This window comes from Salvia hispanica, chromosome 6, assembly GCF_029641045.1.
Source record: "Salvia hispanica isolate PSC_SH4W2 chromosome 6, Shi_PSC_v1, whole genome shotgun sequence".
NCBI lineage: Eukaryota > Viridiplantae > Streptophyta > Magnoliopsida > Lamiales > Lamiaceae > Salvia > Salvia hispanica.
The window spans coordinates 17,760,915-17,833,003 of NC_142697.1; the positions used below are offsets into that span (position 1 = coordinate 17,760,915).

A 72,089-nucleotide genomic window follows, 5' to 3' on the forward strand; every position below is an offset into this window, starting at 1 on the left:
AATAATTTCCGGGTTAATTGTCTATAAAATCACAACGTCGTTTTGAGCTTAAAAAAACTAATAATGGACAATTGAGAATTTTTAAACTTCATGATTTATCATTCAAAATTTTGACAGTGCGCGCAGCATAAATCAGAATTTGATCAAACTTTGTCATTTTACAGGCAATTAACTCTTATTTGAAATAATTTGTAACCTGAAGTAAGTGGGTTGCGAGGCCGGCAGCGCGGAGACCAGCACTACATCCCATGCCAGTGAGATTGTAGCTGCAAATATCTTGCCTCAGTTTATAGTGATTGATTATGATGCTAGTGAGAGAAGGGATTGGATCAAACACTGTGCAATTCACTATCAATATTCCTATCTCACTGCATTCCACCTTCGTCTTTGCCAACAAAGAATCGATGGCTCCAAAAATCACTGCTTTTGTTTCCTTCATTGCTGCTTCCATGCTCAGATTTGGAGGAACGCTTAACATATTTTCGGGAACGTAGGTCGAATCTCCAACGCCATTCGCGAGCAAGGCCTTATCCATGAAACGCAGTGAGTCCTCTGAGAATGATCCAAATTTCATGGCTCGATCGAGCACAGTTTCTTGGCTGCATTTCTGGCACTCTGGAGGCTTGTAGCATGAAAAATCCACTAAGAATATGTGGGGAGACTTTTTGGTCAAGAAATAGAGGAAAGTGAAGGATGCTATTATAAAAAATGTTGGTAATAGTGTTGAGATGAAACTAGTGTTATTGGGATTGATGTTTTGAGAGATGAATGGGAGATTGAGAATTGAAGCTAACATGATTATTATTGATACAAGATGTTCAAGCTGACTAGTCGATCATATATATACAAGGGTTTTGTAAAGTTTGGCTGTGAATAATTGAAGGTGCCAAATTTTTTTTTAGCGTGCCTATGCTTCATTAATACTTCCCCCATCCCCGATTAATTGTCATTCTTTGACCGAACACGGGTTTTAATAAGAAAGGTAAAGAAAAGTTTGTTGAAAAAGTTAGTGGAATGTGGGACCCACTTTTTTATATTGGTTTTATAGTAAAATGTGAGTGAAATGAGTTAGTTGAACGTAAGACCTACTTACCATTTATGATAAAAATAAAATGTGACAACAGACCGAAATGAAAAAGAGTGATAACTAATCGGGGACGGAGGGAGTATACGTATATATGGTAGCTACTCCTTCATAAATGAATAGTTTTGTAAAATGGAACGCGGTTTATTTAATGATGTAGTAATTTATAAGTATAATTATAAATTATAGTTGAACACACATATAGTAGTAGATATATAGGATCGGAGCACCTAATACTTGTCTACGTATAGGCTATAGCTAGGGTAGATAAGATTTACTATACCGCTTTCTCAAGTGCACCGGCCTTATACTTTACCAGATCCTATTAGTATTAATTTTATTTGTAGTAGTTGTTTTGAAGCACTTTTATTTTTGTAGGAGGATATTATTTCTTCGCCCGGTACACATCAAATGCTCATAATTAAACAATCACTCAGAAGTAGATAATCAAACCAGAGGAGTGATGCAAAGTACAATCCACACAAATCCTATGACCCAGCTTGAAGAGGTGCGATTATTAATTAGTTAGGCAGAATTGCATTGTGCAGTTAAATTGAATATTTAGGGTTAATTTAAATTAAATTGAAAATGAATAGAGAATGAGAGAGATGAATAAAGAATTAAATTAAAATGAGAATGGGAGGGAGAAATATAAATAATACTCCTACTAAAATATCTATTAAAACTAAAAAGAGTAAAAATGTATGAAAATAGTGCAAAAGTATTTCAAATGAAATTAAGTTTTTGTCCAAAGACCTCTGGTGTGTACTGGAAATGTGCAAACCACATTATTCAGAGATATTTTTTATAGTTCACTCTATTATTTAGTACTACCACACACTTCCTTCTTCCGCTATTAGGACTTAGAAGTCTCAGTTTACCATTTTTAGTCCGTCCGTTACTAGGAGTTTCAGTTCACTTTTACTATAAATAGTAGGTAAACCCCACATTCTACATTTCTACTAGTTCATTAAAAATGAGTCTTACATTCCACTATCTTTTTCCACCCACCTTCTTTTATACCCCACCCGTTCCATTTTAATAGATACATTTCATTTTAAGTGTTTTGAAAAAGAAAAGAAAACAGTTAAAGTGAAGAAAAAGTAAATTAAGAAAGAATAATGTAAAGAAGTCTTCTCTACATTATTCTCTCTCTTAATTTACTTTTTATTCACTTTAAATATTTATTATTAATTTTCTTAAACGAGTGCAAAAAATGAAACGCCTCTATTAAGGCGGAACCAATGGAGTACTCATTTTATAAAATCTTGCCGAACTGAAATGAGAGTTCTATGCAATTTATTATTATTTATTTAATTTATGTATTTTGTGTAATTTTAATACATTAAAAATTGACATTTTTAATTTTACAAAATTCATAAAAATCAAAGCTCGAATCGTTCATTTGTCTATAACTTCAAAGAAATGATAGATTAACAAATTGAGCTTTAATTCTTATAAATTTTAAGAAATTAAAAATAACAATATCAATTTTTATATGTATTGGAATCAAATTAATATACACAAAACAAATAAAACTAAATATACTTTAAATAATAATACTCATATAATAAGACAGATAGCATATAATTTTTCTCTCTATATATACTTTACTCATTCACGTAATAACGGTTATAAGAATCTAGCAGAATAGGAAAGAAAAGAAGAATAACTGAAGTTTTTCTCTTTTAGGAAAGTAGGGTGATGAGATTGGTACAACATGTTGACTGAGATATACAATGCTGACCATATTATTATTATTATTATTATTATTATTATTATTATTATTATTATTATATATTTAAATAGCTATAACTAGAAATAAATTGAGTTATACTTTCCCTTAGGAAAATAAAGAAAAAAACTCATTTGAAGAATAATTAGGAGGATAAACGTATTCTACGTTTTGATATTTTAAAGAAAAAAGTTTATGTTATTCTCTTTTTCGGCTATCTTATTCTGTTGATCCTTTCTTATTATTATCATGTGATGGGCCCTTCAAAAAAATAAATGATGGGCCCTTTAAATTTGAATAACACTCTTCCAAATAAAAATTTTGGTTGGTTTCCGGTTATATCGTGTATGTGCATCTGAATAGTGGCTTCAAATGACACTCTATCTATTTAACTGGTTCATTTTTGAATATTTTGTAATAACCGAGTTATTTTGTTTTACAGCTAAAAAAGTAATATTTCTTCCATCCCATAAAAATATGTACTTTATCTTTTTCGATTCGTCCCATAAGAATTTACACTTTTTTAATTTTGAAAGGTTTTTTCTCTATTATAAGATGAGACTCATTTTTCACTAATAATATTTTATTTACTTTTTCTTTCTATCTCTCCTACTTTATTAATTGTACATTAAAACCCGTGCTCATCCAAAATTATACTACATCTGTCTCATTAAAAATGAAACGTTTTCCTTTTTAGTTTATCCCATTAAAAATGAAACGTTTCTTAAAATGGAAACATTTCCATCTCTACTTTTTTATCTCTCTTACTTTACCCTCTCTTCATTAACTCACAAAACAACACTACATAAAAATCCGTGCCGATTCTCAAATGTTGCATATTTAATGGGACGGAAGTAGTTTATTTTTATGAGAGCTTATTTTTTACTCTCATGTTTTTTTATCTTTCTCTCTTACTTTATTCTCTCTTATTTATTTAACCTACTGAAAAAAATTCTTAATCTTTATTAGAAAAGAAATGACAGAGGGAGGAGGTGTGATTTTAGAAATATTTAGAAAATTAAATTTACAATGAATGATTGTATTGATTTCCCTAGCTATATTCACATGGGGTGTTTAGCTGCGCATGATGTGTAGGTTCCATTTCTGTTTTACGAATTTCAAAAAATTCAATCATGGAAGACACGTAGGGATAATTTCAACATCCATATTTCTAGACCTGCAATTCTAGTATGTAGTCTATAAATACGATCAGAACAGTCATACTACAATAATTCTAAATTTTGTATTACTGCACTAATATTTTATTCTGAATAACGAGGGTCCACCCACTAAATTATAAATAAATATTTTTGAAAACTCAAAAAAATTACTAGTAATTTACTTTTTTTAAGGAAAAATAAGAGGTAGGACAAATTATAATGGAGAAGGATAAATGTATATTGTTATATAACATGCAAATATAATGTCACCTTAATATCTCCATCAGTATAGTCGAAGTAAATGTTAGAACTTAGAAGTTAATTACTAGCTTGATATATGCATAACAATCGAAAATAGATACCAGCCATCAAAACGACGTTTTTTTGTCATCTTTTTCTTAAAATCGTCCCGTTGTGAGGATCATTATTGATCATATGGCTTAATTCGCTTCACTAAAATATTGTTAGTTTATTTTATGTTTGTAAATTCCTGATACGATCTGGGTGTTTTTTTATTTAAAAATTAAACAAATAACTTTTGGGATATGAAATACTCTTTGTAAAACATTACGTGTCATGAATTAAAATAAGTACACTCCCTACTCAGAAGAAAATATGTAGAAAAATTAATGGAGTGTAATTTGATAAAAAAAAAAATGAACGAAATATGAAATTTTATTAAAATCAATAAACATAAAATGAAATACTCGTATTAAATATGTTAGTATAAAAAATTTAGACACATGACAAAAAAAAAACAAAGAGGACATTATTTTCCACAAAATAGCACCATACTAGCTTTGTATGCTGCTAGGGCTGACAATTTTTGACACGACACGATAATCTGACACGAATCCGCACGAAATTATTGGGTTTGGATCAAGTCTTATTGGATGCGGGTCATAATTGGGTCGACCCACTAAGAACACGAAAAAATCGGGTCGGATGCGGGTCGGGTCGGGTCGGGTAACCCGTTAAAAATTAATATTATTATTTTTTATTTTGAGTAAAGATAAATTTACAAAAATTGTATACACAAAATGGCCTTCAAATTTTAAAAAGGATAATATTAATTTATTTTGATTTAATAAATTTAATTTAATTATTAGTATTTTCACTTTTTTTGTTTTGTTCTTTTTACTTCTTTAGTTCTTTTAACTTGTTTCAATTTTTTTTGTTAAAACTAGAAAAAACATGATGTAAAATATTTTTCTAAATATAATAAAATATTTTATTAAAATTATAGAAGCATTTTTTGTTTTGGAATTCAGCCGAAAGGATGTTCACTATCCGTTTATTTTTCATATTATTAGACTTAGTCACTTAGGAAATAAAATAATGAATAATTAGATTAGGGTTAGAAATTCTCAAATTAGAATGTGGATTGTGGAATAGCCGAAGTGCCGAACAACCGCCGTCTTCCAGATTTCCTACTTCTATATTTCTATTTCTTACCTCTGAAAGTGAAACCGCCGCCGCTCATCATCACCGGAAACCTGGAGGATTTGGAACAAAAATTATGTATTTTGTTGGGTTTTTTTGGATTGTGTTGGAGTTTTGCTGTTTAAAATGGAACATCTTCATGTTATATGGCTTTTTAAAGTCTTGATCATTTTTTGAAGCAATATGTAATCGTGTTGTTATCGTGCTTAAGTTGTTGTTGTGCTGTTATCGTGTCGGGTCAACCCAAAGTGGTTCGTGTCGGTATCGTGTTCAGGTCGATATCGTGTTGTTATCGTGTCTAGGTCGATATCGTGTTGTTATCGTGTCGGGTCAACCCAAAGTGGTTCGTGTCGTTATCGTGTTCGGGTCGTGTCCGGGTCGTGTACGGATTTGAAGGTGGCGGGTTGGGTTCGTGTTCGGGTTTGGGGTTTCCTTAACAGGTTGGGTTCGGGTTTGCCCTTATTGGGTTGGGTCGTTATCGGGTTGACCCGATAACGACCCAATCCGCACGATTTGCCAGCCCTAACCTGATAACGACCCAATGCGCATGATTTGCCAGCCCTATAATATAGTATACTAGTCAAAGGGATTTCATGTTTGAGTAGGTTCAAAGGCCTGCAAAAATAGACTGGCAATGGGTACATTTCCCACATGATCAATTTAATTGCCAAACCCCAATCAAATTACTCAATCATCATATCAAATCATTTCATTCCAAATATATAGTCTTATCCTATACTCCTGTCATCACTATTCCCTCGTTTCATAGTATCGGAGTAATTTTATTACGTTCCATAGTAATAAAGTCATTTCTTTTTAAATAAAAGTCAACATATTTCTTCTTACTTTACTCTCTCGTACTTTATTCTCTCTTCATCTCTCTAATTTTTTCATTTTTTACTTTATTCTTCCTTTCTTAACATAATTTTTCTTAATCTCTGTGCCAAAAAGAAATACCTCCACTAGTATATAACAGAGGGAGTAGTATTTACAAAATTTTATACTACTCTCTCCGTCACACAAGAATATGCACTATTTCCTTTTCAGTTCATTCTGTAAGAATATACACTTTCTAATTTTAGAAACTTTTTTCTCTGTAACGAGGTGAGACTCATTCTCCACTAACAATATTTGCTTACTTTTTCTTTCTATCTCTCTTACTTTACTAATTTTGCATTAAAACTTATATCGGACCCAAAGTGCATATTCTTTTGTAACGAATGAAATAATAAACAAAGAATAAATTAAGAGAAAAGATTATGTAAAAATAATAGTATTATTTTTGTTTTAAGAAACGCTTCATTTTTAATAGAATAGAGAAAGTACTTCTCCGTCTCAGATAAATATATCATTTGAGAATGATATAGATTTTAATATATATAATCATTAAATAAAAAATAATAAAAACAGTGTTAAAGCATTTTCAAGAAAAAAAAGATAAATTAAGAAAATATATTTCTTATTCACCTCTTAAAAAATCAATATATCTTCTTAAAAAATAAGTAAAGTCCAAAAGATAAAAGGTAAACCGAAAAAGGTATATATATTTACCTTTTACATCAGAAGATATAAAGATATCCCTTTAAAATTAAATAAGGTACGATAGCTTCTCAAAGAGTAGTTAGTACGGAGTATTTCTTTTACCTCACTATATTATCTCCTCCCTAGAGAGCATAACCAAATGAAAGGGATAAATATAAAGGTATAGAGATATAACTATCATATTTACCTCTTCTTCATGAATATTCGTTTTCTAAGGAGAATAGTATTTGGAAATGTATAACACATTCTTTAATTTGGAAATCTATCTTTACATCTTCTTCATACAAGAGATAAAAAGTTAGTTATTTTTATTTATTTTTTAAAATTTACCTTCGTCCCTTTATAAGAAGGTATAATTACCTTTTTGATAAGGTAAATTAGAAATATACCTTCTGGGTTTACCTTTCTCTCTTAAAATATTAATGGATAGTTAGACCTATAAATAATTAGGTAAGAGAGAATGAGAAAATATTATATAATCGGATATGAATTGTTTGTAAGGGATGGAAGAAAAAATAAATTTATCTTAAATCAATGGGACGGAGGAAGTAGTTAGTTTATGGAGTATAATAAAAAATAATGTCAAATTTTAAAAAAGAAAATATGATTAATACTTTAATTTTGCTACTAGTAATATATACTCCATATTATTCATTCCAACTAAATTATGTTGTATATTTCTTTCCAGGATGTCCTATTTTGACAAAAATAAATATTTGATCATTCTCATTTTATTCCATTTCCTATATTAGTGGTATCTCTTATTCTCATACTTTATATTTTTTTTAAGACTAGTATTTTAATTTATCTTATTTAACTTATTTATCACATGAACTTATTCTTAATCTCCACGCCAAAAAAAAAATTCAAATCAGTTGGGAGAGACAAAATATTATAATATAATTTAATTGGGATGAAAGGAGTATAAAACATCAAGCAACAAACGCTTCATTTGTGGAATGAACAGAATAGTTATAAGTTATTAAATGTTCATTTGTGGAACGAACGTAAGTATCTCAATTTATAGAATCAGTATAGTTTTGCAGACATTTTTCACATTTCCAACAATAATTGAAGTTAATCGAATCCATTTTCATGATAATAAGAATGGGGTAACACTGAGAATGGGGTAACAGTAACACTGAAAAAACTCAAATATTAACAAATTAAACAATAGTCATTGACTCATTGTCCCAAAGATACCACACCCCTCTTTTCCCTTTACAGACACGATTCCTTTGTCTCAGTATAACTCAACAATCACATGCCAACCCACACAACAATGTTTAACTTTAAAGAGAGACTCAGACCTCGGAATCTTGATTTTTGGCTCAACTATTATTCCAATAATGTATTTTAGTTTACAACAATCCTAGCATAAAGTGACCGTTAAAATCGCAGCATTTCCCATTGATTAAAAAATTAGAAAATAAAAGAAGCAAAAAGTAACACACAACAATGCACTAGCACATGAATTATCAGTCCTTCCCACGTGAATAAACCATCCTTCATTCTTTTCCTCAGAAAACCAACTTCCTCCTAAGCATCATGATTGATGATGAGGATAGATCCTCGATTGTTTCAGACACCAAATCCTTGAACACCATCCTCTCAATGTCGAGAACGACCTCCGATCCCTCCATCGGGCAATCCCCCCACCCGTCCCCTGCTAGGTCCTTCTTCAGGACTCCACAAATGGTCTCGAACAAATCCTCATGACCAGTGTCACATTCTCGAATCTTTTGAAACTCGGACCACACCTTGTCGAGGGTCATGGCGCTGTGGCGTGCCTTCCAAGGAGGCAGCCACGCCTCCCTAGCAAGGATTTCAGTGATGGTGTCGAAGATGAGCTTCCTCTGAAGCCTCGACACTTTAGACGTATCATTCCCTTTGATATGTTGCTGCTTCTCAAGTAAAAGAAAGACATCCGACTCCTCTGGGAGATAATGTGATGCCCGTAGGATGTCTGAGATGTACACATAATCGCAGTCAGAATCGAAGCGTTTGGAGAAGATAGGGGAGACGATGGGGCTCCAGATTTCTTCCTCCGACTCTCCATAATGATCTGTTACATGATGCAAATTAGTGCAGAAATTCGAAGCAATCAAGAAGTAAGTAATGAACAGAGTAGCATCGTTTTCAACACAGCCAAACAAACCTTAAATGCTAAGGACCACATTATCATTAGAAAGGTGATTGTGATTGTGATTGTGGTCACCTCTCCTCTGCATTTACATATTGAGACGAGATTTGGTCTCACTTTCAACAAACATGAACAACAAGTTTATTCACATGTTGAGCATATGGAATTATTATTCACTACTACATTTTGTACCTAAACTATTCTACAGCATACTCATCTTATCCTTATCTTTTTTCAATCTACATTGCTTCTATTTTACTACAAAAATTTGATTAATCAAAATGCAGTTTCAAATCGTCCAACGAAGAATTCTATGCTACATTCCAACAACACACGCCACATTAAAATATTTTCCTAGCAGATATTATGAGGCCAACCACTAAATACTCTGCATATTCCTTTTAAGGAGTCACATTAATCACACAATTGTAAATACCAAATAAGTATACTATATATTCTCCTATTCCTACACCGGCTAACACTATTTTCCAACATTCGGCGTTCAAAATTAATGTGTCATAAATAATAATATGAGAGGATGGCGACATAAAAAAACAGATTGATGGTGACAGTGGTAAAGAAAATATGAGAATATTTATGATTACCTTTGAAATGAATATTCCGTTTAGTCGTAACGGGCGACGGCGTCAACGAGTCGAAGAAGGGGTCGAGAACCGACACCGGGCTGGGCTGCATGTCGGCCGCAGCAAACTCCGCTATGTTGTGAAGCAGCTTATCACACCTCTCCAATAAACTCTTTCCCTGCGCTCAAATTTCACTATTACTACACTAAAATTTGTTTACAAAATTATATTAAAAAAAAGGTCGATTATTATGGATAATTGGATTTATTATTAGATTTACCTCTGTATCAGTTGGTGTTTCCACCGTGCCCTCGGAAACAGACGAGTAAGCATCCTCAACGGTCACGATCTTCTCCTTTTGGTTGATCACAACTGTTGGTTTCTTAAACCGCGGTGACCGGTCTGGTCCGATTCCGTTAATCTTCGGCGAGCGGACCGGAGTTGACTCATTCACACTCCTCTTCGAGTTTGACCGACTCGCATTCACACTCCGGGAAATCGGGCTCCCGCTACGGCCTGAACGGGTAGGGCTGCGAGCATTTCGTTCCCTCCGGGGACTAGGAGACGGGGAGGTTTCACCGCTAAGGCTGTAATTCCGGCGAACTCCGTTCACTTGTTTCCGCCCATTGGCTGGTTTTGAAGGCGTCGGTTTCATGAGAACGATCGGCGAGTCGTCGTAGATGAAGTTCCGGTGGCGGACGTGGTTCGGCGGCGGCGGTTTGGAATGTAGAAGCCCCTTGAGCTGGAGAGCTTCGAGTATGTGTTTCAACGTCTCTAAATCCTTTGATGGCTCGTCGACTCCTCGCATTCTGAGACGCTTCTCGATTTCGCCGTAGATTGATATGTTCTGCTTCGGCTCCGGGAAGACGTCGAAGAAATTTTTGCGCGGCTGCGGAGCTCGCCATGGCGACACCGAATTCACACCGCCTCTGCTGAATCCGGTGGAGACGTCGCCTTTTTTGACGGATTGTTTCCTTGGATCTGTGTAATGTGGATTGAGCGAGGCGTTGTTGTGATGAGATGAAAGCGATTGCGGGGCGGGAGGCTTGGGATGCAGAGTGGTGGAATTGGAATCAGCTGCCATCAATCGCGATTGGAATAGATCTCTGGAGACTCTGGATTCGGAAGCGGATCGCCGGAGCTCCGGCAGATTCGAATCGGATGAATTTGAATTTGGCAATTGGTCCAGCCCCATTAGCCTGGCAATGACGCTAGGAGAGCGGTGTTCCTCGGCGGTTGGGATTTGTTTGGGGTGGAGGCTGCCCTTGGCATCAGTGGTGGCGCGGCTGTCGAGCGAAAGCCGCGGCGCTTCCTTCCGAAACTTCCAGGACGATCTGACGCCGTCTTTCAATTCGAATACAGGCAGCGGGAGTGGGGATTTGGGCGGAAGCTCAGGCGGCGGTGGCGGAGTCTGCTTCCCCAAATCAGGGGATGATTTTCCCGAATCCGACGTGGCGTCACCGACCTAAATTGAATAGAAGCATCGTCAATTAGTGCAACGAATTGAATAGTACTTAGAAAAGTGATTGAGGATGAGGAGCATACCGGAGGGAGGCGCTTTCCGGTGATAATGTGGTGGCGATCGAAGATTTGGAGGAATCCTGCCATACAACCCATTTGCTTGTGGATATTGTTGTGTTTGTGTTCCGTGGTCGTCATGTTGGAATGGGAAGTGCACTGAAAATAACGTCACATTTGGGATCTCTGTGAGGGGGAGAGTTGTAATTAGTGTGGATGATGGGATGGGTGCAGCTTCATAAATCTTGACTGCTTTTTATTTATTTCTCGCGATGCGTTTTGCCAGAGAGTGCAGAATCGGCTGCACTTCCGCCACTCTCTCCCTCTCCACGTGGCACTTTCTCATCACACTCCTTTCTATTTTTGCTTTTCTTTTCCTCTTTTTTCTATGGACTACTATTATTATTTTAACACACCATTCTTATATTGCTATTATATCTTTTCCATAATTTTATTTTTGTTTTAACTTCTATCACTACTATTCTAATCTGTATGACCTGTTGTTCTTTCACCTTGGAATTTATTTGGGATACTATTGAAGATAAGAGGTTAATTTATTTGGGATAGTATTGAAGATAGAGGATAAGATAATTTTGAATTTTAGACAGATCAGATATATTTGGCTAATTTAGTGGACTGCTAAGTTTACCATGCCTCCAACTCAATAAACCATTCAAACATTTGAAGTTTATGCGATTCTTACTCAAAATAGCTTAGGTATAACCATTGAAAACTTATCAATTTCGTGTTTATCACATTTGTAGAAGATTGAATCATATAGTATCATTTTATTCACCTTGTCTCTTAAAAGTATTTGTCTCTTAAGTATTTTCTTATTAGTCCGTCTCTGAAAAGCATGAACATTTTATTTTGAAATAGTTAAACAACACATTACTCGTACACATTATTTTATTGCATAACTTATATCATTACACTACACTACACTACTAATGATGTGAAACTCAATCTCCACTGATGCTACTTGCACTCTCTTTTATCTCTCTCTTTTATACTTAATCGATTATACAATAAAGAGTAAAGGCCAAAATTGGTCCTGAACATATGGTCATTTTACGTTTTTGGTCCTAAACATTGTCTTTTGGACTTTTTGGTTCTGAACATATAAAAATTTGATCATTTTAGTCCTCCGTCAACATTTCCGTTAAAAATTAACGGTCAACAGGTTTAATCCTGATTTTGACCAAATTAGACTTTTTAATTCTAATTTTGTACTCTCTAATTAATTCCCTAATTATTTTAATAATTATTTATTTAAAATCAGATTTAAATAATATAAAAAATAAAATGAAAAATTGTAATTCCTCTTCTCCTACGCCCCAATCTCCATCTCCGTCCAATCCAACTCCATCACCATCGCCAACAACACCTACCCCGCCTTCAACAGCTCCGCCTACGCCCCAATCTCCATCTCTGAAACTGCACAACATATTTCAATTCTTGAAAAAAAAGAAAGTTGGGGACTAAGGGGAGGGGGAAGAGAGGGAGCTCCACCACGTCATCGGATTTGGAGGCGGAGCACGAGAGGGAGTGGCGGCGGGGAGAGGAAGTTGGGGGCGGGGCGGAGGTGGGGTTTAGGGGAGATTAAGGAGGTGGATGGCGATGAAGATTGAGGAAAATGCAGCAACGCCATTTGATTGAGGGGGAATTGATTGGGGAATTATTGATTGGCATGTGGGGATGGGGTTGTGGAGGAGAGTGAGAGTGGAAAATCTGCATTTGATTAAGGTGGATGAGGGAGATGGCGGAGGCGGAGCTGTTGAAGGCGACGAAGATGGAGATTGGGGCGCAAGAGAAGGGGAATTACAATTTTTCATTTTGTTTTTCATATTATTTAAATTTGATTTTAAATAAATAATTACTAAAATAATTAGGGAGTAAAAAATTAAAATTAAAAGTCTAATTTGGTCAAAATCGGGATTAAACCCGTTGACCGTTAGTTTTTAACGGAAATATTGACGGAGGACCAAAGTGATCAAATTTTCATATGTTCAGGACCAAAAAATCCAAAAGATAATGTTTAGGACCAAAAATGTAAAATGACCATATGTTCAAGACCAATTTTGGCTTTTACTCTACAATAAAACATGTCTCGAATTAAATGTTCGTACTTTTCCTGAAGAGAGTATTTATTTTGATATCTAATAAAATATCATTTCACTTAATTTTGTTATGATTATTCTAGAAAGTTTGATGTTTATATATTTTGGCTGTATTAATAAATAAAATTTTATTTCAGTACCATAGAACATGATTTAATTGGATAAAATTGACATGTGATTTGGATCCCATTTGTGCTCAAAGCCCCAACAGGATATTTGTTCCATGCAACACAATATTTAAATAAAAAGAATAATATTTTAATGTTATTATTTATGATTTAAATAATATGATGTGTGGAACAATGCACTATTGTGGCTTTGAGCATAGCGGGATCTTACATATAGACACAATACTAGTTCTTTAAACATGTGCATATTAACCAATTCAAACATAATTTGATATCAAACAAAACTATTAATTTAAATATGAATGACGGTAAAATCATCAGAAAGGATCATATATTTATGAACTTTAAATTACGTACGATCTTTGTCCAAATTACAACTGTTTCTAACTAATGACGCACACCTAGCTTATCCTTTTGCTCTGTTGACTGTTATGAAACCGAAACAATTTATGTAGAACTTCAACGAAACCTTAATTCATCTATCGTTGCTTGTCTTGTTCGGTGTGTATAAAACATTGTACTCACACTACTTCTTTCTACTTGATAATAAGTACTACTATCATATACTAACATAGTTACATAGCTACAAGAGTCTACCACCATGTATACTAGAACCTTGTGTTGCCTACATGCTCGGTTATACCCACATTGACCGTTATGGTGTTCAATTACACGCTCACATAGTCACATGCCATCTAATTTTTTTTTTAAAATACTAGTAGTAGAATTTTTCAAAACATGCGGAAATTTGAATATTGCTGTACCAAATCATGCACTTAAGAACCATATATGCATGTTGTGTGCACTACCATGTAAATCATAAATTGTATCCTTGGGCCTAAAATCAACTGGATTATTCACAGTTTCTAAAAATATAAATCACAAAATAATATTCGATTAAAAGTATGAAATTGTATCGTTAAGAATCTCTACCACGTCCTTATGAAAATGCACTAATTGTTAAAAGTTCACATACAATTTGTTATCAAGATGTTGGTCTTTTTTCCCTTGAGGTTTTTCAATCGTGTTTGGCGGCGTACATTTGAATCGTTTTTCCATTGTCCACAAAAATAATTTTCTATAGTTTATTTAATGTTGTACTCCTATTATTAATATAATACTCCCTCTATTCCCTAAAAATAGAAACTATTTCTTTTTTTTTTCAGTTTCCTAAAAATAAAAATATTTTATTTTAGAAAAAAAATTTCTCTCTAACGAGGTAGGAATCATTTTCCACTGACACACTTTTCTTTTTATATCTCTCTTACTTTATCAATTTTGCATTGAAACTCTTATCAAAGTTCTTATCTTTAGAAGACGGATAGAGTAGTACTTGTGTAACCACCCCTATTTTCTTTTTATGGACCAATAAATATAAAATTTAAATACATGGTTCGATTTGTTGGGATTTAGGATTTCTTTTTACGGCTATATCTATATGATCGCGCAAGGTTGGATTGAACATGCACAACTGGACATGAATGCCCGTGAACTATCATATCAAATTGACACGATAACAAAAACTTTTCTTAATTATACCCTATGACGCTGTTATTGATGGCTTAGTACAAGATGATAAAATTCGACTATGTAAGTATAAAACGTGCCAAATTTCCAATAGCCTAATCGTGAGTGAGACGGACTATATTAATGCTCTAATCATATTCAAAATTTGCTGCTGACTAGCCAAAGCGCTTGCTAGTTTGTGTTGTACTCAAATGCCCAACAATATACGGAACGGAAGATCGGAAAATTTTATTCATATAATTAAGTTAACATATAAAATATTCTAAATATAAAGAAAAAAAAAACAGATGAGTGGTCTACCTTTTTTTAGTAATTAAATTACATACTACTAGCATTTTTTAAGGCCAAAGCATGGTGCATTTTTCCTACTGCAAGCAAAGATGTAAAGTTATGGACTTTTAAATGTGTATTAAAAATTTGGTAACTAGTTTTGCCGACACTATAAATCACATGGCGGGAATACAATTTCATATTTACCTATTGGCGCTAAAATCATGCATGGCGATTCTGTAAGCCACACTCATGCATTAAATGAAATAGAATAAAAAATGTAATGGATTCAATAATTAAACTTATTTTAGCATATTATTTAAGTAGATATTTATATGTATTCAAAGGGCGTACAATATGATATGTTAAACATCAAGTGAAATTTACAAGCTTAGTGATAATGAGCTACAAATTTCTAAAAACTTAATTATTTTTTTGTTAAGGTAACGTTAGTTTCGTAGGTAAGATAATTAATAAAATACATTATGGGGAAGATAAATCTCAATAATTTGTTTCAAAAAATAATGGTACTCCATATTAATATGTATGTATAGCAAAATGATATATATATGTATCCATTGTAGATCTTCACAGTTGAAAGGAAGGGATAGAAATGATTGGTACTGTATTAATGATGAGAATATCAATGTGAGCTCTTTTTTCTTTTTTTTTTTCTTTTTTTTTTTTTTTATTTTTATTTATGAATAAACAAACAGAAATTTTAAGATCTGCAACATAACAGTAGACGTGAATTCAAGACCTTTAACCTCAGTTATTAATCATTCTACAACTAGATCAAGACCAGGGGCGGAGGGAGGGTGGGGCTAGAGGGCCCCCACTAATTTTTAAAAAAATCTAGGGGTATTTTAGTAATTTCACATTAATTCTAATTATAATATATAAAATTAAAGATAGATTTCACCAAAATAATACTCTATAAATTGTTTCCTCTTAATTAGTTTTCTCTTTCTGTTGCAGTTCTACTACTTCTGCAGCGTAATCTGAAATCTAACTATCTAAAAGTAGGTATATTTTAAAACTCAAATATAATTCAATTGATTTTTCTATATATGTTGTTTTTTTGTTTGGCTGCAATATTTATGTAAATTGAGACCTAAATAATCATATTCAAGCTCTAAATTAGTATACATAAAATTCAAATGGGGAGAACGAAGATAGCTTATGTAATTCAATGGCTACGGCGGTTCTGTGTTGGAATTCTTTAACCCCTATTCTTAATTTGATGCGTATGTATTAATAGTTTTACACTATTTGGTTTGTGACAACAACATTTTAGATTTGAGCATATTGTATATTTTGTTTACTCTTTATTCTTTTAGTTGTGAAGCACAAGATGAACTTTATCCTTTTTTGTATATGATTTATATTTTGCAAACTTAATCAGTGTTGACTATTTTTGTAGGTATATAGATCGTTATTTTAAGAAACTTTCTTCTTTTGATTCTTCGTCAGTTGAATGGTTGCTTAGTTCCTTATATGAAAAGGATGTGTTTGTTAAAGTTACCAATGAAACTATTATGCAGCGATTTCAGAAGATGAAGAATAGAAGACAAATGTTGTGATGTGATTGCATTTAACTTTTACATTTTGAACCTTATAATTTAATTTATGTAATTCTTTTTTAAGTTTAAATTTGGACTCCCATAATGAAATTTCTGGCTTCGCCACTGATCAAGACCGACAGAATAATATATGTACAATATTAATGCAAACGGGTGTAATATATTAATCTTATGGATTATGGAGAGATGCATGAGGGCAAGAATTTGACTAATTTGACTAAGCATTATTGTAAAGAGATGGAACCAGCTATATCTGAATCAAATCAGAAAAAAATGGTGGCCACATATGATAATATCTTTATCTTTTTATGTAATCCTTTATCTTAAATTTTGTTTAAATAAAAGACAAGTATTTTAAGTTTTAACAGCAGAGTTGATTAGTTGTCATTTGTGTCTAGTAGCAGGGTAGAATTTATCTTGCATGATTATACATTTTACTTGAGCAGATTCAAGATCCCATTTACAGGGTGTTTACCTAAAATCATAAGAACATTTCATTGATTTCTTAAATACTTATTTAAAGCTCGTTTTTCATAATACGAATTGGTGCACAATTGGAGTACGACTAGATTATGGATATATTAACAGCTGCGATTTTGCTGAAAAAAAAAGAATATTCAAGACTATATGAATTCTCTGTACTACAAAATAATGTAATTAAGGTTTGATTATATTCCTATTCAATTAAGACACATTACTGATTTTTATATTTAATTTCTAATAGTAGCTAATCACCATAACACTATCAATTATAACCAATTAAGTTTTAGTAATTTTTATTAATTTTTTATAATATTTACTGGAATAATAAAGTTATCGTAAAAGGCCACATAAATGTTGTCTGGAGCGTTAAAATTGATTAGCATAGTGAGTCTTTTTAGAGCCCTACAATAATCTGAAATTGAAATGCAATTATAGTATACGTTAAAAAATAAGATAATGAACAGAAAAGGAGGACAAGAAAATTCGTATACAAATATTAAAATCACAACATATGTTACTTTTATTTCTACCAATGGTTGGGCACGTGAAGAAATATTATTTAAACCAAGTGACAAAGAAGAAGCCAAAACGCTTAAGGTGTCAAAACACTTTATGATCATGACTTTAACCCTTTTTATGTTAGATCTTGCTTTCTCCAATCACGTGAAATATTCAATTAGCAGTGTTAATTTATGCACCATATATTATCTCTTCAGCACTCATTCTCATTTAATTTATTGCCTAATCTCATTATTAAGTGAAGTGAAATTATAAGAACTTATCATCAAAAGTAACGGCGGCTGATTTCAAGAAAAATAATGCGAAGAAATAAAAAATTATGTCGAGGTTGCTGATGTGAGTCTTGAATGTAGTACTACACCAAGTTTATAACGATGCTAACTATAAATAATTCATTAATTGATAACACAAACACACATATATTTCCGAGGAATTATTATATTAGGCTAAACATAAATCGGGGGAGGTTTACCCTTAGTATCTTGATTAAAGTATTTTAATTAAACTGCAATTCATTACGTTAGAAGAGTTTTTTTTTTTTTTTTCTGAAAAAGAGTATTTACAGCTACAATAGAAGAATATGCATTAGGCTAGGGAATAGATAGACTCGCCACTATTTATATATTAATAGTAGTGTTGTAATTATTTATAGGCTATCGAAGCCTAAAGATCATCTAAACTAGGAGAACAAAGCCATGCATATATAGATTTATTGAAAGATGGAACAAAAACATTCCAAATTGGACACTTTATCTTTCTAGTCCATGTAGGTCTTACAATTTCTCAAGCTATAAAATTTTAAAGAAATTAGGCATGCCACTATTTCCATAATACTAGGTTTTGCCTCTATTGTTCTCAATGTGTTACTGACATATTTTTATGTCGTTTTCGCACTTAAAATTAAATTCACGGACCAAAATTTAATACATCGACAGAATAATTTTTATATATGTTCCTACTCATAAATTATTGCTTTTGCATTTAAGAATGTTACTCTATATTCGTAAATCTTTTACTTGGATCTTTGTGTTTCAATGATTTCGGTTAATAGTTTAGGTCTTATAAACACAATACTAAACAGAGGAGGTCTATATATATCAGAAAGAATAAAATAGGACATAATATTGTATATGAATTATAAACAAAATACTAGTAAACATATTGCAATCGTTACTTATTAAAAGCCAAAGGTATGTGTATTATTAATATTGATATGTAGCAGTGCCCAACTCATAATAACTCAAGAGTTATCACTTTCACGGAATCACGGCATTCATATGTCTACATCAATATCCATTTTACTGCAGGGTACATTGAAATAATTTTATACTACTATTTTTATAAGAGTATTATTCAATGAGTTTCTTGTAAAAAAAATGTCAAATTACAAAATTTATGATTGTTCAGTTGTTCTTTATAGTTCTGAAGATTATTCATTTTTTGTGTTATATTTTTACAATAGTTAAGGGAAGAACGAAGGCAATTTGCCCACTTCATTGGACGCGTGTTTACATTATTTTATCTCGAAAATCGAATACCCTTACAAGTAACATTATCATCCTTGCTTATAGTGATAATTTATGTGGCCCATAGTCTGTAGGCCCAATAATCCAGCCCAAGTACCGAACCCATACTTATGCCTGATATGAGCTATCTTAATCTATTTATATAAAAGTCAGTTTTACCTCGGGAATACACGCTTATATAACTTCGTTTTCCAAAAATAGTCCAGCATTGACCGTGTTATGATTGTTCAACCCTGAATTTCCGTATTCTACTTCATTTTTCTTTTTATGTTTTAACTTGAATTTCCGTATTCTTCTTCTTTGTTCTTTTTATGTTTAAACTTATTTTAGAGTGATACTTCCTTCATTCTAGCTAGGAATGATAATTTTTGCGGTACATAAAAACTGGACATAAATACGATGAAATTGATGGATTTTGATAAGGTTTTGTTAGGTTCATTTCCATATTTGGTCGTTCTATAGGAAATCCAATAATTTTGGATTAGCCGATTATGTTTGGGTTGCATTGACTTGAATTGAGATAACATGCTTAAAAACAATATTACTACTATTATTTTAATTATTTTAAAAAATTATATTTTAGTTTTATTCTCCTGCAAGTTCGTGTAACCAGGTTTGAATTGCGCAGATCAAGTTTAATATTATAATACTCCATCCGTCCCGGCTAAGATGATACATTCCTTGACCGGCACGAAATTTTAGGAGTTATTAGTTAAGAGCATCCACAATGGCGGCTAGCCGATTCGCGTCGCTAGCCGAACCATTGTAACCGGCCAGCGGCTTTTCGGCGAAAAAATTGGCAAGCGCTAGCCGATTTAACGGCGCTGGCCGCCATTGCAGGCTAGCGATCGGCGAGCGATCAACCAGCGCAATTTTTTATTTTTATTTTTTTAAAATTTTTTGAAATACTATATATACGCGATTTTAGTTTCATTTTCATTTGCACCACTTGTTTTAACGAGTTTTCTCTCTCTCTAACTTTCTGTACAAGAGCAACATCGAGCGATGGACAACAACAACGAGTCCAGTCCGGCGACAAGCGGGTCTCAGACTCCCACGGTACCCGTGGGGTTTGGATGGGGGAGTAGGGGGGTCGGGCCACGCCGAAGAAGAAGAAGAGCAGGGGGAAGAGCAAGGTGGTCGGCGAGTCGTCGCAGCCGGCTGTTGACGATACCACCGCACGGAGGAAGTGGACGGACGATGAGAACGTCGCCCTGTCCAAGGCGTGGTTGTTGGTTTGCGACGATCCTCTGGTTGCGAATCACCAGAGAATCGTTAATATGTGGGCTAAGATTAGAGCAGCCTACAAGAGGTACTGCCTGCATGGAAAGGACTTCACCGGGGAGGAGTGCCGGAAGGCGTGGGAACGCATCAGGGCTGCGGTTGGCCAATTTTCGGGCTTGTACGCCAATGCCCTCCGCATGCAGACTAGTGGGCAGACTAAGGAGGACTGCCTGAGGATAGCGGAGAGTCTGTTCCCCAAGCCGGGGGTTTATAAAGAGTTCACCTACTGGAACTGCTATCTGGTGCTGAAGGACTCCGAGAAATTCCGGGCGGGGGTCGACGCTGGGTGGCCGAAGAAGCGAAGCTGAACTATTCCGGCGATTACAGCGGCAGCAGCGGGCGGTTCCCACGACCTCCCCCCGGATACTGAGAGTTTCCGTCCCCTCCATCGTTTGCTCGCCGCACTCGCCCAGTTGGCCAAAAGCGGGCGCAACTGACAGCAACGGGATCCTCCCCCCTATTGCCCCAGGAGGTCCAGTCGGCACCCCCCCACCCGCGTATACCTTATTCTCGCGTCAAAAAATGCGGGACCAGATGTACAAGGTCTTCCAAGATTGGAGGGCCGCAACTGACCCCAAGCGAGAGCATGCAGGTCGATTTGGATGCCGCGAGGGCACATATGGGGGGCTCAGACGCGGGCTCAGATGCCACCGATGTGGAGGTCCCGGGTGGCAGCGGCAATAGCGGCGAGGACGACAGCGACAACGATGAGGAGTAGAGAGAGGCGGGGTCGTGTGTGGAAGCCCGTTTTTTTTATTATGTACTTTTTTTTATCTATGTACCTTTTTTTATTTAAATGAAATGAATGAATTTTCTCGTATATGTCTCGTAAATTTTATTCCGTAATTTATCAAAAATTTAATTCCGTAAATGTAGTTGTTTTTGAATTATTTTTATTGCGGCTAGCCTGTGGCTAGCCTTAGGCTAGCCTATTTGCTTAAAATGATAATGTGGCAGGTGGAATTTTAGTGCTGATGACGTGGCAGGGGAGAGAGTGGCTGGCCTAAAGCCATTGTGGATGCTCTAATGTGTTTGATTTGAGATAGATAATGTGGATGTAATAAGTATTAAAATAGAGAGAGAAAGAGAAATGAATATTTTAATAGAAGTGAGAAAAATTGGTTGGGTGTATTAATTGGAGAGAGAAAGTTTCCAAAAAAGGAAAACGTGTCATCTTAAGTGAGATGGAGGGAGTATCAGATTTCATTCGTGTAAAATAAGGTAAAAACCAGGTTAGTTGTATAGAACTTAATAGTGTAATATTGTGTTTTAATCATATAAATAAGGTTCGTGTTGTTATCATGTCGTGTCAACTCATAATATAACATATGTCATAAATAGAAATCTATCGTGTACGAGTTGTGCTCGGGTTTGAATGTAGCAGGTTGGGTCTCTGTCGGGTTCAGATTTGGCTTATTAGGTTAAGTTGCTATTAGGTTGACCCAATAACGCACCATCTGCACGATTTATCACTCCTACTTCATTACATGTTAGTTGAGATGTTTCTTTAGGCATGAGATCTACAAAAATTGATGTGTATAGATTAAATAGAAAATAGAATAAAGAATAAGAAAAAAAAGAGTAAAGTGGAATAGAAAATAAAGTTTTTTTGTTAAAAAGACAAACACTAACAATCTTGGAATGACCCAAAAATGAATATGACTCGACTAACTTAGAACATTTAGAACATTAAATAGGCATAACGACGGATCATACATATAAACAAATAAACAAAATTTTTAGAATTATTGCTTATTCGATAAAATAAATTCATCTTATAAAATACTATCAAATACTTATTTTAGGATTATTTATCCTTATACTTGATATACTACTATCTTTCCGTAAAACATACTAGTAGTACTTAGAGCATCTCCATTGGCGGTTAGCAGGCCGACTAGCCGATTCCCGGGCGTTGGCCGGTCCGCTAGCCGACCATTGGGAACGGCGAGAGGCGTTTCGGCGAGCTGATCGGCTAGCCCACGCCGATTCCCGGGCGCTGGCCGATGGGCTAGCCGATCTGCTGGCCGCCATTATAGGCGCCCGATCGGCTAGCGAATCGGCCAACACCATTTTTTTTTAATTTTCGAAACTCTATATATATGCGATCTGAACGTCATTTTCATTTGCACCACTTGTTTTAACGAGTTTCTCTCTCCATCTCTTAATTTCTGTACAAGAGCAATAACACGAAATGGAGAACAACAACGACTCTCCTCCAGTGACGAGCGGGTCGCAAACTCCCACGGTACCCGTGGGAGATGGATGGGGTCCGATGGGCGGGTACTACAATATGTACCCTTGGCCGCAGATGATGCCGAGGATGGCAGCCGTGGGTAGTAGTATGCCGGGGTGGCAGGGGTGCAGGGCGGGCAGGGGGTGTCTGGGATGCAGGTGATGCCGGGGTAGCAGCCGGGGATGCAGGGGATGCCGGGAGGGGGGGACAATGTCCATCGCCCCAGTCTTGACTTTTTGACTGCTTCTTCCCATACATCGACCCCAACGGAGACGCAATACACTGGGGTCGAAACTTTTTCCTTATAGGAGTTGGGGATAGATCTCGAGGATGCGGACTCTCCTATTCAAACAGGGAGAGTAGGTATAGGTCGGGGCGCACCAAAGAAGAAGAGGGGCAAGGGAAAAGGGGTGGTCGGCGAGTCATCGCAGCCGGCTGATGACGGTAGTTCGGGTAAGGTACGGAGGAAGTGGACGAATGAGGATAACTTCGCGCTGTCCAAGGCTTGGGTGAGTGTTTGCGATGATCCCCTCCAGTCGAACAATCAGAGGGTCATCAACTTGTGGGATAAAATAGTAGCAGCCTACATGACACATTGCTCGGACTGGAAGCCACACAACAGGGAGGAATGCCGGAAGCAGTAGGACCGAATCAGGGTTGCGGTCTCCCGATTTGCGGGCTTGTACGCCAACCACCTCCGCATGAAGACCAGTGGCCAAACTGACGACGATGTGAGGAGGATGGCATAGGCCGTCTTCCCCTTGAAGGGGGTTTATAAGGAGTTCACCTTCTGGAACTGCTATGAGGTGCTAATGGATTCTGAGAAGTTTCAGGCGGGTGTCGATGCTGGCTGGCCAAAGAAGCAACAGCTGAACCTCGCCAGTGATTACAGCAGCAGGAGTGGTTCCCACGAGCTCCCCGACGATGCTCAGGAGTTCCCGTCCCCTCCATCGTTACTCGCCGCACTCGCCCGGTTGGTCAAAAGAGGGCGCAACAGGGAGCTAGGGGCTCCGCCCACGGGTCCCAGGAGGTCCAGTCGGCATCCCCCCTACTGGCCAGTCGGCAGCCGAGCTCTCCCGCCTCGCGCATCAACAAACGCAGGTGAACCTGTGGAAAATCATAGTTGAATGGCAGACGGCAACTAACCCTGTGGAGAAGGGGTTTCTGCATGATCTCCTCCAGAGTATGCGGGCCGATTTGGCTGCCGCATGAAGGGAGGCGGGAGACGTCGGGGACTCAGATGCGGCAGATTTTGGGTTCCCGGGTAGCGGCGACGAGGAGTGAGGCGGGGATCGTGTGTGGAAGCGGGCGGGTTTTTTTTAAAATAAAATTATTGCATTTTCCCGTATCTATGTCGTAAATTTATTCCTTATTTGGCGTGATTGTATTTATTTATTTTTATAATTTTGTTTATTGTGCCTAGTCCTAGTGCTAGTCCAGTTTTTAGTCCTAATGATGTGGCAGTTAGTGTTTCTAGTCCTAGATGATGTGGTAGGAGGAGTTTTTGGCAAGGCTATTGCTGGTCTATGGCTGGGCTATTGCTATTGGAGATGCTCTTAGAGCATTTCCAATGGCGGCTAGCGGGCCGGCTAGCCGCTCCGCGCGCGTTGGCCGGTCCGCTAGCCGACCATTGGGACCGACGAGCACGAAATTGGCTAGCCCACGCCGATTCGCGGGTGCTAGCTGATTCGCTCGCCGATCCGCTGGCCGCTATTGTAGCGTCCCGATCGGCTAGCGACTGGCTAGCCCCTCTTTTATTATTATTATTTTTTAATTTTCGAGACTCCATATATACGCGATTTTAACGTCATTTTCATTCGCATCACTTGTTTTTACGAGTTTCTCTCTCTCTTAATTTCTATATAAGAGCAATAACGCTAAATGGAGAACAACAATGACTCTACTCTAGTGACGTGCGGGTCACAAACTCCCACGGTACCCGTGGGAAGTGGATGGAGTCTGATGGACGGGTACTACAATATGTACCCTTGGCCACAGATGATGTCGGGGATGGCACAGGGGGTAGTAGTATGCCGGTGTAGCAGGGTGGGCAGGGGGTGCCGGTGAAGCAGTTGTGGCAGCACGGGATCAGGGGATGCCAGGGGTACAACTGGGGAGGACAATGTCTATCGTCCCAGTCTTGACTTTTTGACTTCGTCTTCCCACACATCGACCCTAGTGGAGACTCAATTCAATGGGGATGAAACTTTCTCCGTAGAGGAGTTGTTGCAAGAAGTCGATCAATATGGGGACACTCCCATTCAAATAGGGGGGATTAGGTCGGGGTCGGGCTGCACCGAAGAATAAGAGGGCCAAGGGCAAAGGGGTGGTCGGCGAGTTGTCGTAACCGGCTGATGACGACAAGGTACGAAGGAAGTGGACGGATGAGGAGAACGTTGCGTTGTCCAAGGCTTGGGTGAGTGTTTGCGATGATCCCCTCCAGTCGAACAATCAGAGGATCATCAACTTGTGGGCTAAAATTGCAGCAGCCTACAAGACACATTGCCCGCACTGGAAGCCACACAGCGGGGAGGAGTGCTCGAAGCAGTGGGACCGAATCCGGGCTGTGGTCTCCCGATTTGCGGGGTTGTACGCCAACAACCTCCGCATGAAGACCAGCGGCCAAACTGACGACGATGTCAGGAGGATGGCGGCGACGCAGTTCCCCTTGAAGGGAGTTTATAAGGAGTTCACCTTCTGGAAATGCTATGATGTGTTGATGGATTCTGAGATGTTTCGGGCGGGTGTCGATGCTCAGGATTTCCCGTCCCCTCCATCGTTTACTCATCGCACCCGCCCGGTTGGTCAAAGGATGGCGCAACGGGCTTCTAGGGGAGTCGCCCAGGGGTTCCAGGAGGTCCAGTCGGCATCCCCCTCTAGTGGCAAGTCATCAGCCGAGCTCTCCCACCTCACGCGTCAACAAACGCAGCTGAACATGTAGAAAATCGTAAATCAATGGAAGACGGCAGATGACCCTGTGGAGAAGGGGTTTCTTTTTTAGATCCTTCAGAGTATGCAGGCCGATTTGGTCCGCGCACGTAGGGCCATGGGAGACAAAGGGGACTCAGATACGGCAGATTTGAGGTTCACGGGTAGCGGTGACGGCGGCGGTGAGGAGTGAGACGAGGATCGTGTGTCGAAGTAGGATTGTTTTTTTTTTCTTAATTATGTAAATTTTTTGTACTTTTTTTAATTTAAATAAAATTATCGCATTTTCCGGTATCTGTGTCGTAAATTTAATTCCGTATTTTGCGTGATTGTAATTTATTTGTTTTTATAATTTTGCTGGCCTATGGCTAGGCTATTGCTTGTCCAATTTCTTGTCCTGATGATGTGGCACGCAGTTTCTAGTCCTAGATGATGTGGCAGGAGGAGTTTTTTGGCTAGGCTATTGCTGGCCTAAAGCCATTGGAGATGCTAATACACTAGTGTGGTGATAGTCTTTTAAGTTTTACTCCTCCTCTCTCTCTCATACTTTATCTATTTTTTTTTATCTTTCTTACTTTATCTATTTTTTCTCTTCCTCTCTCTTATTTTATCGATTTCTCATTAAAATTTGCATCATCCACAAAATATAATCTCATTTGTGAGGAATAAATGGACCAAAAATTAGTTTAATTTAAATTTGAATTACTAATACAGTTACATATTATATGCAAGTTATTATCCACTAATTTAACTTTAGCATAAATAAATATAATTATATTTATAATGATTTTAATATTATAAGGAGTAAGTAATTAAATAAGCATGGCTAGTACTAACGGCTTGTTTGATAAGTGATGTGGATATACCTAGGTTGGTTAGTGACCAAGATTCAGGGTCAAAATAGAGAAATATATGATTTTAAAAACACATATTTAATACCTGACTCATGCTAAATTTGCAATAAATATGTCACCCACAAGTGTATGGGGTATGTAGCACGTGGCAAGTTGAAATTATCGATCCTCGAAGACTAAATGCCGGCTTGAGTACTACGATGCAACTTTGAACACTATCTAGACTAATAGAAGTTTTGGGTTTTTTCTTAACTAAGATCAAAGAACAAGTAAGTAAGTAAGAGCAAAAGGAAATTAAGACAAGAAAAAGGATAGTTTTCACTCAAGTTGGAAAGATAGGGATATTGATCCGTTGGTATGGATCACGGGTGTTCACCTAGGGATCATGCTCATCTAAATGGTCTTATGGGTGGCTAGGAAGGTCGGGTTAATTGGTTAGACCCCCTCTCGGGTGCACCTAACACGTTGATCGGCCTCTAAGGTTGGAGTCTCCTCCCTACACTTCGAAACCAACTCCTACAACCTACGGACCCAAGCCCTCTCTCTAGCTATGTCTCTCTCGAGCACATACAACGCACGGAGTTGTTGGTCATTTAACTATCTAATTAAACATCTTTCAACGACAATAATTAGAATAAGACATATCAAACTGGTAGCTAATCAATTGGATAATGAATCATAAGACATAGATAAGCATAAATCAAGATTTAGCCCATGAATTACATACAAACTTCACCAATATCCCTAATAAGAACTTAGCTACTCATAATGGAAGCTAAGACAAAAGAAAATACAAAAACTTCAAAGGAAAACATAGTAGGAAAAGGTAATAGAACTCCCTAATGTAGACTTGATGTTGGGGAGGATCTTTCTTCTTCAATCTCTTGAAGATGGAAGCCTCCTTGCCTTCAATGACTTGTATCTCTCGATTTTTTCTCTCAATTTGTCGTGGGGAAGGTTAGGGTTCTAAATTGAGTTAGAAACCCTTTTATACTCGGAGTGAAAATCAGGACAAATTAGCAAACACCCGGTCGGGTGATTTGTAGGTGATAAAACACCCGACCGGGTTTTCTTCCCGAAGCCCGCTATTTTGCAAAACACCCGACCGGGTTTTCCGAGAAATGGAAAACACCCGGTCGGGTTTTCCTCCTGGAGTCCACAAGGCTACTTCAAAACACCCGACCGGGTTTTCCGAGAAATGGAAAACATCCGGTCGGGTTTTCCTCCTGGAGTGGCTACTTCAAAACACCCGACCAGGTTTTCCGAGAAATGGAAAACACCCGGTCGGGTTTTCCTTCTGGAGAACTCCTCGAATTTCAGCTTCGGCTCGTTTCAACCTGTTTTCATCACAAAACTACGACAAACCCATCAACTCACCTAATTAGTGTATATGCGGTGAAAAAACTTGTATTTAACATCTTAAACCATCAAAAGCACTCTTTAATCACCCATAAAACAAGCCTAAAATATGAGTTTGTCAATACCCCAGTTTGTTGTTTTTCTAATAAACCTCATAGAAAAGTTATGAAATCAAAAATAAATATGCAAGGACAAATTTAACCTAATTAAATTCAATTATTTCCTAAAGTGTCCATGTACATTGACCTAGTCAAATCTCTTTTAATTTCCAATATAATCGTGGTAGGAACAAAATAATACTATCACATTTAGCTCTCTTTTTTCCAACCTTATTTCTCACGACAGCTCACTTAATAAGACTGTCACGTAAAGTAGATTTTGGGTGTATGAATTCAAAAACAAACAAAAACTATTGTAGAATAAGTAATGCTTTAATATTTGCACAAAGAAATAGAACAGTGTGCAATTTGGGAGGAAGATAATGATTTGGTGATGAATGAGCACCGAATATAAATTTTGGAAGTGGACTTTGGATTTGCTTGTTCATTTGACGCATGTTTACTTGGAGGAAGAGTTCATACAGGTTTACTTGGAGGATGAATTGATGCGAAATTTCTTGATGTGGTTGGAGATTGACGCAAGGGTATGAAAGAGAAATTTTAATTTTTCTTTTCTGGGTAAATAAATTGAAGGAGATATATATACTATATCCCGATCAAAATTGTGAGATATATATCGCTATATTTTAATAGCTAATCTGCAGGCTCGGATGGGCCATAGAGATAAAACACAGGCCGAGATGGTAAATTAAATATGATACTCCCTCCGTCCCAAAATAAGCGAAGCATTTCTTTTAGGCCCTAGATTTAAGAAATTGATATGTAAAGAGTTAAAGTAGAGAGGGAAAGTATGAGACAAAGAAAAGAAGAGAAGTAAAGAGAGAATAAAGTAAATGGAGAATAAAGTAAGTGAGATGATATTTTGGGTTTAAATGGAGAATAAAAGTAAATGACTTACTTATAATGAGACATCTCAAAAAGGAATATGACTTGCTTATCTTGATCGGGGGAGTGCAAAACACTTGGAAATAGCCAGATAAGTATCTATATGTAGACATCACTAATCAAACGGGCCCAAATTGTTTGTCTTAGTTTTATACCTGATATAAATAATTTTTATTAATATTAATGGTCCCAATAAAAATGTTGCAACCATAACTTAAATGAATATTTATTACCCCAGTTAAAAAAAAGATTGAACTACAAAAATAGTCCCTGGGCTATGCGTTTATCTCGCCAGTGAACCTTGGACTTTAAAAATATGTCCAGACAACCCTGGACTAAGCGTTTATCTCGAAAATGGTCCTTTTTCATTGTTTCGTGACGAAAATACCCTTTTGGGGGGTTTTGGGAGGTTTGGGCAATTTGGTCTTTTTACATTTTAAATGTGATATTAGTTATGTACTAAATCTGATATTATTTCAAAATTATCATTCTTCTTCCATTTTCCCATCCTTCACTTTGTTTCTTTATTTCAATATTAGATTTAATTTTATAAAATTAAATTTTAAATTTTGATTCTTAAATATCAATAAATTTTTTTAATTATTAAAATTACTATTAAATAACAGATTAATAGTTTTAATCAATATTTGATAGCGTCTAATATTTAATCAATAAGGTACGACGACACCTTAGTTTTAATCATAAATAGATCATATAACATGATTTATTCCGAATAAATATGCATCTAATGTAAAACCAATATAATTTTCGTTTATTAATTTGAAAACAATCAAAATTAACAAGAAAATTTTCAACAAAAATTCTCCTATATCAATTTTTTAGTAGTATCAAATTTTTAGTCAACTTCATAGTATTTTTAGTCAAATTCTCCTATACATTAGATGCATATTTATTTCAAAATAAATCGTGTTATATGATCTATTTATGATTAAAACTATTAATTATTGATTAAAACTAAGGCGGCGGCGTACCTTATTGATTAAATATTAGACACTATCAAATATTGATTAAAACTATTAATTTATTATTTAATAGTAATTTTAATAATTAAAAAATTTATTGATATTTAAAAATTGAAATTTAAAATTTAATTTTATAAAAGTAAATCTAATATTGAAATAAAGAAACAAAGTGAAGGATGAAAAAAGGAAAGAAGAATGATAAAATTTTGAAATAATATCATATTTAGTACATCACAAAAATAATATCAGATTTAAAATGTAAAAAGACCAAATTGCCCACACCTCCTAAAACCCCCCAAAAGGGTATTTTCGTCACGAAACAGTGAAAAATGACCATTTTCGAGATAAATGCTTAGTCTAGGGTTGTCTGAGGATATTTTTAAAGTCCAGGGTTCATTGGCGAGATAAATGCTTAGTCCAATGACTATTTTTGTAGTTCACTCTAAAAAAAAAGAAGAATATTTATTACTCCAGTTAGTAAACACTGAAATATAAAAATAAATAAAATAAATTAGTAAATACGGGTACTGAATAGATTATGATTTTTATTCTCATAGGCACTACATATTGCGATATTTGCTACTATGTGATATGTTGAAACAATAATTATTGAATTAGACCAAAAATTTAAAAAGGCTCTCAAATGTTTAGTTTTATCATCGTATATGGCTAAGGATAGTAGTAAATCTGAGGAGCTATGCCTAGCTAGAAGATGGATTCATGGACAATTAAGAAAAAATTGAACTTTATAATTAATATTTTGATTTTTTTTTATAAAATTGATCAGTTTTTTATCAAAATTTAAGATATAAAAGAATATCGTCCAGTTATTAGCATAGTAATGAAGGGATATAAATGTTTTAATGATGATTTACTTTTTTGAAAATAGAAGTGTGACTTTTGTTAGAATAAAAGATAATGAACATCCTTTATGAAGCAAAGAAAATACAAGGTCAGGTCTACTGGGCCAGGCCAGGCTACCCATTGAGCGGGTCCAACTACTAGTCAATCGGACACTTTGAACTAATTAATACTTTCATCGATTTTTTTTAAAAGAATTTATTTTAATTCTTTTTTACATTTGATTGCATATTAGCATTTCTTTTTGTAACATTATATCTTCCCCATAACCATTCCTTGATTATGTAATCGATTGCCACGTGCTCCAGTTTAAATTTCTAACACGTAGTGTAATTTCAAACAAGAGTTTACTTACTAATGATATACTTTTTGTATTTTTTGGGAGGACTTTTAGTTGTGTTTACTTTGAGTGTTATAGTAAGATAGTGAAAATTAATATCGCAAAAAAATTATTTTATTCTTCTGTCAAAAAAAGTTACTACTATATTTCCGTTTATAAACACCATTATTCTATACAACCTTCAATTTATCAATGTATTCTCAAGTTATATAATATAGTAGTAGTATATACTACTACTTACTTAATTATTCTATACACACGTATGCATCCACAACATACCAACTTTTGATCAGAGTTTCGTGTCACATTACATTGAGCCTAATTTACAGAGATGAATAGAGTAATAAAAAATTCTGAAATAAAAAAAGTTGGTTGTGATCAGACATTAACATTATAGTTCCGAAAATTTTTTAAGGGTGCTGAAGATTCCCCCTTAGGTTTCGATATTATTATAATAATTCAATAATGAATAGTATATTACGGAGTATATTTGCATATACTAAGTGTACAAAATAACTTTATTTATACAGAGTATATTTTATTTAGATAAAAAATATATAACCAAGTATAATACTGTCAGTTATCATAATTCATATACTACCTAAGAGTCACATTATACTTTTAGTATAAATGTTAATTAGGTCTCACATTTCACATTATACTTTTAATATAAATGTTAATTAGGTCTCACATTCCATCAGCTTATTCCGCTCACATTTTAATATTATAAAGCTAATATATATAAGTGCATTCCTAGTCCATTAACTTATTCAACTCATTTCTCTTTATACTTAAAAGTTAAAATCCGTGCCCACACTGAAGGTGACTCTTATTATGGGATGAAGAACACCGAATGCAACTCTTATCGTGGGTATGTATTTTTACGATATATTTTTTAACATATTTGTTATATATAGATAGTGAGAGAATTTTTATGCATGGCGTGAGCGACAAACTAGTTTGTAAAATAAAATCTAATGCACCCTATTGTGACGATAGGGTTTTAGGTTGACTAATTAGTGCAACCCAAAAATAAAATCTTGAATATGCTTTGCTACAACTTGACCGCGTTAAACTTAAGCTTCATTTGGTCAATAATATTAACGACATATATAATTTTTGACTAAATTGTACGCATGTAATTAGCTAGGGGTGTTTACACTACAATAATACAATGTCATTCACATTTCTATGTTTAAAGCCTTTTGGTATTGTTTTCTTATTTTTGTTTTTAGTTACTTTTTATGGACAACTTATAACTTTAATCCCAATCTCCCAAATCCCCCACACACAGTATACCCCTTTTTATGACCCTGCTGTTCCTTTTATTTTTAACCGACTAATGATTCGTGCTTCACATCGACAAAATTGAGTTACTTTTGGGCAAAAAGAGCTGTTTTATAACAGTATGTAGTAATTAATTAATGTGGAGTTAGATTTAGGATGAGTAAAAGGGAATTAAATTCCATTGAATTCAAACGTTGATTTTGGACCCAGTTCCAAATTTCTTTGAGAAGCTTCAGTCTTGAATGTTGAACAAAAACATTTTCTCCCATAACATTGTTTGACCTTTTCCACCTTTTCACATGAATTTTAAAAAAGCGTGCCATTATTTATTAAAAGTTGGCAGAAATTCAGCTCACCATAATATATAGTATACATATATATATATATATGTTCCAAACTGAGATCTCTCTATCTACTTCCCTTCTCCACAAAAATCTCAGTTTATTTTTTTAAATTTCAGAAATGGCTGATGCATTGACAGAGGAGCAGATTGCTGAGTTCCGTGAGGCTTTCTCTCTCATCGATAAAGATTCCGATGGTGAGTTAATATTCTCATAAAGCTATATATGGATTCAAATTAATTAAGTAATATGTTTATATTTAAACATTATTTTCAATATTTATTTATTTATGAAGGGATGATCACAGTGGAAGAATTGGCAACAGTGATTCAATCTCTGAATGAACATCCAACAAAAGAAGAAATTCAAGAAATGATGAATGAGGTTGATGCAGATGGAGATGGCACTGTGGATTTCGAGGAATTTTTGAGTATTATGGCAAGAAAAATGAAGGTATTTAATTACAAAGAGATAAGTATTATTGTAATTTTAGACTAAATTACAAAGTTTATTTCATAGGAAAATGTTGCAGAGGAACTGAAAGAAGCTTTCAAAGTTTTCGATCGAGATCAAGATGGATTCATATCAGCAATTGAGGTTGGTGTATTTTCCATGTGCTTTTGACTTTTTTTGCGTTGGATATCCTTCCAAATAGGTTATCTTAGATAATGATAGATGTCTTAATCTAACATGTCAAAGTTGAGGTGCTAAGATTGAATACGAGCCGTTGATTCAGCATAAAGCTTTCGCACATACCATTAGAAAAGATGAATGTGCGAATTGAAATGTCGGACTCAAGTTCTGCAATTAATGTCTACAAAAGCTATGATTTAATTGGAAATAAACATTTTTTATTTTGAAAATATTATGAAATGATATGTGTATGGTTTTTGATATTGGCATAAATGTAGATAGTTCATAATATAGTATGTTGATTTAGAGAGTGACACTTAACCTTTCACTTTGAAGTCAAAAACAGAATAGTAGTAGTAGTAATATTTTTCACACCTTTTGTTCTCATAAATATGAATACCTCATTCTTCTTAATTTATAATTTGCAGTTGAGGAATGTGATGCTGAATTTAGGAGAAAGATTAAGTGACGAAGAGGCTGAACAAATGATAAGAGAAGCTGATTTAGATGGAGATGGGCTTGTTAGCTATGAAGAATTTGTGAGGATGATGATGGCTTCTGCAGCTAATTGCTAGTTAGATCATGTCTCCTATTTAATTTCTTTTATTTATTTACCATCTAATTTGTTATATTTCAAGATTTCGATAATTTGCTTATTATCTCAATAATCTAGGGACTATTAATAAAGTTAATACGGCTTGTGTAAGCCAGAATTACGATATGACATTTGTATTACTAGAATCCTAATATCGACCTTTATTTTTATATTCAAGTTTAATTAATCAACTAGAACCGACATATAGTAATTGCATAAAAAGAATCTAATATTCGAGTAAATATGGGGTTCATATATAAATGTACATATAGTTGCATGACTTGCATCATCAGTCAACATCAAACAATTAAACTTTAGATTGATTTAATTGAGCACCACATTTTCAGTGTGAAATTAGCTACGGAACAAATGAATTAAGTCAGAGGCGTGGTACATTATTACACGAGTTAAATAATTAACACCCGATTTTGTATGATTAAGTTGAACTAACTAAGTCAAAACTGGTTATCCATGTCTATTTTTGTGCTTATTTGTTACGGTGAATAGGATAGTGATATATAGCTGTCACAATTTAACATCTTGTTCGATTTTAAAATTAAAATCACTTACAAAAATAAATGTTCGACATATTTTTTTTCAAAGAAAATGTAATTTGAGCCTTTTAAATTTCTAAAAAATGAAAAATATCATCACATGTTTCATTTTTTGCTTCTGAAATGTATCTTTTTATTCTCTAATTATTTTAGGTTGAAGGAAGTTTTTCAATAAAATTTGCTTTCGATTATGAACAAAATAAATAAGATTTATTCTATACTCCATTTTATAATTAAAAATTATTTGAATATTTCTCACTTAAAATTTTTAAATGATATTCTTTGAAATTAATTAGATATTTATTTTATTTGGAGCTATTTTTTAGAAATAAATACTATGAATTTCAATATTTAACTGAAAATTTTATATTTACTTATATCATAAGTTATTGAATATAGCATGATTTTGTGTTTCTTATAAATGTAATAGTTTTAAATAAATTTAAGTATAGCTTAGATTATATTTATCTTTGAATAAAATTAGTATCGAATTAATTCGAAAGAATTCAGTTTAAGTGATATAATACTTAAACATTGTAATAATTATAAAATAAGCCAAATATATTTCTTTATTCATGAAACCAAATCTTATTACGATCTTCAACTAAAAATAATTAGATAATATAAATTATGTTATTAACGAGTTCAAGCCTTCAAGAACAAAATAGGAAAAAAAATACTTGTAATGATAATTTTCATTTTCCATATGCTTGTGAGATATAATTTTATTTTTCTAATAACTTAGAACAAACAAACCAAACTAAATTTGAAGTTTAATTTAAATGTATTAAAAATTTTATTTTTTGTTTTGGAAACATAAAGTTTAGAGATAATTGCCCTTTAACATTTTATTAGATTCTGATCAATTTTAACTGTTAAAATTGAAATGTTTATAATATCATGATTAAAATCGAAACTATTATATATCAAAATAAAACATGAGATGAGAACAAACTACGTCGATTTTGATAAAATGATATCATTATATTTGACTATTTGAGTATTAATTAAAAGCTCGGCATATACAATAATTTTATTATTATATTATAAGTAATTTAATTTTACCATAATTTAAATTTTGACCAATGAAACAATTTTCGGAATTTTAACATATTAGTGACTTTTTATGGCTTAAACATTGGGAATATTTTTTTATTGTTTCAAGTTCAAATTAAAATGGCAATAAATCCTATAAAATTGGAACAAATGCAATTAATATTTTACAGAGTTAAGAGGATATTAATAAATGTTGCATTTTACGTAATGCCAACAGGTCTAAGTTGAAGAACGTTAATGGAGCTGTGTTGTTGCACACTCGTAAACATTTTCAAATCACCATCTTTCTCAACCGTAGTTGATTTCATCTCGTAAAGTGAGAGAGAGGAGGTGATTGAATCTCCCCCCTCTACCACACCGATCGTCGTTTTTTATTGCATTTTTGGCCGGCGAGATCTCTGATCGGGTAATCCGAATTTCTGAGTTTGTTATTGTTTCATGCTCCGCGATTGACAAATCGTGTTACTTTTTATTCTCATTTTATGTTTTGCATGAGGAATTAATTGCCGCATCGTTCAGATTTCGACTGTTTGGTGTGTAGATTCGCTGTTATAATTGCTAATTAGATTGGTTAAGGAAGAGCAATCTGGTGTTGATTAATTGAGACATTTAATTTCATTTGCTCTTCCTTTTGCAGTATGAATTTTAGCGCCTGACCTGCTTCTTTAACTGGAAATTATTACCTTTTATGTTTGGTTATAATTTTGATTTGAAGATATGCGTTTTGGGAAAATAAATTCATGTAAAATGTTGTTTACAGTGATAAATTAATGCAGCCTTTTGTGATTGCCAGGAAGTAAGTTATACTAATGGGGATGGAAAGTCCTAATCTTCCAAATCATTCATTTAGGCCCTCTTCTGCAGCATCGCCTTATTTATTTTCTGCTCCTGTGGCTGGATCGGAAGCATCAGTCTTTAGGCCTGCACCTCAAGCTCCCTCTCAGTTTCCAACACCTCCGCATTCCTCTGGACCTGTGGTTGGATCACAGGGTCCAGCATTTAGACCTCCCCCACCAGGCAGACCCAATGGACTAGTTAGGCCTACTCCACCACCAGTTTCATCATCATATGCTCCACCGGTTACAGGATTTCGAAATCCCCAAATGCACTCAACCGATCCAGCAGTATTACACACAGGTCGGCCTGTTGTACCTCTTGGTCCTCCTCCAACAGGAACCCCTGCAGGTCCGACGACATTAGCTCCTGTCCCTATTCTATCACAGCCTCAGCCACCTTCAATACCTATCAGATTTCCTGATAGCACCAAAACTGAACAAATCAACACAAATGGTCATCCCTCTCAACCATTTTCATTATCCAGGCCTAATGTCCAACCTTCCTCTGCACCGATGGGGCCATCATATGCCACTGGCAGGGATGCCTATCGTCCATCATTTCCAGGGGAGGCTAATGGGCAACGAAACTCTGTGTCGCAAAATCCACCTATGAACCCTCCATCCTTTTCCTTACAGCAGGGAGGCTATGGTCCACCAGCGGCTGCATCTCCCTTTCTTGCTCAACAAAGGAGTTATGGTCCACCAGTAACATCTATAGGTTATCCAGGGACCCAAATGCAGCATCACGCCATCGCTCCTCCTACTGCTAATGCACAGGGCTTGGCTGAAGATTTCAGTTCACTCTCTCTTGGATCTGCACCAGGATCATTTGATACAGGTCTTGATGCTGAAGCGTTACCAAGGCCATTGGATGGTGATGTTGAACTTAAATCTTTTGCAGAGATGTACCCTATGAATTGTAGTTCTACATTTCTAAGACTGACAACAAGTGGCATACCAAATTCTCAGTCCTTGGCATCAAGGTGGCATTTGTCTCTTGGGGTCGTTGTTTGTCCTCTGGCAGAAGCTCCTGCTGGGGTCGGCCTCCATAACTAATAAGAGGATACATTTTAGCACATGCACACACACACACACACATATATATGGTATCATATCATGTGCTGATTGTCTAGTGTTTTTCATTCAGGAGGAAGTTCCAGTAGTTAATTTCGCCACCACAGGCATCATTCGCTGCAAGAGGTGTCGCACTTACGTAAACCCCTACGTGTCCTTTACGGACAATGGAAGAAAGTGGAAGTGCAATATGTGCTTTTTACTCAACGATGGTAACCACTTATTCTGTCAAACTCTTTATGAACCTTATGTCGAAAACATTATCTTATAAAAAAATACATTTTCACATAGTAACATCTAAACTTGTTGAATTAATTATATACTAGTACTATATATATTAACCCCAACTATATTCAAATACTAGATTTTGTTAAACACTAGAATATGGTGGCTCTATTTGATTAATTAAACTTGAATAAACATTTATATGTTGATCTTAACCAAAGGATAAAAAAAGAGACTTAAGGCCATGCGTTGAGTCATTGACATATCTTGAACTTTTTATGTCCAGTTCAAAGTGATTACTTTGCACACTTGGATGCTAGTGGAAGAAGAGTTGACCTGGATCAACGGCCTGAGCTTTTGAAGGGTAGTATTGAGTTAATAGCTCCAGCAGAATATATGGTCCGCCCTCCAATGCCACCACTATTTTTGTTCCTCATCGATGTATCGGTATCAGCTGCTAAAAGTGGAGTGCTTGAGGTATCATAACTTGTAAATATTCTGTGTGGAAGATACTCACATTATAACTCTGATCCATGGATTGAAATGTTGGTTTCTGTGTTTTTATCGTCAGTCTAACTAAAAAACGCTAGAGATAACATATGACTGAAAATTTATAAAGTATTTACTTTTTTATAAATAAAAACTTTAATGTGCTAAGTCTAGTAGAAGCTAAAATTTGTAAATTAGAGTATGTGAAGTGTGACAGGATTACATGGATTTCTAGATCTGTTAGAGAGTCCTATTTATGGTGCTTGATTTGGATTTCATCTTAAAATTTATGTCTCACACTCTCAGTAATGTATTTATTGTTCCAAAAAATTATTATCATTCAGATTATCTTCATCGGTGATAGACAAGATGCTATGAAATAACAATTTATATTTTGAAAATCGAAAAAGTGAAGCAAATATTCTTTATAATTCATTTCAATTTGATTCATTGTTTCTGGTTATTTTATTTTAATAGATGAATATTCTTTTATACAATACATCCCATTAATCTTAGCTTGTTCCCCTTTTGGGGTTGTCCCAATAAGCTTGACCTGTTTCCGTTTTTTGAGTAATCACTTAACTTTACACTACATTAAATATGTGGACCACATACCTGTCACTATAATCTCACTCTTCTGAATAATCGTGCTGAAAAGAAACAGGCCAAGCTTAATGGGATGGAGGGAGTTTTGATTTGGAGAGGAGGAAAGGGAACAAAAGAGCGGTATGTCTTTTTAATATATAAATAAGATAAAAATGTAGTCATGCTTGTGAGACGACGTTGGATTACCAAGACACCATAAAGAAAGGACATTACATTTTAAACTTGGTAGTTGGTAGTGACCTCAAGCCCTCAACTTTCCCTATTCTGTCTCAGCTGCAGACTGCCCCTAGAAAAAAAAAATCTACATTCACCACTGTTTATAGTCGAAAACATTTCTTAATATGTATTGCAATCATTTGTACTAAGCAGTAACACAAAACCTCTAAAGAACATTATTGGTTTCTACGTGTTCTCTTACCTAACCACCAACACATCTTTCCCAAAATGCTGGAAATAACACCAAGCAAAGCCTTCAGTTTTTTCTTAATCTTTATCCGTGTGTGTGTAGAACTGCATAAGAAAAATTGGATATCTATTTTGAGATTTCATTTCTTTCCAACCACTAAGCAGGTTTAATTATAGTTTCAGTACCAATATAACTGATGGCTAAGGAGAAAATGCTTTGACTGGAAATACAACGTACTTATGGGACTCCTTAGTGCCTTTCCTCTTTCCTTTCTTTATTCTTTTGAAACTATAGTATGAGCATCTAGTGATGTAACCATTGCTTCGTTCACACTTTCAGGTTAGCTGTTTTACATAGTAGCTGATATGGATGGTATTCTTAATGACATCTGAACTCATTAATAGTTTCCACATCTGTCATCAGCTACTCACTTTCTGTATTTGCAATCAGTGATTTTACATGAAACAATGCAGGTTGTGGCACAGACTATTAAGTCGAGTTTGGATAACTTGCCTGGTTATCCTCGAACACAGATTGGCTTCATAACTTACAATAGTACAGTACATTTCTATAATATGAAGGCAAGTGAGCACATTGTGCTATTTAATAAGTACCATTTACAATTTGGTTAAGTCGTTCGAGCACTTATTTGTTTCTGCTGTACCAGTCATCTTTAATGCAGCCTCAGATGATGGTCATTTCTGATTTGGATGATGTGTTTGTCCCACTACCAGATGATCTTCTGGTCAACCTATCAGAATCCAGAAATGTGGTGGAAGCATTTCTTGATAGTTTGCCCTCAATGTTCCAGGACAACATGAATGTAGAATCAGCATTTGGTCCAGCTCTTAAAGCTGCATTCACGGTTATGGTATGTTCGGTTTTTTATTTAATTTTCTTAACTTATCGCTTTACAGTGCTTCACTATGCTGTAAAAATAGCGGAGGATAGTATTTGTTTATAAGTCCATTCCGTATCATATGATTGCTCAATGGGAATCAATATATCTTGTATGGAATCAATAGAACTTTCCTTTCTTCACCCTGGCAATATCAAAACCTCAAAAATTGTATTATAATACTTCTAATTATTATCCATCATAAAATAATGATTTTTTTTTGTTATAAAAATTAGTACTCCATATTATATGAAGAATTCTATGTGAAATTGTAATGTGCTCACTGTAATTTTTTTCATAGAGTTCCTGCATACCAATTAGGAGTCCGAAGTTGAGGAATAAGTGCATTGGCATACCAAACCACATGATATTTTGTGGTTATACCGTCCATATTCAAAGACCAAAGTTCTACTTTTTCCTCCCTAATCTCATCAATCCACACCAGACATTTTGTAGTTGTTCTTCACTGTCTTATTCATGTTTGATTTTGATTATTGGTACCAATTGATTCCTCTTGGTCACTCTATCTCTATGAAGTGTTTTTCATTTTAGAGTGCTGCTAATTTACTGTTCATTCTGTTCATCTGTTTACAGAGTAAACTTGGAGGTAAAGTGTTGGTTTTCCAGAGTACATTGCCATCACTGGGTATAGGCCGGTTGCGGTTGCGGGGAGATGATATTCGAGTTTATGGGACGGATAAAGAGCATTTATTGCGAGCACCTGAGGATCCTTTTTATAAACAGATGGCTGCTGATTTTACAAAATTTCAGATATCTGTGAACATATATGCTTTTAGTGACAAGTACACAGATATAGCATCGTTAGGTATTTTTGCTTACATATGGTAGAATATGATAATTACAGAATCTCGATGCAGAACTAATGTAGTATTATAATTTCACCCATGCACAACAACATATTTAAATGCCTAAAAGTTCGGCTTGATGAGTCCTGATAAAGTGGATAAAACACAGCATAGCAAGCTATAGTGGCAATCCTTAGAGCTTACACATTTTGTTATCTCTTGGTTTAATGTCAAACCAAGAAATGATGCTCTTAAAACTATGAAAATTCTCTTTCTCTGATTTCGTATATGATTCTTTTCTACCATTCTGCTTAGGAACACTGGCAAAATATTCTGGTGGTCAAGTGTACTATTATCCAAGTTTCCAATCGAGTACTCATAAATATAAGTTGGCACATGAATTGACTAGAGATCTTACTAGGGAGACTGCTTGGGAGGCGGTGATGCGGATAAGATGTTCCAAAGGTAAATAATATTTTTGGATGAAAGGATGAAAATCCATTAACTCTGCAGAAATGTCTAAGATAAATCAATCTGAAGATCTTTTTCTTTATAAATCTTGTTATATCGTTGATTATATATATAAAGTACTGGTTACAAGACTTATGTGTTCTTTCCCCACCTTTTTTTGCTTGTAGGAGTGCGCTTTACATCCTATCATGGAAACTTCATGCTAAGATCTACAGACTTACTAGCACTTCCTGCTGTTGATTGTGATAAAGCTTATGCAGCACAGTTATCTCTTGATGAGACTCTATTAACCACACAGACAGTGTATATCCAAGTGGCTCTGTTGTATCCTCATCTCATTTTAATCTTTATTTATTTACATAGTTATACTTGGATGTGCTAGACTTTTGTGAATTTAGCTGATGTAATCTTCCGAATTTATGTTTGCTTATATAACTTTTCCAGTTGTTGCTTCAAAGTGTTTCCTTTCTGGTAATTGGAAGTGATTAATATAACTACCCATTCGCCTTTCTGAAGTTCTGGGTCTTCCACCTTCATCTTGTTACGGCCTTTTGCAATTATCTGGAGTTCTGTCCTCACTTATCATCTTATAATATTATGTGCGATATATAAAATTGGTAAATCAGTTGATTGTGTTATCACCTCATGAAATTAAAGTTTTGAAGATAGTTGACAGAAGTTCCTTAACCTCTGCGAAGATACACATCCTCGTCTGGAGAAAGGCGTATCAGGGTACATACCGCGGCAGCTCCAGTTGTTACAGATCTAGGAGAAATGTATCGCCTGGCTGACATAGGGGCAATTGTTTCTTTGTTTTCAAGGCTAGGTAAGAATTTCTTCTCTCCATATGTCTCAGCAAGCGCCCCTCATCTGCTAGGCTGTAAAGTAAAATGAGAGGATGGATCCGTCTTCCTTTAATTGATTTTAGTAGACTAATCTGGCTTCGAATTTAAAACAACCTGGCGCAGCAATTGAGAAATCTTTGTCCTATAAGCTGGAAGATGCTCGAAATGCTGTTCAAAGTAGGATTGTCAAAGCCCTCAGAGAATACAGAAATCTCTATGCTGTCCAGCATCGTTTGAGTGGAAGGATGATTTACCCTGAATCACTGAAATTCTTACCGTTATATGGATTAGCATTATGTAAATCTACACCGCTACGTGGTGGATATGGTGATGTGCAACTGGATGAACGCTATGCGGCAGGTTTTACCATGTTGGCTTTACCTGTTAAAAAGTTGCTGAAACTTCTCTATCCAAACCTGGTTCGTGTGGATGATCTTCTTGTAAAAGTAAGTATCTTGCAATTATAGTTTTCTTCTTTGATACCCGTCAGTTGTTTCTGAAGCAAATCTTGCCCATTCCCAGTCTTCTCCTCAAACCGATGAATCTGGCGTCAACAAGATGAGGGTACCTCTTGCCGTGAAGAGCTTAGATGCCAGAGGTCTTTATATCTTTGATGATGGCTTCCGATTTGTTATATGGTTTGGTGGATCTATTTCACCTGATATTGGTAGAAAGTTGCTCGGGGAAGACTTTAGTGGCGACTATTCAAAGGTGGCTTCTTTTTTACCCTTGCATAGTTTCTCTTCCATTAATATTTCAGTACTTTAGGATATAGGCTAAGTAGTTCTGATGTCAAAATGAGTTGTGCTTTCCATGTAGAGTAAACTGATTATTTGAATTTCGCTCTCAAGATTGCTTGCTTTTGTAAGCTGCTAAAGTTCCTAGTTACACTTTCAAATATTCCAAAGCAAACAAGTAAAAAACAAGAAAAACGAAAACACTTTCAGAATATGTCGCACAAGTCTGTTATTCAAAGAGCCAGATATTTATGTAATCTTAGAAGATGCTGCATATTTTCTTGGAATTATCACAAAATTCAATTATGCTGGACAGGATTTAATTTGGTTTGATTTCAAAACAAGGACTACACTAATCATGAAACACTTTAACCAGACCTTGACTTAATAGGGTGCTGATGGGTTCTAATCTATGAATAGTTAGTATCTTCATGGTTTATTAAACTGTCTACTTCCTGGTGTTACTTGATTTTGGCGTATCCAATAATTTGTTCTATTTTATTGGAGTCCAGGTTAGCCTTTCTCAACGAGACAATGATATGTCAATAAAACTATGGAAGATGCTTCACAAATTTAGGGAGAGCGACCCATCATATTTTCAGCTATGTCATCTTGTGAGACAAAATGAACAACCAAGAGAAGGTTTTTTCCTACTCATGAATCTAGTGGATGATCAGAATGCTGGGGGAAGTAGTTACGCCAATTGGATTATGCAGCTACACCGACAAGTGCAACAAAATGCATAAATGATAGGTATTGATAATTTTTATTTGGAAAATATCGTATTTTCTCCATATCAATTAAACCGTTTTTAAACCATTTTGTTGAAGGAGTGACGAGAAAGGAATAATGTCATTAACCCTTGTCTCAGTCCTCTGGAGCAACAAGTTTATGCATAGATGTCAATTGAATGGGTGGCAGTATTTCTTAAATTACGTTTTCATGTAGATTTTGATGTTGGATGAGATTTTCACTATTTGTGAGCCATTCCTTTTATTCAGATTTCTGACTTCATGATATTCAGGGAATAGCTTGGTAAGGCTCATAAAACAACATCCATGTGAATAATGACTTTGCATAGGTTGTATCTTTTTGGATTCATTTTAGCAAAGCCAATTCAGACTTTATCTTTCATGGATAAATAGAATGAGATCTTCATTATTGAACAACCTTCTTGCCTTTTACTCGGTTACTATAAGAATGTACGAATGATGGTATTCAATAGTGGTGACAAGAACAGTTAATAATTGTCTGGATTTTGAAATATTCAATATTCTTGAATTACTAAGCATGCGATTTGATCTATCTGGCCTTATATTTAGATTCTTAGACAGCATCTGACTATGTTGCATAACCATTATATGTGTTTCAAGTCGTAAACTGCAAATTTTGAAGAGTTTCTTGTTGCCGGAGGCACAAAAAATAGCCTTCGTCTCTATGTCATTATCAACATGATTTCAGTTTCTACTCTCCTGATGATCTTATATTACTGGCAGGCATTCAGTATTCTGTTTATGCTTGCATTTTTGGAGCAAGTATGCCTTCTTTTGTCATCCAGTTGAGAAAGCTTTACAGAATGTTGTATTTCAAGTGCAAGGGGACTCGATGAAATACTTTTGAGGTGGTGCCGGAACTCACCTATCACATGATTGTAGGTGACAGGTTAGAGAATCAATTTTATCACAGATCTTCTATTCGAAGATCATGACACATTCTTTTTTATTTTGAAGTTCTGATTCACCAGGAGATCTTCTATTCTAAATTATGACATTCTTTCTGGTTTCGATACCAGAGTGGTTTTAGATAGTAGTATTTCGTTCTTTCAATTGAATTAGACTGTCACAAAATATTAAAGAAATGCAATAATTTTTGCATGTTGTTGCTTGGCTGCAATTGAGGTGTGGTTACTGTCTATCTCTCAAGAAAGCTAAATTCGATTGTGTGACCAAGTTACGTAGAAGATGACACCTAGAAATTAACATGATTAATAAACTATAAGAGGAGAATCCCTTTTGTCACTTTTTAATATTATAAATGAGGATAAGATAACATAATGATTTGATGGTGGATAAAATGCAAACAAATTTGTGTTTGATTGGGAAGGGCAGAAAAGGGAGGGATCTCAAAAGCATCAAACATAGCGCAGATACACCAAAGAAATTCTGTCACCAAGAACATTAACACAGATGTCTTCCTACCTTTGAAGATTCCCACGCTCATATTTCTCAAGATACTTATCCTCACTTTTATCTTAATAGTACTATATTATAAGTTAAATCATCCAAGCTTAATACTCCACTATATATATTGTTTCAATATCAAGGATCAGCCTTCACGTTACTCCTCCATCTCCATAAAAACTAAAAATATTTAGTACTAATACACCTAAATTTGTGTCTCATAGCCATGTTTACTAATCTTGAAGGGCCCTATCTAATCCATGACCTGTTTTTAATCAACTATTCCTCTTCAACATAACTAACTTCAAAGAATGCAAAGAGTGGGTGAAAATGTTTATACAAAGAATGCTTGGGGTGTGAAATGTATGGTGTGACTACCTTACTTCAATTGCTTGAGTCAACGCAGACATCTGCCTTCAATACGGGAGCGTAACGGTTGACGTTACTGACGTTACATACATTTATCATGAAAGTGAGTTGGATGTGTGTAGAGCTTAAACTTAGACGGGTGCATCTAAACATGCCTCACGAAGTTAATGTGCACGCGTGGATAGCTACCTGTCAAGCTAGGTATACTTCTTTGCCACATTGTTTTATTTGACGTGTTCAATGCATAATTCGACTATTTTAATTTGGTTTATTTTTGTGGTCCAAAAACCAAGAAGGCCTCGGTGAGGCTGGCGGGCACCGGGCGGTCAGTGTGTGGTTTCATGAATATAATCCACCTAATCCAGCCCATTTCCTGTGCATATTAATAATTAAATGTAATAATTTAGTCTCTTAAATATAAGTTTAATGAAGACTCTTTTTTTTAATATGAGATTAATTAACTCACATACTAATTAATCTCATAACTTCATATAATCGTGACAAACTTTATCCTATTATTTCTCAATCACCAGAAATCGATTTAAAGGAAACAAATATACCAGGATCATCTACCTAGAACGTAGATCAATTCCATATTACTCCATCCATCTATCAAAATAGATTAAAATATATCACAGGAAATCGATTTAAAGAAACAAATATATCACGGTCATAATAGTAAATTTTTCATCATGATCCTTAGTTTCAACTTACAACAAAATCATCAACTAAAAGGAAATGAATGCCACACACAAAAAAAATTAAAAAATGTTTTCAGATACCTCAATTTCGCAATAGAGCATAAGCGAATCACACAACTTTTGATATTCTTTCGTGGGCCCACATGCAGTACAAAGAGATTAAAATCGAAGTTACAATCTCCATGCTTTAATACCAATAGATTCTCAGTATAAATGTACCAAAAAATTAATTCTAAAATCTAGAAAAAAAAAAGACATAATAATAAAAACTCGATAGCTTTTAGATTAGTAGACTTGCACATAAAATGTTTTTTCGTATAATTATATTATAGGAAAAAGTAATCAAGACTTAATTTATGACACCTAATTCCTACTATATCCTTATTTGGTTTCATGAATATAATCCACCTAATTCTGTTTTATCCTTACTGTGATCTCCGATGAAGAAAAATTAAGAGTTAGTATTAGTTGATTAGTTCTTCCCCTTAAATTATTCTAAAAACCACAGAAAATATAAAATAACCTACATAAATCCCATGAATACCACGTCATTTCATGCCGGTTAAAATAGAAAAATCAAAATAAAAGAGAAAAGAACAAAACAATATTTCTGTCGTGATCCCATGGATAGGTGAAACTGCCACATGATCTGATCTTGCCCGAGGCAAGTTAAGATCATGCTGGCAGCTTCAACTACAACTGGTCCACGTTTCATAGCTTCATCTGAGGAGTGAAGAAAAGAGAGAGAGATTTATATACAGAGAGAAAGAGATGTGGAGGACTTATGCATGAAGTTTCCATTTTGTATTAGGGGAAAGTTAGAAGGAGAATGGATGGATATATATAGATAGTGAGAAACAAAAGAGGGGGTTTTTTCACTAAAAATTAAATTTGTTAATATAGTGGTGGCGTGTTTTATTAGTAGTCAAAAGCAAAGGGTCGAATAATTTAGACAAAGTTGAATATTGTCACGCCCACGCCACCACAACATGCGCCCTAAATAAAGCCTGTCAATACTTAATTCCATTTCATATTTTTCTAGTTTTATTAGGGCCTAGTTTCATTTTTTTATATATTAAAATGTGGTTTATATTATGCATTTATGCATGCGCCTAAATAAACCTTATGTATCAATTATCATGCATGCATTTTGAAATAAAACAAAAAATCATGCATGTTTGACTTTTACTAATTTCAGTATGACCTCCATTTGGAAATAGTTTTGAAGTAATCCTAGAGATTTTATTTTATTTGCATTCGGTGTGTATTATGTGATACTACAAAACTAATAAATAATCTAAATTGTTTTTATTAAAATAGGGCATTAATTATCCTCCCTAACACCATCCTTAGCTCTCTCTCCCTCTTCCCATCCTGGGCCATATATAGTTACGTGGGGCATTCGAGTTTTACTTATGTTGAAATGTAATCAATTTGACAATAAAGAAAAAGAAAGAATCACAATACTATGTGCTATATGTATATTTTTATATTCAGGTCGGTGGGGTGGAACCCTAACAACTAGTGATTTATGAAAGTAAAAGTTAATCTTCGTCATAATTTAAAGTTTCATCCATCTCCTAAAAGTTTTTTCAATTCTTTTTGCCAATTTGTGTAGTGCCCTCAATTTGGATGGTCTGGCCTGAGTGACAAAACAATTAGTTTTAATTAACTAGTAAGATAGTACTCCCTCCGTTCCATAGTGATGGATGCGTTTTTTTTTCGGCACGGATATTAAGAAAAATTGTGTTAGGTGAGTTAATTAAAGGGAAAATAAAGTGAAAAATGAAAAAAAGGTAGAGAGGTGAAGAAAAGAAAAAGTAAGAGAGAGTAAAGTAGGCATGGAAAAATATATTGACTTTTATTAAAAATGAAATGACTCTATTACTATGGAACGAATAAAAATGATAAAATAACTAGTACTCCAAAAATAATAAAGGAAAATAGTCGGTAATAGTACAAAATTTGTAATTTTACTTTGCAAGTACCAACTCAATCATGTCCTTTCAATCTTTTCTGCAAATTTGATCTTTCAACAAGTGTACTTTTTCTTTAATCTTCTCACACTTGACTTTATAATTTTATAATAATAATTTTAACGATTTCTCACCTTAATAATTGCTGAACTAAATGAAACCCTGGTTTAGCTGATAGTCTTATACTCCACCTTCTTAACCTTGATTTTTGAATCTTTTTGCTAAGTACATTAGCAAGAGAGCTTTCTCCGGAGCCCATCTCAGAACCTATTTCCATTTTTTCTGCCATGTCAGCAGGCCCATCCCAGAGTCTATCTCTCTACAATAGAGAACTCATCCCAGAACCCATCCCAGAGCCTATCTTCTTCAATCATATCATGTTGGAGTGCATGATTTGCTCTCGCCAACGTCGGAATCCGAATCCGAATTGTGGGTGAAATTAAACATTTCTAGTGAGAAATAGTGAGAAAAATTGTGAAGTAAAGGATGTGGGTGTGTGAAATGAAGAGAATTGAGGTATTTATATAGGAGAAGAAAATTAAAAAATTAATTAAAAAAAGAAAAAAGAAAATCGGCTCCGCCATCGCCCCGAGCCTCCGCAATGGAGGCCTATCGCCGGCCGATGCGGAGCCGATAGGTGCATCGGCTTGGCCGATTTATCGGCGGAACGGCGAAGGCGAAGGGGAAGGGAGATCGGCTCCCTCCCCACTATGGTGACCGGTGATGGCTGATTGGGGGGCCAATCTATTAGCTCTGGGAATGGGCCCCCATTGTGAATGCCCTAAAAGATTTATTAGGCTCGTTTATTTATGAACAACAACAACATCCTACCTAAATATGCTTTCTCAAGACACTTTATACTACTTTCTAAAAACAATAATCTACATAGATCATTTTTTTTAACAAGACGAAAATTGAAACAAACTCATAGAGCTCAACCACCCCACCCCACACATCTAAGACTAAAATGCACAAATGATGCAAGCTGGTAACAAGATCTGTACCATGGATACCTTCACCAGTTTCCTAATAAGTGTTTATCCCGCAGCCCAATGAAGACAACAACTTCTTTTCAAACATGGAATGCCATTTGTCAGATTCTTGCTATTTCCCACATCCAATGTTGTCCAAAAAGCAATTCTTTAAAGACATCACTATGAATATAGTAACATACTCAACTCCAATCTATAAAGCCAAATATAAATCATATACAAACAGACATGCAACATCCAACTATTTCTATTTAACCAATACTTGCTGTCATGACATTGACCCTTTCTCTCTCTCATCCTTTTTTTGTATATTTTTAATTTGATTCCTTTGGTTAGGTCCAGGCATAATGGATCCAATTGGTGTATGCAGAGTCATTTGTATCAAGAAAGTGGAAAACCCTTCATATTCTCATAAAAAGTTCCCACACATAATGGCCTGAAGAAGACTTTCACCAACAATTATGGGGTTTGTCCTAATTATCATGTCCATAACTATGATTAGAAAAAGCATTATAACTGTGATTATTCTAAACTAATCATCCCATTTCGTGCCTAATGGTTGTGGGAGGCTTGGGAAGGAAGTATATAAGTGATGTGTAATAATTGAAACTATGATGGTTTAATTATTTTACTTGCTGGGGTGTCACAGTTGGTATGTTAACCAATCTTATTATGACAACTTAGACTATCTTCGACATTTATACAAAACTCAAACTCATTTTGGTGTAAATGTCATATTCAATTCTGATTTTAGTCCAACCATTTACACTAACTCAAATTTAAAAGAATATTATCTATATTAGACCTTCTTTACTCACAAAATTTCAAAAAGTGATTTAGGTTTGTTCTAGTGTAAACCTAATATTTTACTCAACGACCGAAAATAGGATTGCTTTTGAAGTAGCATTGAAGCTACTTGTCTACTCCATTTTAGGCTTTACTGTAACATTGAAGATGGTCTTATCTTAGTGATCAGTATTGTGGGCTCGCATTCGTTGGATTGGTAAAGAACTTGCCTTGCAACGCCTTACTAATCTATCTCACATTTGGTGTGTTTCTTGTTCTTTGTATAAGGGATGAAAATTTTTGTAAATCTTGAACTATGTTGTTTACATGCTCGCAAATGGTTCATGTGTCTTTCTTCAGCTTTTGACCTTCTAGGACGAAAATGCCCCCCAACTCCTAAAGAGTATTAAGACTTCATGTAATAGCTTGATTATTGAATTTATTATTTATATTTCTGTCAAAGTACCTAATATGGCACTGTACTAAATAAAAATATCTTTTTGTTCTATTTTCGGAGAGTTAACACAAGCTGCCCAAATACTTGCCAGCTCATTTATTTAACTTTAGATAGATAGAAAAAATAGAATTAAATTTTGACGATATTGGAGATATTGATGGAGTTTAAGTTTTAATATTATCTCTAGATCAAGTTTTAAGATTGATTAGAGTTTGTCATTATATATGTTAGACATAAGGATTTGTTAAATTTATTATTCTATCTGGATTGGATTGTAATATAATCAATTATGACTTATGAGTTCTACTAAAATTTGCTTACCGTCAATGATACTTATTTATGGGTGTTTTTATGGGCAAAATTTGGACTCATTTACAATTACAAGTTATGGGCTTTGAAGAAAGTATAGTCAAAATATTGATTTGGGCTTGGGCTTTAAATTTAAGTTCAAGTTGACTCGATATCACATAAATTGGATCAAATCAATGCATACTTGGTGATTGAATTATAAACATTTTCTCTAATTGGGTATTCAAACACTGTAATATGAATCAGAAAGTGGTTATCAAAATTTATACTCTTCAATTCAATCGGGTCTTTATTTTAACTTTGTATTATGACTATGTTATTATTCATATTACAATGTTTACTAAACTATGACACGTGTATCAAATTGGTCACTAAATTTTAATTTGCTTATCCTAAATTCGTAATCCACATATAAGTATAGACTGCATTTCTCTAACCGGGTCTCCAAACTAATTAAAGTTTATTTCATTCCACATATAAGTCTATAACTATATTCACTATTCACCTCAATTATAGTTTAATTGACACATTTATATAAGTATCTAACCAAACCAATTATGGTTTAAAGATTCCTCTAACAAACACTTAATTCTCAAGGACTTATTATACATAAACTCAAGCTATAATATGTCTCAAAGCTCAAAGATCTACTCGCAGAAGAAGAACGTCAAAATTGAAAACTAGTGTTTGCATTTCTTAATTAAAATAAATAAGTACGGAGTATAAATTTTCACTACAAGGCGGGTCAGGATATGGACTTAAATTCATAGTATTTCATAGTTACATTTATAATTCTGGATTTAAACTTGTTACATACGATGCGATCTAATACATGGAGCCTTGTGAAGAGGGTCACATTCGACATTTTCAGCGAAATTCCAATAAAAGGATTTAATAGATTAAATGTTTCATTTGTGATTAAAATAATTTGTCAATCACTTTCCTTCACTATAAATGTTTAATTGTAAAATTATGAATGTGCCTTCTAGATATCACACATTTCATTTATTTTGAAGCACGTGCAACTAGGGCCAAGATGTTCACTATTGAAACTACCTTTTTCAGGATTGCCTATTTAATTTGAGATATATTTTTATTAGAAATCTTATGGAGTATGATAATTGTTCTTTAGGAAAACACAAATAGTGGAAAAGTAGCATAGAACGAAAATAACATCGAAAGTTTGGATATTACCAAACCATAAAACCTTGACAAAAAAAAAGAGTTAGTAGTCATTAGGAATAACATGTAACAAGCTTGTAACAATCCGTTGTCGTCCAGCGGTTAGGATATCTGGCTTTCACCCAGGAGACCCGGGTTCGATTCCCGGCAACGGAAATTTTGTTCCCTCGATGTTTTTAGATTATTTTCTTAGTATTTTTTATTTTTATTTACACATGCACAAATATATTCCCGCATATTTATTTAACTAGTTTTAATACGTGAGACATAATTTTATTTAAATTCAAGAAAATACTTCCATATACATAAATAGGGTCTTATTCTAATGCTTATAGCACTCTAATCCAAAATCAATACTAAATCTCCACCCTTGGATTTTAAAATGAGTGGATGAGATTAAAGCTCACAAATCTCAATAAATAGTAGACAAAATATCAACAAAAGGGTAATATCGTCATTATGTTATCATATGATAATTTTCGTGGGTGTTTTTTTATATCAACATTGTGTATTACAAATATCAACAATATGATATAAGAATATCAACATTAGTACAAGAAAATATCAACACATATTTATTGAGCTTTTTACATGGTTTTATTGAGATTTTTTGATATATTTGTTGATAAAAATCTGGGTATCAACATTTACGAAAACTAAAATAAAAAATATCAAATTTCATCATCCGAACGTCGTCGGAACATATGCAATTGAGATCTCGTTGGAATCCTTATTAAATTATCTTTAATTTGATATATTTTTTGCGAAAAAAATAATTTAAATTGAGAGAGTTACGTAAATTTAAAGATTTGAGATGATTTTGAGGAGAGAGAAAGTAGTTAGTTATAATTACTACATATAGGATTGACATTACTACCCTTTTAATTTAATTAATAATTATTTAAATTTAAAATATATTACACTTGACATTATATTAACCATAAGATCTTCTAATCTAATGGTTGAAAATTGGTCTCAATTTGGGATTGGTAATTAGTTAGCAATTGATTACCTCCCTACATAAATATATTCCCACATAATTCATTTTAGTTTTATTGTTTATATAATAAAAATGAGTTAAAGTAAGATTTATAATAACAAGTGTACGCTATGATTGCTTTAAATATTAGCTAGCCATTTGGATAAACACATAAATACATATATTACTACGGAGTACTAACTTTTTAAGGAATAGCTAGGCATTATATTTCCACTTATAGACTAACATTTTTTAATCATGTTATACTACTAACCTTTTAAAGGAATAGCTAGGTATTATCTCTTCTAGACTAATTTTTTGAACTAAATTAGCAATTTTGGTCTGTAAAATTGACATTGTCATTGATTAGTTGATGATTCAAAATGGTCACCAACATAATGGTGACCCAAAGAATGTTGGTATGGGGAAGGAGTTAATCGTGATCAACATGGTAATGACAAATAAAAATGTTTAGAATGTAATATAAACCTATATTTTGAATATTAAAAATAATAAAAAAATTTAATGATATATTTCATATCCTGAAATACATATTTGAGAAACATATAAGCACAATTGAAATGCATACAAGATTACAAGAATGATATAAGAAAATTTAAAATTTTATTTTATTTAATTAAATTGTAATAGGCATATTCAATACTTAGTATTTTAGTAAAACACATCCTCGCATTGCACACGTCCTCTTTCCCCCTCTCTCGTGCTAAATCACATTTGCCAAAAAGAAAAGAACAAAATGAAAAAATATTCAATGGACCTTCCACATTAAAGTGGCATTATGAGGTGGTGTACTCAACCATTAAATTTTTGACAAATGGAACCATAATATGTAATGAATATTGCAAAATAATTCAAGCAAACCTGAAGACAAATAGGGCTTACAATTTTCTTCCTTAAGAAAATATTCAGTGGACCTTCCACACCAAAGTGGCATTATGAGGTGGTGTACCCCAACCATTAAATTTTTGACAAATGGAATAAATGATTAGACATGCCAACTAATGAAGGTATTTTTAGAAGATATTTATTAAACCACTTTTATAGAATATTGCATAATCTTGATGCTTAAAATATGAAAATTTTCAATATTTTTTCTTCCTATATATAAATATATTGACACACTTATATAGTTATAATTTAATTTTTATTTTCATATAAATAACCTATTTAATGCATTAAAATCTTAAAAAAAAATTATTAAACCACTTTTATGGAATATTGTATGATCGTAAAATATAAAAATTGCTAGTAATATTTTTTCCTCCTATATATAAATATAGTTACATACTTAAATAGGTATAATTTAATTTTTATTTTCATATTAAGTTACTAAGTACATGTAACTCTTTAAATGCACTAAAAATAGAAAAAATTAAATTATAATCATACTTTTTGTTTGTGTGTATTTTTAGTTACATATATCCTTTTATATATAAATATATAAGAAAAAGAAAATTATAACCATAAAATTTAAATATTACTAACAAAGTGTTGTACTATGTGATTATATTTATTTTTTATTGTTGCCAAATGATGAATACATATAAAATATTAATATATTATATATATAAGTATGCAGTGTATATCCATAGGGAAAAAAATATTGATAATTTCAATATTAAAAATTACTATGTATTATTATATAAAAGTGATTTAATGCATATTTTTTATAAAGTAATTTTATGAATATCTTCTAAAATTAACTCTATTAGTTGGCATGTCTAGTTGGGTGTGAGGTATTTATTTTTTATTTGTCAAAGATTAATTAATTGGGCACACCGGACTCTTTCCAACCAAGACGACTCTTTTTCCAATTCAAAATCTTTTTTAGGAGTATATGATTCTTATTTTCAAATATGTGATCTTTTATCCAACTCATATTGTTACTTTGGTATGAAATATCCATCGAATATTTTCTCGAAACGGAGGGATCTTCATTTATTTGTTTAAATAAAAGTAGTACTTTTCAAAGTGACGCATTCTCAACAAATCTTAGGCCACAATCATAATTTGAGAGCAATAGAACAATCGCTGGCCGCCAAAATATTATCACCGACAATGTCTTAGTTTTAAAAAAAATCAAATCAAATGCCAATTTTAGAAAATATCAAACCGACCAAGTTCCTAGGTTTATTTTTTGTCGTTGTCCTCCACCCACTTTTATTTATTATCAATGAAAATAGCTAAGATATATATACCTGAAATTAAATAATATTCACTAGTTTCGTTGATTTTATTTCATGGAATCACGAGCAAGGAAAAAAATCTAGAGCTCTATCAACTCTTCATCAAGATGAAATGGAACAACGTCGGCTTTATTTAATTTATTTTTTAATTTGAATATTTTTTTATTATTGTGGTATGCAGTTCCCAGATAAAAGATACTCCTATACACCAAGCAAGATAAGAGAGTACTAAAACACATTATAAGGTTCATTTATTCGTGCTTTTTTATTTTATTTAATTTTCTAAAAGGTCATTGAAATCATTCGCAAAAATAGTTCAATGTAATTTCTATACTTCAGTTTGATCATTCAGTTAAATAGGTGAATCTTTGAGTTTGAATCCCTCGTATCACGACCTCACGCTTTTTATGTCGTTTGAAACATCACCAGATATATCGATATCGTTACTTTATACATAGATGTGACAATTGAAAAAAGTTGTACAAATAAAATAAATATTCTTTCTTCAAATGTTACCAAATTTCATGATTTACATAATTATTATCTTTATAGTTTTTGTATATATTTATATATTATACGTATAGGAATTCCTTGATAATTAAAAATATGGATGTTAATTTTATTGTTAGCATTTAATCTGATTAGCCTTATGAGCTAAACCAAAACCTGAATTATGGGGATCATCGTTCAAATCTTTTAATCTGATTATCTCATAATTCAAGTAAATATATGTTGGTTTCGTGATTTACAAGAGATAAAACCGAACGTAATACAACCCAAAAGAAGGAATACAGAAGAAGAAGTGAAAGGATATTACAAAACAAATTCGAAACTGTAAACCGTAAAAGAATTAACCGAGTCGAGGAGGCCTCTTTCCGCAAGACGAGATACGCCCCGGTAGTGCTTTTCGGATTGACGTTTCGTCCCCAAAGATAAAACGGCTACATCTCTAGTGAAGCAGCACCGCTATCAACAGAGCTCCGACGAACTAGATGGAGGAGAGGGCAGAGCTTTCGACAGAAAAACAATGCAGAGAGAGAGAAGAGAGTGTATGATGCGGATTCTAGGTTCTGGTGTATAGAATGCTAGAATGACTAGCCTATTTATAGGCTCAATCCATTGTAGGGGTCAACGCAGCCTTGATGGCTGTCATCAATGCTAGACCGTAACGGCCGTCGGTTACGAGGTGTTACAAGCCGTTACAAGCTCAGAGCTAGAGAGGTTGAATCTAGACGCTTCTAGATTCGATCATGACGTGGACTATCACGTGTCAGCCATGTTGGCTTCTCGCGTCATAGCACCAAGCCCACGACCAGGCCCAAAGAACAGCCCAAAGACCAATTGCCAAGATCCTAGTCCAAGTAGGCCCAAAGAACAGCCCAAAGAACAGCCCAAAGAACAATTGCCAAGATCCAAGGACAAGGACAAGGACACGGGCCGTGCCCGGGCACGAGCACAGGCGCGCGGCTCGCGGCGAGGCGGGCGGCGCGCGTGTGCGCGCGCGTGTGGGCTCTTACAACCTATTTTAGTCCACTATAATTATTACATGTAATAATCCTTCTTGTTAAATACTAGTTTAATAAGGTTGTAACTTTCAATGTGTGATAATTAACTCTCTTAATTATTACCCTAGCTTCTCTCATAGCTCATTTAAGTTTGTAATTTTGCACAACTTTAATCCATTATTTCTCACTCACCGGGAATCGGATTTGAGAAAATGAATATATCACGATCATCTACTCCGACGTAGATCGACACTATATCATTTAATTTCACAAAATTAAATGTTTCGTTAAAATTATAATTGGTCAAAGTTCATTGACCGGCATAGATTTCAACCGTATATATTTTTCATAAATAAATCAAACTTCAAGTACATATTTTCCCATTCACTCAAAAATGTAAGCTTCCCTGGCCTCTTGGTGTATAAAGGGAAATAATTATGTTTTTAAATAATGAAAACAACCCCAAGCACCTAAGTCTAGATTTTATTAATACTACTCATTCCATTTAAAAAAATTAGTGTCATTTGTGATGACACAAGTTTTAATAAAAAATTGGTAAAATAAAGAGAGAAGTGAAATAAAGTAGGAGAGGAAATAGAAAAAGTTAGAGAAGGAAAATAACAAAAATATTGACAAAATAACAAAAAAACTTTCTATTTTTGAAATGAGACTATTTTTTATAAATATTCCAAAAATAGCAATATGAGACTATTTTTCGTGGAGGTAGAGCATGAAACAAGCGTTACCAAAAAAAGAACAAACATTAGTACCACTGGCGGACACAAATAATGATGGGGGAGGGCTTAAGCCCTTCCCCAATTTTATTTTTTTTTACTTTTTTAGTTATAAAATCTTATAATTTTATTAATAATCTGTGTGAATTAATGTGTAAAAGCTCCTACCAAATTAGAAAAGTATAAGAAAATTATTATACCATATAAAATTTGAATATATAGCCCCTACCCTAACAAATTTCTGCGTCCGCCACTGATTAGTACTATTGTATTAATAGAACATGCAACAGAGATAACAACATCAACAACCGTAATAGTTATAACAATAAATCTGAAGAATCAAATTAACCACAAAATCTGTTTTCAAATCGCTCAATTCCCTCGATGATTATAACTAACCAAAATCTCACTAGAGAATTTCATCCAAATTATTTAAACCTAATGAGCCTCATCACTACAATTAAACACATTCCTATGCATCTCATCCATCTTCATCCCTCTTTTCCTCCTCATCAAATCCCTGATTAAACAAATCCTCCCAAAATCCCTCGTCCAGCTCCCTATCATAACTCGCGAGCTTCTCGAAATCCGAACCCTCGCCATTGCTCGCCAGTTTCGCCTTCCCCAAACGCTGCATTTGCAGGGCAAGCGCCTGGAGCTCGGACATCTCAAATTCGACCTTAACATCTTTATTCAGCCCTTTGTCACTTCGACTCGTCCCCATCCCTGCATTATCCTCAATAAGCCTCGACCGCTTGTTGGAGACGTCCTGGTCCAGATCCTTCCTCTTGTCCCTCTGCTGCACCAACTGATTCATAAAATCAGGATTCTGCATAGCCTTGGACAAGAATCTCATCATCTGCTGCTGCTTCTTCTCTGTTCCTTGCAATCTCTGCTCCATCTGCTGAATGTACAACCTGTTGCTCTGCTGCTGCTGCCTCAGCTTCACCACCTCCATCGTCAGCACGTGCTTGTCTCGCCTCAGCCGGTCAGCCTCGCCGTCTTGCTCGACCGGCGCCTCTGCCTTTTTCCTCCTAATGTTCTTCAAGAGATGCCTTTGGCCCCTCAAAAACTCATCATTTGCGAACTCCCATTTCTCGGAATCGATCTTCTTGAACCCCTGCACAAACATTGTATCAAATTCCACTCCTTTGAATGGAATTTCACTAATCAATTTGGATAAAATTAAATAACAATAATCAAGTATATATGCAAATGAATTACTCCTAATATAATTACCTTTGCCTCTTTTCCATATGAATTACTCCTAATATAATGGACTTACATATGTGTTGAGCTGTCTGACGAAGCTAGAGAAGTTGTTGTGCTTGAAGTAGGCAGGCAAGAGCAGAGATGCGAATGCGTTAGGATCCCAAACAACAAAGCTGTGGCCGCCTCTGCTCCAAGAAACGATGTTTGCGGTGGAGGAGTCGTCAACCATGTCGAAGGTCTTGGTCAGAAACGGCGGCGGCCCGGCTTCATGCAGCCCCTCCATCGGCTGTGGAGGCGCTGGATCAGATGACTCTAACTCCTCCTTCACTCGGAATCTTGAGTTCATCAATACTAGCAAGATTTTGCCAAAATTACAAAAAAAAATTAAGAAATTAATTTTACTAGTTTGAGTAGTACTACTATATATGTTGTTGTTCAATATTTGCAGAGAAGATTAGTACATTACTTGTATATATAATTTCCGACAGTATTTGAGAAATGAGGGAGGAGCTTTCTTCTTTGGGAAGTAGTTTGGATTGATAGGATGGTTGGGTTGGGGTTGGACAAATGCCAGTTATAGCAGACGAATATTGGGTTGTGTTTAAAAATAGAAATGAAGTATTAGGTGATTTATTTATTTGAAGAAGCTTTATATTTTATTCTTAGAAACTTCTCGAGTTCTGAAAGATTCAGGTTTGCAGCAATTAAATTATTGTAGAGAAGGAGTATTTATTTATTGTTTGGTTGTTTTGTCGTTGCATTCTTGTTTGGGCCCTTGGCATTGGTCGGTATATCAATGGAATTTTTTGGGAGAAGAGGGCATATTGCTTCCCGCGTGTCGATTAAGCATTTCCCGTTGTATAAATGTCGCATATCAAACTGAATAAGAGCATTCTCGTCCGTGTTCTTACCGTCCGTGTTCTTAAATAAAAGCATGGAGGTAGGCCCGAACCCACTTTTACTACTTGTCCTTAGCTAAGAGCACAACACCCACATCCATGCTCTTTCGCGTGGACAAACTCAAGGGTCCCACCATTCGATTATTCAATTTAAATACTTCAATTACTAAAAACATTTCTACAATATAAAAATACATTAAAATATAAAAATTACATAATTAAAAGCCTAAAAACTTAAAATTACATAATTAAAATCCTAAAAACTTAAAATACATAATTAAAATTTGATGTGAAAAGTGGATGATGAATGTGTGTATTTATAGATGATTTTGGGATAAAAAAAAATCAAAAAAATTCAAAAAAAACGTCCATAAACGGCTCTATTTTTGGGAATCCAAAAATATATATTTTTTAAAATTTTTGGTATTTTTTCGAATTTTTTTTTTGGAAAAAAAAAGTCAATTTTGCCAACGACTAAGCCGTTGGCCAATCACATGGTGCCACGTAGGGCTGCTTAGCGGTACAGATGGACGGCGTAAATTAGTGGACGAGCTTGTCCTTGCCAGCGACACGGACGGACGGCGTTCCACTAACCGCCGCTGATGCTCTAAACTTCATAGTAGTACTACTACTTTTTATTCTTTTCGGATGTCTATAAATCAAATAGTAGTAACTAATGATTTAAGCTGATGATTAAAAAAATTAAATAAAATGAGAAGCTAAACATCGTTTTTTGATAATTCTGAAAAGAACAATTTTTATATTAAAACTGAATACTTATAGAATTATGGAGAGAGTACAATTTTATAGAGTAAATTGGAGTATGTGTAACATTCATGTTTGATAAGTTAGTAATACCAAGATAGGGAATTATATAGGGACATTTTTAATTGTTTGATATCATAGTTAAGCTTAACTCAAAGTCCAATATAAGACCAGGGCCCTATCTAATCTTACCAAAATTATAACATTAACCTTGTTTATGTATCTCACCAATTTGTCAAGTTAAGCCATGTTATTTAATATACAATACAAATTTAGATAATTTCTTTTCTATCAAACAACAACGAAAAAAAATTATATCTTTGCATATCTTGACATGAAGCCCGTATTTCTTATCTTGTTTTACATATCTTTTCATATCCTATCTTTTTTATCAAACGAGTCGTGGTATTACTGGAACATGACTATAGGATAAATGTGATGATAATCGTGATATGATTGACATAAAATATTTCTTTAATGAAGTAGTAGTAGTATGATATTAATGGGACATTTATCTGAATTGGAATGGAGAATATTTGGATTATGGGAAAGGTGAGTTGGTCAAATTTACTTTTATTTATTACTAATAATAATTGGTAAAAAAGTTTGAACTGGCGGACAGTCACAATTACTTTTGTGAGTAATAATTAATTAGAAAATGGTTAAAGGATTTTAATTTTCAAATAAATTTTATTAATATGTAATTAGATTTCTTTAAATTATAGTTCAAATATAATAATTAAATTAAGTTTAGTTAAAAATATGTATACTAATTAATTAAAAAGAAAATGGACGCCGCTGAGTCTCGATTGAAGATTAGGGATCCAGTAGAATCGAACCATTTCGCCGTTAACATATGATGTAGTACTTGCTATTTTATTTATGGTATATAGGAGTACTATTTTACTACTCCATTTTGGATGGCATTGGATGGATTATTTAGAGATGAAAAAATTTGAGGGCAAGTATAGTGGCACATAAAGACGGAGGTGACAATGACTCCAAAAAATTGGCCTTAATTAAAATACTGAATTCTGATTGGCTGTTGTGGTCCATTTTAAATTGGCTGTACGCCACTAGAATAATGTATTGATTTTACGGCTCAAAAACAGTTTCCGCCTCTTCTAAGGGATTGTTTGATACTACCACTAATATTTACCAAATTCATATTTGACAAAATTTACAATTTTATTCATTTCTTCCACTAAGTAAATATCGAGAATGTACTTTATATGTAGATTTATGGTGTTCAAAACTATATATTTTAACAGCAAAACCTCATATGATAGTAAAAATATTAGAGTATGATTAAAAATGTCTCATGAGACTCCGAGAAAAAATCAAGGAAACATGTCATCATCAGTTGCACATCAAAGAATCGTGCATTATTACAACAAGATTTTTTTTTTCAATTTTTTGTTATTTTCTATTTATAATTAGTTTGAATTTTTGTTATTTTCAACTGAGTGGGAATAATTTAATCTCATTCGGTGGAATCATGCACTTTGTAAGTTTATTTTTGACAGAATAACTTAAGACTCCTTAGGTACTATGTTGAATGATACTATAATGGAATATTTATTTCTTTCATTTTGGTTCGACTCAGATGAGTGAGAGTGAGTGACCACATTTCACTAACTGATCTGGCTGAATTGCCTTTACTACACACTGAGTTCGTCAAATCCGAACACTTTATTTAATTTGCCTATTCTTATCTCTTTTTCCAATGTAAAACTTGTCAAACTTGATAAAAGTACTTTTGATGAAAATATAGATAAAAATGAGAGAATACTAAAACAAATCCACAATTCCAAAAAGAAACCGGGATATCTACCAACTCTGCGCCAGCTAACCAAATTTTATAAATAAAAATAGTTCTAAATTTTAAAGTTTACATAAACACAGTTTCCACAATTTTAGAAAACAAAAAGTGGTTTAACCACCAATAATATCTTCTTATATCCCTTTCTACCCTTATACTAATATGCGCGTACTATTAGAATTTCGATCTAAGCTCTTAGATTAATTGATCCAAAAATTTATATTAGCCAAAAAATGAAATCTAAATCCAACCAAAAAATTCGAAATAAGTTCTACTCTACTAATTTTCAATTTGAATTGAATTTCGAGCATTTTGCTCATTCCTTAAAGAATATCTAATGATCAATCACCATTATTATTGCCCTTTCCCAATTTAAAAAGTGATACCAGACGACAAATAAAATAAATCGTACGTTGTCTAGTTGCCCATAGCCCATAAATGGAAAATGCCAAAATAGTACAAATTCGTTATAATGTTGTATGTGCATCAAATTTTACGATTTAGACCGTTTATACACGCCCCCTATGATTTGCCAAAGCTCTTGTAGATACTTTTAAAAAAAAATAAAAATTTTATACTACTATATTTCAAAGTTCCAACTAATTAGAAAAATTAATGATTTTTCTTGTCATTTTTAGTGGTTTTCCAAGTTTATCTCATTAACAGAGCCAAAAAAAACATCAAATTTGATGTACTACTGTACTAGTTTCGATCAGGGATCGATTTAATTGAATTATGGAGTATGTAAAAGTGTACTAATTTGATTATTTTGTGATTTGTTAGAATTGGTTGTATTTTATATTAGGATTATCATATACTCCCCCAATCTTATTTAAGTCGGGAGAATTCTTCTTTTGTTCTAGGCTGTTAATTGCATTCCATTTTAATGAAGAAGAATAGAATTGTTCTCAGTTAGAGAGTGACGCATAATGCTTATGCGTCACTCCCTAACTGGGAACAATTCTATTCTTCTTGCTTATGCGTCACTGTAAATGAAACGCATAACTAATATGCACTTTAAGGGGTGATGCATAATTATTATGCGTGTTTAGGTGACGCATAACGATTATGCGTCTTTATTGAGTGACGCAAAACCATTATGCGTTGCCTAATGACGCATAACCATTATGTGTCTTTGTGTGAATTTTAAACGGGCAGAAGCCAGCAGCAAACTCACTTCCAGTTCGCAAGAAGGCAGCGGCGAATTCAGGCGTTCCTGCGGCGAAATACTCTCCTTTTCCGGTGGATTTCAACCATTTTGCAAAGCAGGGCGGATACACACAGACACAGAAACAAAGCAGGGCGGTTTGTTAATGACATCTCTGATCCACCAAGCGACGCTACCTTTGGGTGATGGGCTGCATGATCATACGTCCAAAGGGCACGTATACATGCCCCGATCTTGTTAGGGGGACTTATTATACCAGACACCACAGGGTGCAAGGTCCCCTTTATGTGGTTAAATGCCTTTGACGATCCGAACCAAGTGGCTAATATCAGTTGGGGAAGTGCTGCTTTGGCGTTTTTGTATCATTATTTATGCGAGGTTTCTGTAGGCAGGTAGAAAAGGGATTTGGGTGGACCTATGGTTCTTTTGCAGCTATGGGCGTGGGAAAGAATGCCCACATTGAGGCCATCCTTTATGATATCGCCTACGCACACGCCGTATACCCCGTGTGGAGCCAAGTAATGTATTTTTTACATTAACTCACTTATCTATTTTCCTTTGGTAATGTTTGACATTAATTTTATGTATAGGTGGCACGGAGTTACTGAAATAGGAAATGCTCCCCGATATTCAGTTGCTTACTATCGTGATCAATTATCATTGATTCGTCTCGACCAGGTGACATTTATTTTTGTTGTCTTAGTTAATGAATTTACTATACTATGAAAGTAATATGGTTTTTATATTATATGTTTGTAGTTTCTGTGAACACCGTATGTAGATTGCATCTTGCCTGATTACTGCATTGATTCGACTGCATCCTTTTTGTGTGACACGTACTTGGTGTGCTGGTCATTTGTCGGGGCACACGAGGCTGGACGAGTTTGCCGACAATTTAACCACTACCAGCGTATTCCTGAGTGCCATGATAGGATGCTACAGAATGTCGGACATTTGTATAAAAGTCACCGTCGTGGGATGAAGGGCGCTGATTGGGCAAAGAAACATAAATTCTTCATTGATGAGTGGGATATGAGACACGAGAGGTTCCAATCAACTTTTGACCATGCAACGGCGAGCATGGGCGGTCGCATTAATCCGGGCTATATGGCGTGGTACAATAAGATCACAGTGTCATACCTAACTCAACCTGGGACACAGTCAACTACTGGGATGAACGAGTCAACCTCTTCTATGAAAGTGTTGGTATGTTTTTGTATATAAAAATGTATTCAGTTTTAAGTTTGTATAGATTGGTTGTAATGATTTTGTATTATCTAGGCTGAGATGGCTCAGGGGGTATGACATTTGACCTCTAAACATGACACCGATCCTCGGTTACGGCAGATTCAAGAAATGGTTGTTGAGGCCCTTCGTGCGACGAACCATACTGATGTGATGGAGTATCCCACGTCGCAACGGCGAGATGTGGTCTTGCCGATACGCCCACCGACTTCTATTCGTCGTGGAGTGCCGGGTGTTCGGGTAGGTGGACACCGGTATACACGACAGTATAGGTTGTCGCAGCCGCAACAGCCACAACCTGAGTATGCGGAACCAGAGCCACTGAGTCCAGAGTACGATGCCCCTAGTTGGTCTGTCTACCCAGGGTCACAGTCACAGATGGGTGGTTCAAGCCACGACTACTCGCAATGGGTAACACGATTATCATGTGATTCATTCTTTGACGCTGGTACTGTTTGGGATGCAGCTAGAGCACGACGTGATTCTTATTTCCAGAATTACCAATTTGTGGCTCCTGTGGGAGAAGAAGAGGGCCAGGAAGAAGAGGACGACGAAGAAGAAGGCGGGGAAGAAGAGGGCGGGGAAGGGGATGGAGTAGTAATATCTCGACCACCCATCGAGGGATCGTCACAACCAACTGTGAAGAGTTCATCAAGTAAGATTGGGAAGGTTATGCACAATGTATTCAGAGGATTTTCAACAAGGAAGAACAAAGGGAAAGCTCCAACAAAATTCACCCCTTCGGGGAAATAGGTGTTTGATAGGGGTTGGCTTCATTTGTATCTTTCAGTGTGAACTTATATGTTTTAATGATTTTTGGTGAACTTATGTTTATAAATATGTTGGTATTGTTTATATTGAAACAGGTTTTGGTCACATAATTAAGATAAATTTTTGCAATTTTTTTTTAAAAATTGACAATACAAAGTATCGATTGTCAAATACTCATTCCACCTGGTTAAAAAAAATGACAACAATATTCATCTGACATAATAACTGTCAACAAAAGTCAATATAAATCATAATAAGTGTCAACAATATTTACCATAAAATGTTGATAAATAAACATAGTAATTGTCCAATAAGATCCATCACAATTTCTGCAACAAAAAACAAACATCAACAATATTCAGCCTCGAAGCCATGCCCTCTCTTGTCAGCTGTTCCTGCAAATCAAAAAAATTGTCAATAAAAAACCTAACAGCTCTCAAATGCACAACTCAATCAATGCCAAAAAGCTAGGAAATATATACCACGAAATTACTGAACAGCACCGTCTGTGCAATTTCTTCGGTCATGCCCCTCTTTCCCGCGATTTCTGCAACGGCGGGGAGCTCTCGGTTCATCTTCCTCGCGGACATCCATTTGATTACGTATCCTCCTTCTTCTAATTCAACCACGCCTTCTAGGAATCAACTGCTGAGGGGTGATGCGCAATTTCCACGAAGGTTCAACCCAATAATCTTCGTGTCTTGGTGCATCAAATGAATTTTCACCGTAGTACTGTGATCTCCATGTACTTAGGTAGTCGGACTTATCTATGAGGTCAATCATGACGTGACCTCTGTCTCTAGCAACTGCACAACCATGTGAACAAGGAATTCTCCACGTCTGCCCCTTTGAGTCATTCTTAGCAAGCATGTCCCTCGCCCATGAGGTTAACTCACCTTCAGTGTGTTCAATTTTTGTCTTATTCTGCACCCACCATTTCACCATCCTCCAAAATGTCAAATCAACCAAAGCTCTAATTGGCAACTCTCTAACACCCCGCAACACGTTGTTGTAGCACTCCGACATGTTTGTTGTGGCCACCCCCATTGAAGTCCACCATCATAGCATAGTGACCAACATTCTTTTGTAATCCTATCAAGCATTCGCATCGCACCACGGCAGACATCAGATAATGTTCGACTTCTTCTGTCAAATTTACGTACCTGAGTACCGACCCCCAACTTCCAGATCATGGCCTTAACACTGGGGCCCTCGTGCTTCTTCAACACATTTGACCTCACATGGACCAAACAAAATTTGTGGTGTATCTGTTGGGCCCTTGTCATGATTTCAGACTCCATTACTTTGAAGATTCCTTTATGCCTATCTGATATCATGCACACCTCTCTCTCGTATTTCACCACATGAGTTCTTACATGATCCAAAAATCACGACCAACTGTCATTGGTTTCTTCATCCACCACAACATATGCAATAGGCAAGCATGTCTTGTTAGCATCAAAACCATAAGCAACAAGCAGCTTACCTTTAAATCTTCCTCGGAGGTGAGTCCCGTCTATTGTTAACACCGGTGCAGCCTTCTAGAAAGCATGTATTGTAGGCCCAAATGCCCAGAAAACATAGTTGAACACATTTGTACGTCTCTGACTCAACAGCTCGTTGTGCTTCCACTCAACAATTGTGCCCGGATTCTGTGACTGGAGTTCAAACATGTAGCTTGGCAACTGCCTAAATGATTCCTCCCATCCACCATATACAAACTCTATAGCCTTTCTCTTTGCATACCATGCCTTTTTATAACTGATTGACACACCAAATCTGTATTGAACATCAGCTATTATTGAGAAGACCTTGAAATCGGCACATTGTCGCACATGATGTCGAATACACAGAGCAATCATTGCCGATGAGAAGTTAGCATGATCTCTGTTAGCACGATGGCCTACACAAGTATGTCGACCCACCCACTTTCTAACTTCCCACATATCGTCATGCGCCATTTGTGTAACTGAAACCTCCCACTTACATTCCCTCGCTTTTTCAGCGTCGGTGGTGCTGATGATGCCTATACCTGTTGTTATCGTTCCTGCTGGAAATTTGCATACGGCATGCCACCTTCTTAATTTGCTCTCGACGACCTTAAACTGTTTTTCCTGCCACAAACTCCACATAGTTATAGCAGTCTTCACATGAAGCTTCGAATCAAATTTTGTTCCCAACACAATCCGATGCGGCTCTTTCTCATCCCAATACAAATTGTTGTGTTCATTATCAACAACATCATCAGATACTCCAGAAGGACGACTTGGTAATTCGCGAAAGAATTTCAACCCTCGAGTGTTGTATTCCGGAAGTGGTTGTTCACCTTGTACAACAGGTTTACATGGTATTAGCTCATCATCAGAAGAACTATCACCATCACAGAGATCGGGTTTTGGCTCAGTCTCAGATAGTGTTGTTGGCTCATTAAGAACATCTGCTACATCTACCTCATCATTCAATCCAACACCAACATCAACAGCATCTACAACATCTCTCGGCTCATTCATACTATGATCAAAGTTCATATGTTCACCCCTCGCAGATGATCCAATACCACAATCAGAGCTCAAAAGTTCAACCCTCGCAGATGATCCAATACCACAATCAGCAACTGGTGGGATTTCTGAACTTCTCACTGGTGAATACTCAACAAATAAATCAATACACCCACTTGAATTTTGAGCATTGTTGAACATAAACATTACACTTTCATCATTGCAAATCACAGAACATGTATAACTCATACCGAAAGCAAAGACTATACATTGTCTCCACAATAATTCAATAGTGTGTTGGTTCATAACTATTCTCATCGCATCACATATCATTGCTACCAATTCAGAATAAGAAACACACGAATTTAATACGATGGAGCTCCTCGCACGAGGTGGATCATAACCAATACCCATATGTGGTAGCTGAACTACTCTACCACCCCAATACAAACTCACAATACTTGCATGATTTCTGCATCAAAAACATTTTCCAAAAACAACAATTAGGGACATTTTTTCTATAAGCCCTAATTTAATAAATTGGGTAAAACTAACAAATGAAAGCAAAATAAACATGAATAATGATGAATGTAGCTAAATTGAAGAACAATTACCGGAACTTATGGAGAAAATGTTGGAAATCGACCGAAATTGTCGGACATCACCGGAAATCGCAAACACCCGTGAGGAATTGGAAGTGCAATCTGTTCTGGTCTGAGCGCTGCTTCTGCCCGATTTAAACCAGTTGAAAGATGCATAATGGTTATGCGTCACCCCTTAAAGACGCATAACTGTTATGCGTCACTCCTTAAAGACGCATATTAGTTATGCGTTTCATTTACAGTGATGCATAATGCTTATGCGTCACTCCCTAACTGGGAACAATTCTATTCTTCTTCATTAAGATGGAATGCAATTAACAGCCTAGAACAAAAGAAGAATTCTATTATTTTAGTTCAGTCATACTCCCTCCATCCCATAGTAGATGTCACACTTGAGGATTGGTATGAGATTTTAGGAGGTTTTGTTTTGTGTATTAAGTGGAAAAAAAAATATTTATATTAATGTGAGAGAGAACTTTTTTCCAAAAAAAAATGAAATATTACATCTTTTATGAGACAAACTAAAAAGGAAAGTGTGATATCTACTATGAGATGAAGGGAGTATTTCTTTTTCTACTATCTTATCTTATAACAGTTGAGTTGTTACATTGACATTACTATATCTTTACTTTTGTATATTTTTTAAGTATTTTGTTGTATTATAATTTATATAAAAATTATTGTCTTGTTGACATGAAAAATAGAATTATTTATAACAGTTGAGTTGTTACATTGACATTACTATATCTTTACTTTTGTATATTTTTTAAGTATTGTGTTGTATTATAATTTATATAAAAATTATTGTCTTGTTGACATGAAAAATAGAATTAATATGCTTTTGTATGTAATGTTGGTTTTGATTAGTATGTGAGAATGAATTTTATTTTCATCGAACTTTATGGTATTGAAATTGAGGCATCTCCTATATTCGGTCAATGGCTGTCTAGTTAGGAGTGTTACATGAGTCGTTTCCTTTTTAATTAAAATCCAACACATTTAATTCATCTCACATTTTTCACTCATACTTTATTATGTTATTACATACTTTCTTTTTTCACTATTGTTCTTGATATATCTTTTGTCATTATTGTATCATTATGAGTAAGAAATATATGACATTTCATACTTCATTAACACTCCACTTAATTCATTAAATATTTATTTTTCAATCTTTGTATAAAAAAACAATAAACCTATGCAACCAAATTTTGTACAACCAAAAATTGATTTATTTGAGAAAAAATGTAATTTATTTATACAATTAATTAAAAAGTTAGACATATTTATAGTATAGGGAACATGCATAATATTGTGGTATTTATGTATAATTTTTTAAATTTTTTTGAATCATAAAATATAATTAATGCATATTTTAATTCAAATTTGAAAAATAATAGAGAAATAATTCAAATATAAAAATAAGAAATTGAAAATGAGATCAAAAACTAATAAAGTGTTTTTAATTTATTAACTATTTATATTTATTATTTTAATATTTAATTAACACATCAAAGTTACTAATATAATCTTGTTTTGGTTGTACAAAATTTGGTTGTTTATCATTAATCAAAAAAATATCCCGTGCTTTGTTCACACACTCTAGAAAATCATCAAAACTATCCAACATTCCCACCTTTCAATCTTCTTAACCTGCTAGGTTGATTAGATGGTGCTGAAATTGGACATAATCTCACTTTGACTTGCACAAATATCTAGAAGTGTGAAAAAAAGTGTGAAAAAAATTAGAATAATGTAGATCCCACTTATATATACCTCAACATGAGTGTAATGATCTAATGGATTGTTAGTCCCACTTGCTTAAAATAGAACTAATAAAAAATTGTAAAAGGTAAATGTAACTTTAAATTGTAGACATCATAAAATAGCAATTGAGATATTATTTTGTGAATGGAGTGAGTATTGAAAAATAGACAAACTTGTAAATGATACAGATTTTAATGTACAATTGGTAAAATAAGAAAGAGATGAGAAAAAGTAAGAGATAAAGGAAAAATGCAGTGGAATGAATGTTAGTAAATTGTGGGGTCTATATTGTAATTGATGTGTAAGATTATAATTTGTCCAAAATTTACTATATTTAAACTTGGTGTAATTTTAGAGGAGGACCTAAAATAATAAAACTAGTCTATATTTTTTTTTACGACGGATGGAATATTATTTACTATTTAGTATAGTTAGGCTTAGTCCATAACTATTAGTCACATACTCATTTTTTTTATTTTAGCTTCATAAAATTTAGTCTTATTTTATTGTTTACAAATCATTTTTTTAATGAGGTGATTTCACTATTCACTATTAAGATGTTAATTATTTTTTTTTTAAATTTTACTAATTTTACATAAAACTCGTATCGGTTACTACGAGGATTATAATTGATAGTGGGCAGATGAAGCAATATTTAATTGATGATATTAGAATTCGTGGGAAAATATGAATTTATATCTTTTCAGCAAATAATTATAGGATATTATGACCTCAGCTCACTAAATAAGAAAGCAAGTTCGAATAGAACATAGAAATTCTATGTACTTACGGGATGCCATAACATTTTCCTCAGTTAAAATACATCGATTATGTGATGGGCCAGGCCAGTGATAAATGTATTGCGCTAGGCCATTTGGATTAATTTTTCTGTGTCACAATAGGTCTATTCAGGTTTAGTCTTACCATTTACAAACAGATTATCATTATATCAGTTTTTGGATCATAACTATATTTTGAATAGTCATTTATTAATTTTTTAATGTCAACTCAATAATATTAGAATCATGTGCTAGGAAAATCTAACCATTATGTAGGGGGGAAAATAATACTTGTATAGAAATAAAACATCACATGCTCACATGTCAAAATGTTAAATACTAGGTGTAATTCATACAAAATTGATTGATTCTATTTTTAGAAATGAAAACGACTCACTCTTGCTCTATAATTTTTTTAATCACAACGCTATAAATAATTAAATACACCATATCCTAGGATTCTGGAAAATACCTCGCCCTGTTTCCATCTGTCCTAAAATTGTTTTGTTCGAGAATCCTAGTAGTCATATTCTAGAATAGTCATTTTTGTTTTCGAATTTGCAATTTTAGTAGAAGCAATCGACATGGATCAACTAGAGATTAATCCAAGAACACCGTTGGGGTGAAGTAATTTTTTAGAGTTTGTTGTTCTCCAAGAGGGAGAACGAATTGGAGCAAAAATTAGAGAAGCAGAGAGAATGAGAAAAATGAGTATTAGAATTTGGATTATAAATTAGAGAAGCAGAGAGAATAAGAAGCTTACCTTAATTTTTATCTCATCACAACAGATCTTCCCTTAACTATATTACTCTATCTTATAAATTAAAGTCAAGTATATATATGCCCTGTTACAAAGATTAAATTTTCAGTAGTGACTAACCAGTTGATAAAGATGAAGGCCAGAAATATTGAAAAGAAAAATTGAACCTCTACTTTGCTGTTGGGAGCTAGACTGTTTTTTTAGCCCAACTAAATTTTGTAAATAAAATCAAAGTTTCCACATAGTAGTCAAATCGAAACAGTTGAGCAACCGATTTATTTTTACTTAATTATTGGGTAAATCAAAGCTCCAAATGATAATCTTGTAACACGAGCTATTTTCACACATTGT

General features: G+C 34.5%; 5 protein-coding genes, 1 long non-coding RNA gene, 1 other non-coding gene and 1 pseudogene across 11 annotated transcripts in view; 3 read left to right on the top strand and 5 right to left on the bottom strand.

The window, feature by feature from the left end:
- LOC125206311 (3-ketoacyl-CoA synthase 11 pseudogene) overlaps positions 1-796 on the bottom strand; it is a 1,624-nt pseudogene extending 828 nt beyond the window's left edge.
- Positions 797-8,249: 7,453 nt separating this feature from the next.
- LOC125203491 (uncharacterized) lies at positions 8,250-11,500 on the bottom strand. The gene is made up of 4 exons (XM_048101843.2): positions 11,237-11,500; positions 9,972-11,156; positions 9,713-9,869; positions 8,250-9,029 (listed from the first exon to the last, which is right to left on the bottom strand). Exons 1-4 carry the CDS (start codon positions 11,348-11,350, stop codon positions 8,485-8,487), a joined length of 2,001 nt encoding a protein of 666 aa, XP_047957800.2. The 5' UTR covers positions 11,351-11,500; the 3' UTR covers positions 8,250-8,484.
- Positions 11,501-32,880: 21,380 nt separating this feature from the next.
- LOC125207593 (uncharacterized) lies at positions 32,881-34,247 on the top strand. 2 transcript variants are annotated; one of them, XM_089060132.1, is made up of 4 exons: positions 32,881-33,039; positions 33,150-33,295; positions 33,362-33,439; positions 33,904-34,247. In XM_089060132.1, the coding sequence occupies exons 1-4, from the start codon at positions 32,964-32,966 to the stop codon at positions 34,048-34,050; spliced, it is 447 nt and encodes a 148-aa protein (XP_088916258.1). In that variant the 5' UTR covers positions 32,881-32,963; the 3' UTR covers positions 34,051-34,247. The 2 variants fall into 2 exon arrangements, with proteins under 2 accessions (XP_088916258.1, XP_047962952.1); XM_048106995.2 differs by having other exon boundaries at positions 32,884-33,039; positions 33,138-33,295.
- A 1,647-nt stretch (positions 34,248-35,894) lies between these two features.
- Positions 35,895-44,987, top strand: LOC125208411 (protein transport protein SEC24 A-like). The gene is made up of 14 exons (XM_048108018.2): positions 35,895-36,086; positions 36,474-37,554; positions 37,664-37,802; positions 38,102-38,292; positions 39,790-39,897; positions 39,984-40,187; positions 40,809-41,040; positions 41,336-41,485; positions 41,659-41,815; positions 42,190-42,317; positions 42,460-42,782; positions 42,859-43,047; positions 43,586-43,826; positions 44,570-44,987. The coding sequence occupies exons 2-13, from the start codon at positions 36,490-36,492 to the stop codon at positions 43,817-43,819; spliced, it is 3,120 nt and encodes a 1,039-aa protein (XP_047963975.1). The 5' UTR covers positions 35,895-36,086; positions 36,474-36,489; the 3' UTR covers positions 43,820-43,826; positions 44,570-44,987.
- Positions 41,812-42,858, bottom strand: LOC125208412 (uncharacterized). Of its 2 annotated transcripts, XR_007174109.2 has the most exons (3): positions 42,718-42,858; positions 42,134-42,599; positions 41,812-42,052 (listed from the first exon to the last, which is right to left on the bottom strand). It is a non-coding gene; the product is annotated as an uncharacterized LOC125208412 (long non-coding RNA). The 2 variants fall into 2 exon arrangements; XR_007174110.2 differs by lacking the exon at positions 41,812-42,052 and having other exon boundaries at positions 42,118-42,599.
- Positions 44,988-52,109: 7,122 nt separating the features above from the next.
- On the top strand, positions 52,110-52,181 carry TRNAE-UUC (transfer RNA glutamic acid (anticodon UUC)). Its single transcript has one exon. It is a non-coding gene; the product is annotated as a tRNA-Glu (tRNA).
- A 5,564-nt stretch (positions 52,182-57,745) lies between these two features.
- LOC125207723 (heat stress transcription factor A-7a-like) lies at positions 57,746-59,352 on the bottom strand. Of its 3 annotated transcripts, none has more exons than XM_089060505.1 (3): positions 59,129-59,352; positions 58,736-58,984; positions 57,746-58,570 (listed from the first exon to the last, which is right to left on the bottom strand). In XM_089060505.1, exons 2-3 carry the CDS (start codon positions 58,943-58,945, stop codon positions 57,932-57,934), a joined length of 849 nt encoding a protein of 282 aa, XP_088916631.1. In that variant the 5' UTR covers positions 58,946-58,984; positions 59,129-59,352; the 3' UTR covers positions 57,746-57,931. The 3 variants fall into 3 exon arrangements, with proteins under 3 accessions (XP_088916631.1, XP_047963147.1, XP_047963145.1); XM_048107190.2 differs by having other exon boundaries at positions 58,736-59,013; positions 59,124-59,352; XM_048107188.2 differs by having other exon boundaries at positions 58,736-59,013; positions 59,129-59,351.
- A 12,534-nt stretch (positions 59,353-71,886) lies between these two features.
- LOC125203571 (sulfate transporter 3.1-like) overlaps positions 71,887-72,089 on the bottom strand; it is a 4,910-nt gene continuing 4,707 nt past the window's right edge. The window contains exon 11 of the mRNA XM_048101952.2: positions 71,887-72,089. This exon is cut by the window's right edge and continues 178 nt beyond it. Coding sequence (XP_047957909.2) covers positions 72,079-72,089 — 11 coding nt within the window. The 3' untranslated portion in view covers positions 71,887-72,078.

What these genes read in the sequence shown, in the direction of transcription:
- LOC125207723 (XM_048107190.2), bottom strand. Translation starts at nt 59,008, where the DNA reads ATGAACTCAAGATTCCGAGTGAAGGAGGAGTTAGAGTCATCTGATCCA. An exon ending in TCAGACAGCTCAACACATAT is followed by an intron (nt 58,571 to 58,735) that starts GTAAGTCCATTA and finishes ATGTTTGTGCAG; the next exon opens with GGGTTCAAGAAGATCGATTC.
- LOC125208411 (XM_048108018.2), top strand. Translation starts at nt 36,490, where the DNA reads ATGGGGATGGAAAGTCCTAATCTTCCAAATCATTCATTTAGGCCCTCT. An exon ending in AAGCTGCATTCACGGTTATG is followed by an intron (nt 40,188 to 40,808) that starts GTATGTTCGGTT and finishes ATCTGTTTACAG; the next exon opens with AGTAAACTTGGAGGTAAAGT. An exon ending in TATATCCAAGTGGCTCTGTT is followed by an intron (nt 41,816 to 42,189) that starts GTATCCTCATCT and finishes ACCTCTGCGAAG; the next exon opens with ATACACATCCTCGTCTGGAG.
- LOC125207593 (XM_048106995.2), top strand. Translation starts at nt 32,964, where the DNA reads ATGGCTGATGCATTGACAGAGGAGCAGATTGCTGAGTTCCGTGAGGCT. An exon ending in CATCGATAAAGATTCCGATG is followed by an intron (nt 33,040 to 33,137) that starts GTGAGTTAATAT and finishes TTATTTATGAAG; the next exon opens with GGATGATCACAGTGGAAGAA. An exon ending in TTATGGCAAGAAAAATGAAG is followed by an intron (nt 33,296 to 33,361) that starts GTATTTAATTAC and finishes TTTATTTCATAG; the next exon opens with GAAAATGTTGCAGAGGAACT.
- LOC125203491 (XM_048101843.2), bottom strand. Translation starts at nt 11,350, where the DNA reads ATGACGACCACGGAACACAAACACAACAATATCCACAAGCAAATGGGT. An exon ending in CCGGAAAGCGCCTCCCTCCG is followed by an intron (nt 11,157 to 11,236) that starts GTATGCTCCTCA and finishes TATTCAATTTAG; the next exon opens with GTCGGTGACGCCACGTCGGA. An exon ending in AAACACCAACTGATACAGAG is followed by an intron (nt 9,870 to 9,971) that starts GTAAATCTAATA and finishes ATTTGAGCGCAG; the next exon opens with GGAAAGAGTTTATTGGAGAG.